Genomic DNA, 72089 nt, shown 5'->3' on the forward strand with positions numbered 1-72089 from the left:
AAGTTTCCCTAAACACAATGTTGATTTTCCTTTAAAAATGAGTATGGGAGAGCTAGGTGACAACTGATAGAGTTCCAGGCCTGGAATAGGAAGGATCTGAATTCAGATCTGGTTTCTTAACACATACTAGTTGGGTGACCTTGGATAAATCACTTAATCTCAATTGCTTCACAAAAAAATAGAAGAGACAAATCTTTAAAATGAATATGATTTAATCCAAATTTCCAGCTACTTAAATTATTGTCTAAAGAAACTCTAAAATGAATGAACTTATTAAAATTGTATTCAAAATCTTTGAGAAATAATTGAGAGTCAGAAGCTATATAATTTTAAGACTGATGGAGCCCATATTACAGTCTATATTTTCAAAGCAAACTTCTGTACTACACATAGCCATTATTAAAATTCCTCTTCCCTTAAGATTAGATACTATACTATTTTCTGCTAATCCTCTTTCAAATATCTTTATCTCATCTGTGAGAAGCTTAATAGGTTGCTGTCATAACCTTCCTCTAATTCCTTTTAAGCTTCTGGAGTTTAATCAAGAAAAATATGCTTCTTGCCTAATCACAATTTGAAATGTCCCTTTGTAAATGCTGGAATCAGTTCTTTTAAGAAATAAAAGTGATTTATGGTGATCTTGATGGACTCAAATGTTTGAAGAGCACCATATCTTTGTACAATTAATAACAATCCATTTATACATTTGTGTGACATCTCCTACTTTATAAAGCGGCATTCCATCATTTATTAGTTGTACCTAATTGGGTGCATTTGCCTTCTGATCTTTATGGGGTCAAGATGCAAGCAATCTTTTCTAAGTCTCTAGTCATAACTGGTCTTTATTAGAACCATTCATTAGCATTTTTTCATTAGCGGTTTTTCCTTTTTCATCCAAGGAGTCCAAAGTCATTTGTATTGATTCTTAAATATCATTATGAGATAGGAATTACTTCCTACTTACAACTGTAAATATTGAAACTGGTTTGAAAATTTAGAGACTTATCTCAGATCATATAGTAAATTAACAGTACATCTAAGAACTTAAATGCTTTGGTATCTTTCTATTCAACAAAGGAAGTAGGGACTCTGTGAAAACAGAGATCTTTGTGATAATTTGGTGATTTAAGAGACATTGTAATGGCAGGGAGGACATTGTAATAGGAGGAAATAAACTGATCAAATTTTTTACTAAATCCTATAGTTCCTAGCTCCTTGTCTTTTAGTATTATTGTATTAAATGTTTATTTCTTGGAGCCAAGATAGTAGAGTAAATCAAGAACTCACCTGAGCTCTCTGAAATTCCCTTCCAAACAACTTTAAAATAATGCCTCAGAATGAATTATAATGTGGCAGGATCAACAAAAGCATAGGGTAAAACAATTTTCCAGACTAAGACAACTTAGAAGATAACAGGAAAGGTCTGTCTCACTGAGATGAGACTAGAATACAGTGCAATACAGGAGGCCCAGGCAAGCCAGGAGTAAGCCTACCCTAAAAAGCTATCAGTGAATATCTGAGCTATCCTCTTCTGGTCTACACTTCTAGCCCTGAAGCAAGTGAGGCCCAGGGCCCCAGTACTAAGAGACCCACCCCAGCCAAGACAATAGAGGTCTTGGGAGCAACTGAATCAGCACCAGTGACTACTGGAACTCTCTGACCACAAATGGTAAGAAGGCCAGAAAAGTGGTCAAAAGGAGATATAAGAAACATTTTATTAGTTCTGGGTTCAAGGTTGTTACATTGCCCAAAAGAAAATCTGGATCACTGAACTAGGAAGGTCACAGGCTCAGAGTGAGAAAGAACATTAGAACACTAGAGTGTGCAGCTGAATGGGGAGTGATCACAGTCCAGGACTAAAACAAGTATGTGTGGTGGCTTACAGGCCAGAACAGAGGCCAGAAGAGCAGTAATTAACCTCTCCTTAGATCACACTACCTTAAAAGAACCAAAAATCTACAAGTACCCAGAATTAGCTCTGAAAACAGCAGCAAATTTGAAATTTGAAATTTGAAACAGTGCCCTTCTCCACACAAGAAGCAGAGCCCAACTTTATAAAATTAAAAGTCAAGAAATAAAGAGGAAAATGATCACACAACAAAAAGGAATATCATACCTAAATTTCAGAATTATTGGATCAAAGAAAAAATATTTCAAGCAGCAAGAAATAAACAATTCATATATTGAGGACCACAATAAGGATTACTCAGGACCTAACAGCTTCTACTTTAAAAGTTAGAAGGGCCTGAAATCTAATATTACAAAAGCAAAAGAACTTGGATTGCAGCCAAGAATCAACTGTACAGCTACATTGAGCATTATCTTTTGGGGAAGAAGATGGATATTCAATGATACAGATGAATTTCATTTATTTCTGATGAAAAGACCAGAACTGAACAAAAACTTTGATCTTCAAATACAGAATTCAAGAGAAGCATACAAATGTAAAAAGGAAAGAATTCTTGAGAACTATATCTCTGTTATGGATATACTTAGAAAGTTGTAATAATACAAAAAAAGAAACTATATGTAGAAAGAGGATTGTACTAGAAAAAGAGGAAAATGGAGGTAAAATGAGGGAAATTATATCTCATGAAAAGGCAAAGACAACTTATTATAATTGAGAGAAATAAAGGAAGGGGATGAACATTTTGTGAATCTTACTCTCATCATATTTATCTTAAAGAGAGATTATCAGACACATCTGGCTCCATAGAGAAACTTCTCACCCTATAGAAAAGTGGGAGGAGAAAGGGGAAAGGAAAGGTGGAGGCTAATAGAAAGGAAAACAGAATAAGATAAAGATTTAAGAAAGGGGGAGAAGATATAAAGGGAGAGGACTGTTTGAGGGAGGTGGTGGTCAGAAGCAAATTACTGGGGAGGGGGGAAAAGGGGAAAGAAAAGAGAAAAGCATAACAGGATAAATAAGATGATGGGAAATACAGAATTAGTCATTTTAACTGTAAAAGTGAATGGAATGAATTCTCCCATAAAATGGAAGCAAAGAGCAAACTGTATTAAAAGCCAGAATCCTATAATATGTTGTCTACAAGAAACACATTCAAAGCTGAGTGATACATTTAGATTAAAGGTAAAAGGCTTGAGCAGAATCTATTATGCTTCAGGTGAAGTTAAAAAAGCAAGAGTAGAGATACTGATCTCAGATCAAGTAAAAGCAAAAGTAGATTTATTTAAAAGAGATAAAAAACAAAATTATATCTGCTAAAGGGTTCCCTAGATAATGAAGTAATATCAATATTAAATATATATGCACCAAGTGGTATAACATCCAAGATATTATTACATATTGAGATATTAATTAGATATTATTTATCTAGATATTATTAATAGAGCTATTTATTTATTTATAAATATATGTATAAATAAATATGTTTATCTAGATATTATTAATACATATTAAGATATTAATTAGCGATATTTAGAGAGCTGCAAGAAGAAGTAGACAGTAAAACTATACTAGTGGGGCATCTAAATTTTGCTCTCTCAGAACTAGATAAATAAAAGCACAAAATAAATAAAAAAAATGTTAAGAAGATAAATAGAATTTTAGAAAAGTTAGGTATGATAAATCTTTGGAGAAAATTGAATGGAGAAAGAAAAGAGTACACTTTTTCCTCGACATTTCATGGAATCTATACAAAAATTGACTATATTAGGGCATACAAATCTCAAAATCAAATGCAGAAAGGCAGAAATAGTCAATGCATCTTTTTCAGATCATGATGCAATAAGAATCACATGTAATAAAGAGCCAGGGAAAAATAAACCAAAAGTTAATTGGAAACTAAATAATCTGATTTTAAAGATTGAATGGGTGAAACAACAAATCATAGGCATAATCAATAATTTCATTTAAGAGAATGACAGTAATGAAACAACATACCAAAATTTGTGGGATTCAGGCAAAGAAGTTCTTAGGGGAAGTTTTATATCTCTAGATTCTTACTTGCATAAATAGAGAAAGAGAAGATCAATGCAACTAAAAAAGCTAGAAAAAGAACAAATAAACACTCCCAAGTAAACACTAAGTTTGAAATTCTGAAAATAAAAAGGGAGATTAATAAAATTGAAAGTAAAAAACTATTGAGCTAATAAACAAAACTAAGAGCTAGTTTTATGAAAAAAAAAAAACCCAACAAAATGGATAAAACTTTCATTAATTTGATCAGAAAAAGGAAAGAAGAAAATTAAAATGAAAAGGATGAACTTTCCACTAATGAAGAGAAAATTGAATCAATAATTAGGAACTATTTTGTCCGCATGTATGTCAATAAATATGATAATCTAAATGAAATGGATGAATATTTACAAAAATATAGATTTCCCAGATTAACAGAGGAGGAAACAAATTACTTAAATAATCCCATTTTAGAAAACATATATATATATATATATATATATATATTTTTTTTTTTTTTTTTTGAGGCTGGGGTTAAGTGACTTGCCCAGGGTCACACAGCTAGGAAGTGTTAAGTGTCTGAGACCAGATTTGAACTCGGGTCCTCCTGAATTCAGGGCTGGTACTCTATCCACTATGCCACCTAGCTGCCCCCTAGAAAAACTATTTTTAACAAGCCATTAATCAAGTCCCTAAGAAAAAATCTTCAGGGCCATATGAATTTACATGCAAATTCTATCAAACATTTAAAAAAAAATTCCAATATTATGCAAACTCTTTGGAAAAATAGATAAAGAAAGAATCTTATCAAACTCATTTTATGACATAGACATGGCGCTGATAATTATAGACCGATTTCCCAAATAAATATTGATGAAAAAATCTTAAATAAAATATTAACAAAGAGATTACAGCAAGTTATCCCCAAGATAATACACCATGACTAACTAGGATTTATACCAGGAATGCAGGGCTGGTACAATTTTAGGAAAACCATTAGCATAATTGACTATATCAATAACCAATCAAAAAAATTATCTTAATAGATGCAAAAAAAGCATTTTGACAAAATCCAACATCCATTCCTATTAAAGACACTATAAAAATTAATGGGGTTTTCCTCCAAATGATCAATAGCATCTATTTAAAGCCATCAGCATGCATCAGATGTAATGAGGACAAACTAAAACCATTGCCAATAAGATCAGGGGTGAAACAAGTTTGCCCACTATCACCATTACTATCCAGTATTGTATCAGAAATGTTAGCTTTGGGAATAAGAGAAGAAAAAGAGATTAAAGGATTTAGAATAGGTAAGGAGGACAACAAATTATCACTCTTTGCAGATGATATGATGATATACTTAGAAAATCCTAGAGAATCAACTAAAAACTATTGGAAGCAATTCATAACTTTATCAAAGTTGCAAGATGCAAAATAAATCCACATAAATCATCAGCATTTTTATATATTACCAAAAAAGTCCAGTAGCAAGTGATACAAAGAGAAATTCCATTTAAAATTACTGTAGATAATATAAAATATTTGGAAGTCTACCTGTCAAAGCAAAGGTAAGAACTATATGAACACAACTACAAAACACTTTCTACACAAATGAAGTCATATCTAATCTCTTGGCAAAATATCAAATGTCCATGGGAAGGTCAGGTTAATATGATAAAAATGATTAATCTATTATTCAGTGCAATCAAACTCCCAAGAAATTACTTCACAGTATTAGAAAAAATAATAGCTAAATCCATCTTGAAAAACAAAAGGCCAAGAATTTAAAGGGAATTAATGAAACAAAATGCAAATGAAGGTGGCCTAGCTGTATCAGTCCTTAAACAGCAGTCATTAAAACCATTTGGAACTAGCTAAGAAATAGAGTAGTCAATCAGGGGAATAGATTAGGTTCACAAGACACAATAGTCAATGATTATAGTAATCTTGTGTTTGACAAACCCAAAGAGCCCAGGATAAGAACTCATTATTTGACAAAAACTGCTGGGAAAATTGGAAATTAGCATGGCAAAAACTAGACATTGACTCATAGCTAACACCCTATACCAAGATAGGATTGAAATGAGTTCATGATTCAGAAATAAAGAGTGATATTATAAGCAAATTAGAAAAACAAAGGATAGTTTACCTTTTAGATCTGTGGAGAAGGAAGGGATTTGTGCCCAAAGAAGATCTTGAGTACATTATTGAATGCAAAATGGGTAATTATATTAACTTAAAAGGTTTTGTATAAATAAAACTAATGCAGACAAGATTGGAAGAGAAGCAATAAACTGGGAAAACATTTTTACATTCTAAGGTTCTGATAAAGGCCTAATTTCTAAAATATGTGGAGAATTAATTCAAATTTGTAAGAATTCAAGCCATTCTTCAATTGATAAATGGTCAAAGGATATGAACAGACAATTTTCAGATGAAGAAATTAAAACTATTTCTAGTCATATAAAAAGGTGCTCTAAATTACTAAGATCAGAGAAATGCAAATTAAGACATCTCTGAGGTATCACTACACACCTCTCAGTTGACTAAAATGACAGGAAAAGATAATGACAAATGTTGGAGGGGATGTGGAAAACTGGGACATTAATACATTATTGGTGGAATTCTGAACACATCCAGCCATTCTGGAGAGCAATTTGGAGCTATGTTCATAGGGCTATCAAATTGTGCTTACCCCTTGATCCAGGAGTGTTTCTACTGGGCTTGTATCCTAAAGAGATCATAACGGAGGGAAAGGGACCCTCATGTATAAAAATGTTTGTGGCAGCTCCTTTTGTATTAGCAAGAAACTGGAAATTGAGTGGATGCTCATCAATTGGAGAATGGCTGAACAAGTTATGGTATAGGAATACTGTGGAATATTATTGTTCTATATTAAATGATCAGCAGGATGACTTTAAAGAGGCCTGGAGAGTCTTACATGAACAGAATCAGAAGATCATGATACATGGAAACAGCAAGTTTATACAATAATCATTTCTGATGGATATGGCTCTCATCAACAATGAGGTGATTCAGACCAGTTGGAATGATCTTGTGATGAAGAAAGCCATCTGCACCCAGAGAGAGGACAGTAGGAACTGAATATGAACCACAACATAGCATTTTCAACTCTTTTTTGCTGTTTTTTGCTTGCATTTTATTTTCTTTCTCATTTTTCCTCTTTTGGATCTGCTTTCTCTTGTGCAGAATGATATTTGTGGAAATATGTATAGAGGAATTGCACATGTTTAACATATATTGGATTACTTGCCAACTTAGGGAGAGGAGAAGGGAGGGGAAAAATTAGAACACGAGGATTTGTAGGGGTAAATGTGAAAAATTATACACATATATTTTGAAATAAAAAGCTATAATTAAAAAAAGAAAGACATGAAAGAGCTATTGCAGTGGAAAGGAAAATGGGGGACATAGCAGGCAATGCTTGAAAATCTCATCAAAATTGGCTCAAAGAAGTTGAGTTTAGCAGTCCATCTTACCCTTTAGGAAAGTAGGAGTAGAAGAAAATAAGAAAAGGAGCAAAGTTTGACAGAAGGGAAGGTGGATTAGAGGAGATGGTAGTCAGAAGCAAAATCTTTTTGAGGAGGGGAAGGGCGACTAAAGCAGGTGAAAATAGGATGGAGGGAAACCTACAGTAATAATCATAACTAACCCTTAAAAATGGAGACAGATAACAGAATTGATTAAAAATGGAGTTCTACATTATAAACATTTGTTTGTATTATAAACATTTTGTTTATATTATAAACATTTGATTCTGAGAGACACACCAAGTAAAAGTAAAGGGTTAGAGCAGAATCTATTATGATTCAGCAGAAATAAACAAACAAATAAAGCAGCAATCATAATGTCAGACAAAGCAAAAGGAAGAAAAACTAATCTTGCTAAAAGGTACCATAAACAATAAACAATAAATGGTATCAATGCTAAATTTATAAGCACTAAATGATACAGCATCCAAATTTTAAAAGGTGAAATTACATGAGTAATAAGAGGAAATGTACAGTAAAACTATATTAGGAGGGGAAAATCTCAACTTTTCCCTCTCAAAATTAGATAATCTAACCACAAAAAAAAGCCTCGGGGGAAAAAAAAACAAGAAAGAAGTTAAGAAGATGAATAGACTGTGAGAAAAATTAGATATAACAGATATTTGGGAAATGAGTATATGTTTTTCTCAGAGGTACATGGCATCTACATAAAAGTTGACCATATGTTAGGTGTTAAAAACCTCATAAACAAATGTAGAAAAGCAAAACTATTAAACGCATCCTTTCCAGATCATAATGCAATAAAAGTTATACAAAACTAAAATGCCTAGACAATCAACTAAAAACTACTTGAAACAATTAACAACTTTAGAGAAGTTGTAAGATATAGAATAGACCTGCATAAATCATCAACATTTCTATATATTACAAAATCTAGCAGGAAGGGTTAAAAAGAAATTCCATTTAAAGCAATGGTTTACCATATTAAATACTGAAGAATGTATCTGCCAAGACAAACCAAGGATCTATCTGAACACAATTACAAGCACTTTTTAACACGTCAAATCTAAATAATTGAAAAAAATATTAACTGCTCACAGGTAGACTGAGCCAATATAATATAAATAGCAATTCCATCTAATTTTATTCACCTTTTCAGTGTCATAACAGTAAAACTACCAAAAATTAGTTTGTAGAGAAAGAAAAACTAATAAAAAATTCATCTTAAAGAACAAAAGGTCACAAACATCAAGAAAATTGATTTTTAAAATGTGAAGGAAAGTGGCCTAGCAGCACCAGATATCAAACTATATTGGAAAGCAGTAGTCATCAAAACAATCTGATACTAAGAAATAAGAGTAGTGTATTAGTAGAAGACATTAAGTATACAATAACAGTAGTAAATGACTATAATAATTTAATGTTTTATCATTCCAAAGATCCAAGTTTTGGAACAAGAACCCTCTGACAAAAATTGCTAGGAAAACTAAAAAACAGTTTGGCAAAAATTAAGAATAGACCAATTTCTTATTCTGTATATCTAGATAAGGTTAAAATGGGTACATGATTTATACATAAAAGGTGAATTAATGGAGTATAGATTAATTTACCTGTCAGAGCTATGGATAAGAGAAGAATTTATGACCCAACAAGAGAAAGAGAGCATTACAAGATGTAAAATAGATGTTTTTGATTACATTAAATTAAAAAAGATTTTGTACAAAGAAAATCAATGCAGTCAAGATTAGAAGGAAAATAGAAACCTGGAGGGGATGAAGAAAAAGTAGAAATGACTATGGAAATTTCATGAGAAGAAACCTGTTTTCAGAATAAAAGTCTGAGTAAAAGATGATTTCCATTTTGTATTTTCTCTTCTTTGAGTCCAAGAAGCCAAGGATCACTCTGTAGATGTGAGGGGCAAGTAAATATGGGAATGACTCAAACAAAAGTTATCTCTACAAAAGGCTACAAACTGCAAGTTTGGAGGTCCATAATAGATCTTTGCAAATATTAACTTGAATTACAGTTTTATTACCTTTAAAATAGACATGGTGTCTTCACAGGGGACATAAATACACAAACTTTGAATTTCACCACAATGTCTTCCTTTAAATTATAGGCTTTACACAGATAAGAGAAGCACTTCCTTATCTCCACCAACTCTACTCTTGATTCCCAAGAGAAGAAAAAGATAAAAGTTTACTATTACGATAATTGAAATGATTTTTAAAAGAAAATAATCAGTAGTAATTTTTGTTAATTTTGGTGATGTTAGAAGGCAAGGAAGATGAAAAAGAAGTTATTTTGTCTTTTATAGCTACATAATATTTAAGAGAGGCATATGACTGGTTTGAGCAGAATGCAACCAATAGATAACAGAAGAGCAATGACCAAAAGGAATCAGGGTTAAGGATTTCATGAAGGAAATGTACATGTAAATTTTTTTTAAAAAATACAGTTTATTCATATGATGAGAACCAGTCATAACTTTTACTACCCATGTGCTCCACTTATATCCTCATGGGATCAGATGTCTAGGAAGTTTTCCAGAAAGTAAGTTATACTTCCTTGGTCAAATTTGTGGAAGGACACAGATAAGAGGCATATAATATGGACAGACATGGATAAATTATTATATGTATCATAAGAGGGAGCATTCATATTAGTAAGATCAGAGCTCTATTTAGATATTTGAAAGTAGCAGAAAAGTAGAAAGTGAATGTTGTTGTTGTCTTTCATCCTCAAAAAGGACCATGACATGGGGAAGGTTATGCCATGACATGCAAATGAATTGAATTTAAGTGAGGGAAGGCTGTGCAAGCTCACCTGCCTTACTTTCCCCTCCAGAGCCATCAAGATCCAGTGGCCAGATATAGCATAGGATGACTGAAGATGGCCCTGGATGCAGTGGCTGCTAAGATATCCATCAGGATATCTTCAGTGATTGAGGCTTTTTTTTCTTTTCTTTTCTTTTCTTTTTTTTTTTAAGCTAAGAAGTACAAAGGTCTCAGTTTGACTGACGCTCCACCCATTCAGTGATTAAGTCTAGGTAGGAAAATTGAGGCAAAGAAGGACCTTTTTCTTCTAGGCCAAAAAAAAAAAAAAAATCTAGAAGGAATGACAGGTTCCAAACAAAACCTAAATGTGTCTTTGTTTCTTAATCTTCTCTTTCACTCCTTTCTTTTTCTCTTTTTCTTTTTTTTTTTTTGTTTGTTTGTTTCTTTTCCTTTTTACCAGTTCTCTGCCCCCAAAAAAGGTAAATTTTGATCTCTGAAACCTCAGAAAACACTTGGGGTTCACTGGTTGGATTTCTTTCTTAAGGAGCATACCTTAAACCCAAATCACTCTGGCTCTCATTGATTGGCCTGCAAAAAGTTTCAGGCCAAGGCACACTTAGGCTTTGTTTGGGACCTTATTGCCTCAGAATAAATGTAAATAGAATTGCTTCTGTTTTGGCCAGAGACCCTGAGAGTCATGCCTTCCCATATTGACTTGTTTTTTACTAGATAAAAAAATACCTTCTTTGCCTTATTTCGTTCTTACCTAGCCTTATTCACTGAATGTTTAGTTGCCTTAGTCAAACCTGTTAAAGACCTTAGTTAGTTAGTTAGTCAGATCTGTTAAAGACCTTAGTTTAAGAAGACCAAAATGTCCCACTGCACTCAGGGCCATCTCCATGGTCCTAATCTGTATTTGGCCACTAGACCCAAATGGCTCTGGAGGAGAAAATGAGGCTGGGGATTTTGCACAGCCCTCCCTTCACTTTCAATTCAGTTCTGTTTCATGGTATTACCTGCCATAATTTTTAAAGACCAGATAGAGACATGGGAATCAGCTGATAGTTGAATTAAGTTGATACAGAAATTATTTGAATGATTAGACACAAAAAGCAACTCATGTTTTAATGTTCACTTGGAACTGGGGAGTGTCCCAGGTATCTATGCTTCTCTCTGTGATATTTAACATTTTTATAAATCCTTCATGAATCTATAGATGACAAGAGTTAGAAGGAATGTTTACCCTGTTGATTGATAGAACACAGATCCAAAAAAATCTTTAAAAAAGATTTTGACAGATCAGAACATTGGTTCTGATAAAATGAATCAAAGTTTAAATAAATATAAAATTTTACAAGAGTTCCCCCCCCCCAATTTGAAATTACATTGTACAGGAAGCTTGGCTATAGAGTAGTCTAACTAAAGAAAATATCTGAAGCTTTCAGTGGCCTATGAGCTCAATATGCTCAATATGAATCAACACTGAGAGACAACCACTAAGAAAGCTAATGTGATCTTTGACAGTGATTTGTAAATGTTCAACAACTTACTTCAGATGAAAAATAAGATGCAACTATGACATAATCTAGATGGAATACTAGGTGGAATATGTGGCTTAGAACTGGATAGATTCATTTTACTGAATCCAAATACAACCTCAGACACTTACTAGCTATGTGACCCTGGACAAATCTTTTAACTCTGCCTCAGTTTTCTCATCTTTAAAATGAGCTGATGAATGAGCTTTATCCACTGTGTCACCTAACTGTCCAATCATTAGCATTTTTTTCATCACTTTCTTAAGTCTAAAGGTCAAAAAACCAATGAATAGTTTGTAGCAATTAGCTATTTCTTCAATGTAAATACACTGAAGATTTAACAATCAGACAATTGTAATGTAACAATTAGGTTACATTAAGGAAGGTATGGTGTAGAACTATTATATTATGCTACGATATTCAGTGTGCCACATTTTAGAAAGGCCATTATGTAGCCCATCTGGAGAATAACCAGGGTGGTGAAGGGCTTGAAGATTATGCCATATGAGAACCAGCTGAATGAACTTGGCATGTTTATGTAAGAAAAGAGAAGACTTGGGGCTGGGAGGGGGAAGGGGCAGTTGACAAATTATTTGAAGAGCTGCCACATGAAAAAAATATTAAATTAATTTATTTGGTCCAGAGTGAAGAGTGGGGTGAGAGAAGGGAGAGAATTATGAACAATTAGTAGAAGATTCAAAGAGGCTTTAGGCTTGACGTTAGGAGAGGAACTCTTCAGCAATAGAATGGCTGCCTCACAATATGGTGAATCTTCCCCACCTTCCTAGGAGGTCTGTGACAGAAAGTGAATGGTTTCTTGTTAGGGACATTGTGGTGGGAATTCCTTTTTAGACATGATTTGAATCAGATATCTTCTAAAGTCTTTTCCAACTCTGAGATTCTGTGATTCATTTGATTTCACACTGCTTGTTTATCTGATTCAATCACAGCATAGTAGAATTTGGCTGAAAACTGGAAGGAATTAAGAAAGGGATTAAATAGATTTAATCATGAATTCTTTTAGAAGTATCTAAATTACCAATCAAGAGAAACTAATTTAGACATTCAGAGGAGGAAAGGAGAGAAGGAGGGAGAAAAAGGAAAGGAGGAAAAGAAAGAGAAAAAAATGACTCAGAACAAGAAGAAGAGAAGAAAGAATGGGGAAGGAAAAAGAGGAAGAAGAAGAAGTGTTAAAGAGGAAGAAAAGGAAAATAGGAAGGATAAAAATAGGAGAAAGAGGAAGAAAAATAAGGAAGAAGAGAAAGGAGAAGAAAATAAAAGGACTTTAAGTAATATTAGGGAGTTTTATACATCAACAATCCCAAATGTAAGACAATTTTCAGAGACTAGTCCCAACATTTTCCTGTAATATTTTTCAGTCTGTTCAAAAAATGTTTCCTGTGCTTTATAATAGATTAAATAACAAATTGTTTCTGCTTTCCTATTGAGAAACCCATACAGCTCTTATTTTTTCTAAGTGACCTGTGCCATGGTCATTGAGCCTGTATTCATGCTGGGTACATTATATGGAACACTGGGCAGGTGGGCAAGCTTAGATAATAGAGATGAACAGCTACACAGCCTGAGCAATATTATATTAGTAATTGCTCATCTGAAGACAATGCAACACCAGAGTCTGGCATTTTAAATAGAAAATATGAGTCATTGGCCATTAAAGTGCAAAGTTTCCACCACCTTAACTACAGCTTCACAACCCAACTGCAGCATATACAGAACTAAAGAAGCATGATACAATGGTGAGTGCTAGGCTTGAAGTCTGAAGATCTGAGGGAGACTCTTGGTTTGCTATTTATCAGTTAACTCTGCTAGGGAACATTGAAGAAGTCATTTTCACATCTTTACATTTCAGTTTTCTTATATAGTTAATTAGTAAGCTTTTATAAGCATCCACTATGTTCCTGGCATTGTATTAGGTACTGGGAATGCAAAAAAAAAAAAAAGGCTAAAGACAATTCCTGTTTCTAAGAAGCTTACTATGTAATGGGGATCAGGGATGACATGTAAGCAATGATGTAAAAATCATATATGCGCACACACATACACATAGCATAAATTGGAGATAATCAACAGAGAGAAGACCCTAGAATTGAAGGAACCAAGAAAGGCTACTTGTAAAATGAAGGTGTTGTAGTAGAAGATCCAAAGGACTTTTTCAGATCTAAGATTGTGGACAGGTGTCAAGGAAATCCCAGTCTCCATCCTCAGTGAATAATCTTTGTTTTCCAATTTGGCATATTGAAAAAGTAATTGATCAAAAAATGATTCCTCTTACATACAAATCTTCTACAGATTTAGAGATGAAGAAAGTAAATTGTTTATTTGAGTCAAGCAGTCAGCGTCCCCCTTCTCCATTTAATGCCCCTCCCCAACTGCTTTCTAGGCACTCTCATTAAGGAATATTTTCCTGCTATTCTGGTTTTGCCCAGAGAAACAATGCTATAAATGGTTAGATGCAATGGAAATAACTTGTCTTTATGCTGAATACAGTTATGTATAGGTATATTGTGAATCCAACTATCCTTCATTACATTCTTTCTAAAGCATGTGGTACTAGAGAAGTTACCCTAGTTTCAATATAGTTACCTATAATTAGGTATCTACTGAAAACTATAGCTAATTAATCCCCTAAAAAGGTTTACTTTGATCAGTCAACTGGGAGATGTCTTAGTCCAAAGCAAAACCTAATCAAGTAAATAAAGTAACTTAAAAAAGATTTCCCTACCTCAACCTTGTTGTGACTATATAAATATAGTCTCCAGTGTGGAAGTGCACACATACAGAAAATTTTGAATGCCAGTGAACATACTTGGAATGCATATATGTAGCAAATATGTATGGTCAGAAAATGTATAATGGAAAACATATGAGGGTTTCTGTCTGGTTGAGGTACATATTTATGCAGAGAAACTAACAATTCTGACACTGAAGTATTACAAATGTCCTTAGGTAATGTCAACATCATGTTCCCTGCTTAAGCTTCTATTTTCTGCTCTCTTTTCTCTATCATATCATTTTTATTGATTTCATGGTCACAAAGTTGTTTTTTGTTAGTCTGTTTAAGGTTATCTTTTGCTCATTGCTCATCATCCACTCCTAACAGTGAAAGTTGCAGTTCTTTTCATATATAGCCAAAGAATGTGAGTCAACATATCCAAAAAAGCAGTCAACAAAAACCAACAGAAGCCCCAGATTAATATTGTCTGTTCTTTTGCCCATTTCCACTCCAGTGTTGAATTTAGGGTCCTGGGTGCTAGACATCTATCTCATTTGAACTAGGCAATTCCACTGAACTCTTATTAAATCATCCATGATGAGTTTGTACCCCTAACAATCATTTTAAGCATTTCCCCTCAAATCCCAGAGTAATTGTATGATGTCTGGGATAATGATGCTTCTTTTACTCTCAAGATCTTTCCTAATTGGCATGCAAGTGAAGTCAAAAGAAGGATAAAAACTTAGATGAAAAGGCCTCCAATCCTATTTCTCCTACTTCACACTCCTTCCTTTTTTATGTATTATTCCCCAGACCAAAATTGCTAACCTTTGTGGGGCATTTGGCTAACACAAATATCACTAGTCTCACATTATTTTTTTCTATGGGAAAATATAATCCCTACTCCAAATCATGATAATATCACCACTACATAAATGAACTTTAAAACTCATCCTACTTGAATATTGGGGACTGCCTATATAAGTGAAGAAAGTGATATTTACACAGAAAGCACAAGCAGCTGGGAACTACTGCTGCTGCTGAAAATTTTCACACAAAGTTGGAATCCCACATTACTTCAAGATAAGCAGTGAATGTAGTCCAAGAAAACTGAGTATGAAACATACTTTTATTTTGACTTTGAATTAAGACATTTCCATCTTAATTCTACCTCTTATACTTCTTGCTTTCCCTCTGCTTCATTCCACCAGAAATGATTCTACATTCTTCTTCATGTTCACCAAAATGGTCTTGGCTAAATCTTACTCTTCCTTTGGTCTTTTTTTTTTTATCTCTTTAGTCTTGAGCCCATCAACTATAAATTGTTCTCCATAATGACTTCTTTTCACAGACTTTGATCATCAGCTGCCACATTGTGCTTTCTACTCTTTGTGCTCTTTAGCTCTGTAACACTATTAGCTACTGGCTCCACTATAGAGCCATCATATGAACTTTCAAATAAACACTCACTGTTTTATATGAAAACTTTTATTCTTTTTCTCTTTATTCTCAACCCCACTCTTCTAAGTGGCTCCACCAAAACTTCTTTCCTAAAACCTTAAGGTTAAGTCTATCATAAACATAGAAATCCCCTATTTGATCCTGTCATCCCCTCAATTTATCCCATGGTTTTTTACACTTTCACTGCCAAAGTTCTAGCAAGAATCATCTACATTAGTTGCCTTTACTTCCATATCATTAGGTCATTTCTCAGTCCTTTGCAATCTACCTTCTGTCTCCACTACTCAGTAAGTGTTGCTCTCTCTAAGATAGAGAATAAATAAATAATAATAATGAAATATTTTATCCTTCTTGACAGTTGATACTGTTTGCTTGATATTGTTAACTACCATCCCTCTTTCTAGAAACTCTTATCCTTAAATTTTCATAGAGATGGTTTCCTATATTTCTCTTACTATCTGTCTGACCCAGCCTCAGTTTTATTTTTATTTATTTATTTTTTTGCTAACATCCTCCAATTCTTCTCCCTTAGATGTGGAATTTTCTTGGGCTTCCTTTTCTCTCTTTATTTTTCTCTCTTATCTGCCAAAGATTCAAGTAGCAGTTTTACTAGCACATCTCCCAAAGCAAAACATCTAACTCTAATTTCTTGCTTAAATTCAGTTGCTCATTATTAGCTACTTATTAGATGTTTCTTTATAGATATCCTTTGGTACCTCAAAATCAATATATCAAAAATAGCACTCATTATCTTTCCCCAGCTGAATTTATGGGGTGTCTCCATCCTTCCAGACGTCCAGATCCATAATTTTGGAGCTATAATTCTATTTCAGAAATCCCCAATATCATTCTTTTTAAAAAATTCTTGTGGGACACCCTTTCTCTAATCAGAGAAATTATTATTTATTATTTATTTATTATGTATTATTGATTCTACTCTGAAATCCATTCTTTTTTCTTCACTTTGTCACCATACAATTTAATCCTTGATCATATCTCACCTGGACTACTATAATAACTTACTAATTGGTCTTCCTACTTATAATCTCTCTCTTCTCCAATTCACCCAGCAAATAGCTTATGCCTGATTTGACATAATGACTTATCAATGACTTGACAGTATAAGACTGATCTATTCAAAAATGTTAAGCAATTTCCCTTTGTCTATTAGGATAAACTATAAACTTCTAGGTCTAAATTTACTGCTTTTGATAATATATCTCTAACTTACCTTTCTTGCTTAATTTCATACTATCTTCCTTTACAAACATTGTAGCCAAACTGGACTTTTACATAGTTACCCACTGCAATATATTCACACAAGTCATTCACTATGTCTGGAATTAACTTCCTCTTCATTTCTAATAGATGGTGTTATAGTAGGATTTAGGACTATGGGTCAGAAAGACCTAAAGTCTAATCCTGCCTCAGATATTTACTAGCTATGCAACTCTGTACACATAACTTTCTTATGTCTCAGTTTCTTCATCTCAAAATGAAAATAAAAATAGCACAGTTGTGAAGATCAAATAAGTTGACAAAGAAAACTGATTTAAAACTTCAAAACACTATAAATACATAGACATATACTCTATATATACATACAAATATATATGCATTTGTGTATGTGTGTATATACTCACACAGATATATATCTATATATATCCATGTGTGTTATCTCTGCCTCCAAGAATCTTTGCCTTCGAGGATCAGCTCAGGTACCATCTCCTTCAAGAAGCCATCTGTGATTGCTTCATTGGGTATGTACTTTCCCATTTGAGTTTCCTTGTATTATATTAATTTATGTACACATTCTATTTCTCCACCCCTACCCCCCAAAATGCAAGCTTCTTGAAGCTTGTGTGTCTGTTGCACATCTGTAGAATCAACATAAAAGTATCTCTTTCTTGAACCTGGGAGAATTAATACAAAGTATTTGAATGCTAGAATATGGCACCATTAAAAATAAATGAAAATAAATAAATAAATCTACAATCACCTATTTCCCCCAGGAAGAGAAGAAAAGCATCCCAAGAACAGTGTAATGACACTAAGGTAGGATTTGCATTCCTTCACAAAATTTGATCCATGGCACTATCTGCAATCAGGTGTGTGTGTGCATATGTGTGTGTGTGCGTGCGTGCATGCATGCATACACTCACATGCATGAAGCATAGACTGTATGGAGGGAGGTACAAAATCAGAGATAAGCCAGTAGTGATTTTGAAGAACATATCATTCTGGTTTTCCACGTGCCATCTCCAATGCTATCAGCAAACAACTGCTCACATGTGACATTCCTCCCCCAAAACTGTACATAAAATGTTTGGGAATGAGGTCGGGTTTTTGTTCATTCTTGCAGAGATCCAAGAGAATTTCTGAGAAGAATCTCTGTGGGAGTATGAATGGGGAGACTCTCAAATAGAGTACAAGGTTGAAGAAGGAGAGTTTTGGATAATTGTCTCTTTAAAGATGTAACCAAGGCTGTCTAAGAAACAGCTTTATTATCACAGATTCAACTGTATTAGAAAATTAACCCTCAGCTACCAGAGCAAGTACCTAATGCAGCCAGAGTACATGAAGTCCCTGAGGAAGCACATTACAACCATGTTTTGATTTCATGGCTGCCTTCCCACAGGAAAGATGTACTCTAATGGGGAAGTTTCCTGTCTTTCTTTTTATTAATTGTATCCCCAGAGCTTAGGCCAGCATCTGGCACATGGTAGGCTCTTAAATATTTGTTGGATATTGGATTCTAAACAGTGCAACTATATAATTCTCAAACTCCAGAAAATGTTACCTGGGTCTAAATCTTTAACCACAAATAATAGAATCAGAAACAATCACCATGCTTATTTTTAAGTTTCACAGCCATATGTCATTCCTACCGACCAATGATGTTAGCACAGGATGTCTCAAATGTGACCAGTTCCACTGCTTCACCTAGCTTTAGTTTTGACAGTATCCCCTTTCCAACACTCTTTGGAGGAGATTTTATTGAGAAAAGTATAGGGGTAGATAGAAAGTCATTATCAATCAAGGACAAGACTTGTTTGAATAATAATATAATCATATTAATAATAGCTAACATTTGCATAATACCTACTATGTGCCAAATCACACTAAATGCTTTACAAATATTATTCCATTTGATCCTTATAACAACTCTTCAATTTTAGGTGCTACTATTAAACCCATTTTACAGATGAGGAAATTGAGGCAAATAAAAGTTAAATGTCTTGTTCAAGGTCTTCCTAACTCCACTTTAGCTCTCTTTTCAAAGTGCTGTACCACTTAACTGTCCCGCAGATCATAGGATTATATATTCAAATCTGGAAGGGAATCTTAGAGACTATTTAGTTCAAACTTCTTATTTTATAGATGAATAAGCTAAAACCCAGAAGAAACTAAGAAACTAAGACCAAAGTCACATGGCTAAAAGATTAAAGATGGAATTTAAATCCCAGTGAGATGACTCTAGATGCTGCATTTTTTTCACTACTTCAGGTTATTAAAGACCTTTCTGTGGTAATAATTCCTAACCAAGGAAGGTGTCTAGACATCCTCAATTAATTTGTCCTCTGGATCATACAATTTTTAAGTAATCAAGTGAATTCACCTATCAGAAATCCAAAATTTCCTCTATAGTATAGTTATTTCACCCACAGAAAAGTAGATAGTTCTCCTGTTGCTGTGAGAGTATAAGGAAAACATTAGTTTGAGTTATAGAATATGAAAACCTAGTCAAATCCTCAAGGTTTGTGATAATGCTAGCTCATAACTCTCTGGGCTTCAAGATCAACTAATGAAAACAATCTTGAATATTTGTCATCTATATCACAAGAGGGATTGAAAATTGAGAGGTAAATCAATGGATGAAAAAATATTGATTAAAACCTTAATATATGTTAAGCACTGGGGATATAAATAGAGAAATGAGACAGTTCTTGATCTCAGAGCTCACACTTGAATCAGGGGAGACAGTAGAGTGGATGGCAAGGCCCAGAGGTCTTTCATATGCATCAAAGAATCTGACTGCAGTGCCAGGGGATTTGGAAAGCAGAGCAGCAGGGCAAATGTTAAAAATGCAGAGGGCTTTGAGATAAAGTTGCAGATTCTAAAGACTAGAGAATCTTACTGGGGAGATTCGGTATTTCTTAGTCATGTTAAGTGTGAGAGTCTTGTCCACTATACAGGGAGAGGAATCCAAAAAGGACCCCAGTGACTATCATTGGGAAGAGAGAAAGAGGATCTCAAGGGTCTAAGTAAAGCAAGATTCTGGTTTTCTTTTTGAAGGAGTGAGGATGAGAGAGAAGGGAGCAAAGCTGAGCCCAGAAGGGCAGGGAGCAATGGAGAAAGAATTGATAAGAAGGTTAGAAGAAATAGTACCTTAACACATATGTTCTATCAGGTTCTCCACTGTCTTGATTGGCAGTAGGTACCTGAGGGTAAAGAAATAATGATTAGTTGTACCTCTATTTTGTTCTAATTAGTATTAAACATTTTGTTATGATTCCATAGGAATGGTGATTAAAAGTTCTCTTAGATGGCCATAAATTCACTTGCTAAATACAGGGAGCTAACTGGAGGACTTAAACCCTTGTTTTTGCCTTATGATGATGTCTACACTCCACATGACAGAAGTGACTCAATTACATGGAAAGTTACCCAACTAGTTTTGTTGACACTTCATCCCTTGTCATTACACTATTACCTAACATAATTATGAGCCCACAGCCAATGAATGGTCTTGCCTGCTAGCCTACTGCCTGTCTTTCTACTGACCCATTAATCCATGTAAATGTTTTGACATCTGCTCATCAGCCTAACCCCATGAGCCTACTCATACATAAGCTTGATAGGACATACTGAAAGATCAAGGTAAGTCTGTTAAAAATCTCTTCACTAGCCCATTTATCAGCCAATGGGATTATATATTTTGTGCAGACCCTTATAAGGGATCAAGGGCAAGGTCTTTCAATTAATGAGATTTTGTACCTTTGGTCTGCTTCGCCTGTATTGTATGGATATCAAACACTATAAAACTAAGGCCCTGGAGAAAGTGAGCATCTCAAATCATAAGGAAGATCTGAGGTCTACTTCATTAGAAGGGACCATGGACTCTTTAATAAAATACCATTGACTCAGAGCTCTGTCTCAGTAGGTTTTTTTCCTTGCAGACTGGACAATTTTGAAAATCCCCATAATATTTGGCTTCCAGTTTTCCACAAAGGAATGTTCCAGTTATTTTCTCAGTTCCCATACTTGCCTTCAAGATTGGTATGTGTCCTGAACTTCACTTTGCAGGTGTTGTTCCCATTTCATTAAAGCTGGCATTTGCTAAGCCTCCAGTACATCTGCCAGCCACATAGGTGGGGAAAACGATAGACCACCTGGAAAGCTGAGTTTCCAGTGGCATGGCATCACATTTTAAAAGATCACACTATTCTTGGCAAATTCTGCCCCTGGCAAAGATCAGGCCCAATCCTTCTGGAAGTGTGTAATGCAATCGAATAGAGACTATGTCACATGCTGGTGGAGCATATGTGATGGTGACACGGAAAGAAGTATGAACAAAGCCATCATTCAGCAGCTTGGAGCAGCAAAAAAGATTCTTCAATCTCACATCAGAGGATCTGGATTCAAATTTGGGATTCTGTCACTTAATACCTGTGTTACCTATATAAGCCTCAATGTCTTCATCTATTAAGAAGGATGGGAAACAGTGTGGTAAATTAGATGACCTCTAAGGTTCCTTTTGGTTCTAAATCCGCAAAATTATTGCTTATCCCAGTTGTGTATAGGTACTCCAGGCTTGGCTTTTTAAGAAACAGGTTTGGTTTGGAACTCTCTTCACCTAGTAGGCAGCTGTCAGGTGTGGAGGCTGTTTTTACTCTGTCTTGTGGCATCCCTACAACACTGAAGTACTCTATTATTGCCACTCAGATCATAGGGATCTGCCAAGCACTCAGTGTTTTTTGGGGAAAGAGGAGGAAGAAAGAAAGGAAGGGAAAAGTATGGAAAGGAAGAAGAAAAGAAAAGAAAGAAAGAAAGAAGGAAGGAAGGAGAGAAAGAAGGAGGGAGGGAAGAAAGGGAAGAAGGAAAGAGAGAAGGAAAAAGGAAGAAAGGAAGGAGGGAGGGAAAGAAGGAGGGAGGGAAGAAAGGAAGGGAGGAAGGAAAAAAGGAAGGGAGCAAAGGAAAGAGGGAAAGAATGAAGGAAGGAGGAAAGGAAAGAAGGAAGGAGGTAAGGAGAAAAGGAGGGGATTAAGGAAGGAGGAAGAAAAGGAAGGAAGGGAGGGAGGGCTGCTGTTATTATCCCTATTTTATTGTTGAAAGTAAGGTAATTTAGTACTATCACAGCTACAGAGGCTCCTGTCTCAACATATCCTTCCTTCTCTATCAGTCTTCTACAACTAGAGAGCACATGTGGGAAGATGCCATCAATCCGCAAGGGCCAGCTCCTGACATGGAGTTTCCTGTTCCCAGCAAATATTCCTTGCTTTTTAGCACTAGACATGAGAGGACCACTCTAACTTTGCTTCTTCTCTAGGACTGGATTCATAGCCTTTGTTGCCAGAGAATCTATGGCCTGTGGTGGAATAAATATATAATCTGCGCTGGAAAATGTCTGAAAAATAAATAATACTTCAATCCTGTATTGCCACTCAGTCCCTGGGGCTTAGGTTTGAATGTTTTTTGTCCCTAAACCTATTGTCATGCATGGAGATATGATCTAATTTGCCTTACTCTGCTTTACTGGACCATGTAAGATAAACGAGAATAAATTAGCCCTTAGGAGCCAAAGCTCTAGGTCTCTAATCAGACAGTTTCTGTCTGGGATCAGAGGCTAAGACACTAGGCTTTAAAGTTTATGCTATATGTGGAAGATATTTTCTGAGGCCTGAGGAAAAGGAAGGAATTTATGACCAAAGAAAAATTAGAGGTCATTATTGATCACAAAATAGAAAATATCAAATTAAAAAGTTTTTATACAAATAAAACTAATGCAGACAAGATTAGAAGGGAAGTAATAAACTGAGAAAACATTTTTACAGTCAAAGGGTCTGATAAAGGCCTCATTTCCAAAATATATAGAGAATTAACTCTAATTTATAAGAAATCAAGCCATTCTCCAATTGATAAATGATCAGAGGATATGAACAGACAATTCTCAGACAAAGAAATTGAAACTATTTCTAGCCATATGAAAAGGTGCTCCAAGTCATTATTAATCAGAGAGATGCAAATTAAGACAACTCTGAGATACCACTACACACCTGTCAGATTGGCTAGAATGACAGGGAAAGATAATGCAGAATGTTGGCAGGGATGTGGGAAAATTGGGATACTGATACATTGTTGGTGGAATTGTGAATACATCCAGACATTCTGGAAAGCAATTTGGAACTATGCTCAAAGAGTTATCAAACTGTGCATATGCTTTGATTCAGCAGTGTTTCTACTGGGCTTATATCCCAAAGATATTTTAAAGAAGGGAAAGGGACCTGTATATGTAAGAATATTTATGGCAGCCCTCTTTGTAGTGGCCAGAAACTGGAAACTGAGTGGATGCCCATTAATTGGAAAATGGCTGAATAAATTGTGGTATATGAATATTATGGAATATTATTGTTCTGTAAGAAATGACCAACAGGATGATTTCAGAAAGGTCTGGAGAGACTTATATGAACTGATGCTGAGTGAAATGAGCAGGACCAGGAGATCATTCTATACTTCAACAAAAATACTATATGATCATCAATTCTGATGGACATGGCCCTCTCCAACACTGAGATGAACCAAATCAGTTCCAAAAGAGCAGTAATGAACTGAATCAGCTACACGCAGTGAAAGAACTTTGGGAGATGACTATGAACCACTACATTGTCCCGGCCCACGGGACTCAGTTATTCGTGGGGTACCGAGAGGAACCCAGCCTGAAAGAGAACGGGCGAGAAAGAAGAGCGAGACCAAGCAGATCCTTGTCAAAGTCTCAGTTTATTGCTCTTGGGATACAGCCTATATAGCAAAAAACATGAGAAAGAGAAGTAGGGTTGGGTCTGGGAAAGGAACATGGGAATGACTGGTTCAATGAACAGGAACATTTTGCAGTTAGGATACACAATGTTGGAACATACACAATGTTGGAACATTCTATGGTCGGCTGATTCTTGGAAGGATCATGCCCACCTGTGGTTGGCCTGATTCTCGGAACAATTTGTCTAAGGGTAAGGCCCACTTAGGGGGGGAGAGAGACACCTGGGCAGGCCCACTTAGGGGGGAGAGACACCTGGGCTGAAGCCCTTGGCTCCCGACACTACATAGAATTCCCAATCCCTATATTTTTGTCTGCCTACATTTTTGATTTCCTTCACAGGCTAATTGTACACTGTTTCAAAGTTTGATTCTTTTTGTACAGCAAAATAACTGGACATGTATACATATATTGTATTTAACTTATACTTAACTTATACTTTAATATATTTAACATGTATTGGTCAACCTGCCATCTGGGGGAAGGAGTGGGGGGAATTAGGGGAAAAGTTGAAATAAGGGGCTTTGCAATTGTCAATGCTAAAAATTTATCTATGCATAAATTTTTTGTAAAAATTAATTAATTTAATTAATTAATTTTTTTAAAAATATATTTTCTGAGGATGCATCATTGTCATCTTGGAAGGAATAAAAAGAAGAGACATGAGTGTCAATTTAGTCAGTCCCTTAGGAACAGGATGATCAGATATTTACTTATTTAGAGGGCCAAGTTCCCAATCCATGTAATGTTTCTGATGAAAAGTTCAGAGAAGAATCAGCAAGAAAAGAAGCCATGAGGAGGATCATGAAGACTTGTTTTTGATAGATGTCCTGAATTATAAAAGTTTCATAGTTGTGGAGAGGGGTGGTTTTCTATTAACTTAGTCATTTTAGCTTTTTTTTTTTTTTTTTTTTTTTTTGAGAAGGGGAAAGAGTACCTAGACTAATACTATAAGTCTAATTAATATCAACTATTTGTAACTGAAAGGCCAGGATTCACTGAGAAGACCTGACTATCAAAAACCAGTGTTTCCTCTTTATGGAGATGTATTAACTTTAAAATAATACAATATATATCTGGATGATTATAGATTTTTAAGGTAATGTAGAAGGCCACCAGAGGAAGGATGAAGAATTGCCCTGGTTATCTGTCGACTTGGGTAAAAGTCATTTTCACTGAGCCTGAGTGGTTTCATGGAAAATGAAGACCTTGTCCCATTTGTCATAGAAACTTAAGCACAAGTCAAAATTTTATGATACCAGTGAAAACCTTGAATAGAAGTCAAATTTTCTCTGATCAAATGGTCACACTTCCACCCATCAATTTTCTGTGGTGTCTTATTTCCTCCATTGTTCTTTGGTATCGGAGATAATGATCTTTATTCTTTTCTCTCTTTTCTCTCTTCATAGACTAAACCCAGTAATTGATCAGTTCAACTCTATATTGCCCTTTTCCTTGGAAGCTCTTGTTCTACTTCAGCCTTTATTCAATTTCACTCCTTTATTGTTCTCACCATTTACTTTCTCTGTTCCATCTAACCCACTGGAGGCTTTAGTAATGAAGGTCTTCTGAAGATAATCGAACCATCCTTTTGACTATGATCTTGTATTGAGAGGGTGATGAATCTATTTCCTTTTGTTCTTGATCTATTCGTTACTTGACTGAGTTTAAGATCCATGATCTCAGGTATCCAAGTTAGTTGAAGTTAGTTGAAGTTAGTTGAAGCTTTAAGTCCTTTTATTCAACTCCTTAAAAGTTTCTAAAAGCAGTCCCTTTTCAACATAAAATCACTTGAAATTTTTGAAATTCGTGATTTAAACTACTATTAAGAATTAATAGATTTTTTGAACTCCTAGCTTATCATATCTACATCATCTTTCAATTTGAGTACTCGAATATCACTGAAGACTCAATTTTAAAACACACATAATCTTCCAAAAATGGGTTCTCCTATTCCAAGAAGGGAATTCTTCAAACAGGGAGGTATAATTTTCTTATCAAGAAAGCTACCTGAACATGATCTGTGATGAAAATCTAAGATTGGGTTGTTAAATAGTAATTCACATTGAATGTGGGTTAATTTCATGCCCTCTTAAATAAAGGTGGCAAATAATAGTAGCTTGGGAGTTACAGTGATCTGTAACACTAGAAAGAATAGTCAAAATTATGGAGGATCAGAGATTTGGAATTTAGGAGAACCTTTAGGAACACAGCCTAATCTCTCTAATTTTACAGATAAAGAAACTAAAATAGTAAGCTGAATGAGCAGTAGCACAAGGTCTGACCCTTTGATCCAGTAGTGCTACTATTGGGTTTGAATCCTGAGGAAATCATAAAGGAGGGTAAAGGACCTTATGTGCAAAAATGTTCATAGTAGCTCTTTTTGTGGTAATAAAAGAATTGAAAAATGAGTAGATGCCCATCAATTAGGGAATGGCTGAATGAGTTATGGTATATGAAAGTAATGGAATATTATTGCTCGATAAAAATGATGAACAAACAGATTTTAAAAATACCTAGAAAGATTTACATGAACTGATGCTGAGCAAAACAGGAATATATTGTACATAGTAACAGCAAGATTGTGTAATGATCTTATGAAAAACTTGTTTTTCCCCAGCTGTTCAGTGATTCAAGGCAATCTTTGAATGGAAAATACCATCTCCATCCAGAGAAAGAACTATGGGGACTGAATGAAAATCAACACATACCATGCTCACTTTTTTTCTTTTTCTTTTTTTTCTTGTGGTTTTTTTTTTCTTTTTTGTTCTGATTTTTCTCTCCCAACATGAATTTTTTTTTTTTTTTTTTTTTTTTTTTTTTTTTTTTTTTTTTGCTGTTGGCAATTGGGGTTAAGTGACTTGCCCAGGGTCACATAAACAGGAAATGTTAAGTGTCTGAGGTCCCATTTGAACTCAGGTCCTCCTAACTTCAGGGCTGGTGCTCTATTCACTACACCAACTAGCTGCCCCTTCCCAACATGCTTCATAAGGAAATATGGTTGTTGTTTTTTTAATGAATGTGCATGAATAATCAGAAAAAAATAAAAATGATTTAAATTAAAAAAAAAATAGTTTTGAGTTCTAAATTCTTTCTCTCCCTCCTGCCCTTCCCCCTTCTAGAGAACTTCAAAGTACATCCAAATCTATAAAAATCCAATTTTGATTAATCTGATTATTTACTAGCAGCAGCAATAGATCTTTTTTCTTTGGATAACTCAGAAGTATTCACCAGCCTGACATCAATAACAATGTGCTGGCCCAGCCTAGCCATAGTGCTGATTCAACTCTCAAGTCTCTACTGCTTTCCCTAACCATGATACTGACAGGGAGGTGGTTGACTCTTATTTAAATTTCCCTGTAGGTGAGCAGGAGGGGAGGGAGGAAATCAAGCTGTATGTAATTAGCTATTGATTTGTTCCAGAAGATTTTCACAGAAGTTTAATTTAAGAAATGAAGTCCTTAATATCTAAATTATTCTTCAAAAAAAGCCTTTCAAAACTTGGAAACACTATAAAATCAGTTGACAAGAGCTTACTGATAAGCTACTATATCTCTAGCACTGTACTGGATACTATGGATGAAGAGGGGGAAAAAGGAGAAAAAGAGTCAACTAAAATATCAGAAGAAAAGTAAGTTCTAAGATGTAATTTAGAAAAAATTGACACCAATTGTTGCAAACTGCACACTTATTTCAATATGCTCTATTTTCCTCTTCTATCCCTACATCATATATGTATGTTACTTCATGTTATTCATCAGTATCAATGGACTCAAAATATGTCCCTCTGTCAATTAAATTTAATAAGTATTTATTATAGTTTTGTCATGAGTAGAGCACTATGTTAGGTACCGAGGAGAAGAGAAATACAATGATGACTGATGAAAGCTCTTTACTCCCAAAAGGTTTGCAATTTAATAGGGGAGTTCCCACACATATAAAAATAATTATAATACAAAATAAAGTAAAATAAATTAATAAGGGAGACACCAACAAATTGTTATCCATATTCTGAAGAAAGATCATTTCCCATAGGAGACAATCAGAGAAGACATTAAAAATACATGTAAATCCTTTATAGATTTATACAATCCTCTCTGGAAATGCTCCTGGTGCACTTAATAATTGCTTGTTGATTGATTGATTGATAAGTGGTCTTTCTCTCCAACAAGATTCAATATTAATACTCTCTTACATTTATATAACAATCTATGGTTTATTAAGCATATTCATACCCATTAGCTCATTTGGTCCCCATGGCAACCCTGTGAGGTAGGAAGAGAGAAAAACAGAATCTTAAAGGTCTCAAATGATTAAATAGAAGTCACATAGAAAACAGTTGAAATAAAGGAATCAAGTATGCATTAAGCCCCTACTAAGTGCCAAGTATTGTGTTAAGTACTTTGTAAATGTCATGTCATTTGATCCTAGCAACAAGAAGATACTATATACAAGAAGAAGATACTGTTGTTATCCCTAAATTATAGTTGAGGCAACTGAGATGGGATGAGATTAAGTGTCTTGCCCAAGGTTACATAACTAGTAAATATCTGTGACTGGATTTGAACTCTATGGGTCACCATGCTCTTTTAAGAGGACAAAATAGAATCCAAGTTTTCTGATACTTTCTCAGGCACTCTTTTCACATTACCTCTTATCAAATTGATGTAGTGGAAAGTGGAAAGCTCATAGGAGCTTGATTAGAATTTAAATAGTGAAATAATGTACATTTAATTTAGTATCTGCACTGAATCTTAGGATAAAGTAGAAAAACCAAGGAAAATAATCCACAAGATGCCATAAGGATAGCATTAGAATGCTAAAAATATTAAGGAGAATATCATGAAGGTCTCATGACGGGATGGAAAGTAACCAAGACCTGTGCCTTTCACCACATGTACTCTATAAATTTGAGTCCACTTTCTCCTGTACTCTACATCCTTGTGGAAACAATATATCAAAGACTTTTGAGGAAAAATTATTTATAGCAATTATTCTTACTATACCACTTTAGTAAATATCTTTCTAAAAGTTAATTGTGTCTAATTAAATAACTAATAACAACTAATAATTATGGAAAGAAATCACACTAGTGGGAGAAGGTAAATTATGACATTAAAAAATATTCTTGAAGTCTCTTAAGGCTACCCCTAGAACCTTGAGGGGAAATAGCACCTATGCTCTGGTAATTCAGTCTCCAATTATGTAGAGACTTACAGAGTAATTTCAGAGCATAGTCTCTGTTTAGATACCATTTTTGAGGTCCTCAAAGTTCTTTTACATACAATTCTCTCATTGGATCCACACAAAACCTATGAGGATAGCTTCTACAGATAGTATTCCCATTTTACAGTTATGAAATCTGACACAGAAAGTTTTAATGAATTGCTCATAATTACACAGCTAGTGGTTGAGGCAGGAGTAAAAAAAAAAAAATCCTATTGTTTTCTGACTTTGAGTCCAAAAGTACTACGAATACTACGAATCCAACAGACTCATAACTAGGAATTCTGGCATCTGAGGTAAACTCAGTTAAGTTGAGCAAAAGGTCTGAGAAATGGGCATTTCTACTCATGGGTAAGGAAGGAATGCAAATAAAAGTCAGATGAACTGAGGAAATTGAGGAAGTGGGTAACCAGTCAGCTGGAGTTAGTCTGGTAAAGATAAAAACTCCTCTTTCCCCCAAGTAATGACTTTCTTAAAGAGGAAAGTGACTTCACAAGATTGTAGATTTTGAGACTTAAGAGAATTTAGGAGTAATACTATTCAATGCCCTCATTTTGCAGATGGGGAAACTAAGGCATAGGACCACTAAACTAATACACTTCTGAGAAAATAATTTTATCTCATATCATCCATATTACAAGTTCACTATTTCATAGTCTATAAAAAGTTGGTCAGTTGTTTGAGTAATAGTGATTTAAAGGAGTTTCTAAAAATCTTTGGAATTAAGAAAGGCTATGGATGAGTTTACTAGTATTGAATAGGTATGTGAGAGAGGAAAGAAAAAGCATATACTCCTCAGCTCCCCCTATTCCCTTGCTTCCCACACCATGATCATCATCAGTATCTGGCCAAAGCCTGGACACCCTAGCTCAGACCCCAGTAGCAATAGTTCTGGGCCTGAAGTCAAGCTCTGAATTAAAATTTTGCCTTAGACACTTACTAGCTGTATGACACTTAACTTCTGTTTGCTTTTTTCCACAGCTGCAAAATGGAGATAATAATAGCATCTACCTCACAGGGTAAGATCAAATGAGATCATAAACTCTTAGCACAGTGTGTGGCACACAGTAGGTACTCTATAAATGCTTATTCCCATTCCTCCATGGGTCTGACTGAATCATTGCCTCTAAGTTCTATTGTACCATTTTTCTATTCTTCCCCTAAAAAACTTCATCTAATAATCCTCTAACTCAATGCACAGCCAACTACTCTTACAACAAATGCATAATAAAATCCTCAGTTACTTTCAGGCAAAAATATTTCTCTTTTCTGTAGGGGGAAAAAAACTCTGGCAGTGAACCCAGCCTACTATTTTCTCTTTCTCTGATCCCTTTCAAGTAATAGCTTTTTCAAGGCCTTAGGTGGGGGACAGTAGTTGCTCCAAGGAGGCATTGTCTGGATCTAAGACTTCTTTTTCCTCAGGCCTCCCTTGGTTACTGTAGCATAAATACAGAACTACTTCCCACTCCAGTTCCTGACAAACTGTTCCTATCCTTTTCTTTGAAGTAGAGCTTCAATTCTCATATTCTATATGTCCAATTGAAATGAGGAGATCACGTTTACTTATCTTCAATATGAATCTCTTGCCTTTTCTCTTCCCCCATTCCTGGTCATAATACTTTTTATTTGTGGACTCCTGGAATATTAGAGGTAGAAAGTATTTTTAAAATTATCTAATCCTTCCCCTCCTCCCCTTATTTCTTACATAGATCCATAGAAGAAGAGATAGGGTAAATTAAAACTAATGAAAGATTACATAATTTAAAAAATAAAACCTATTTGCAATGACAACAAAATTCTATCAACAATGCAACAAGAATTTAAAACTCAATTGATCAACAGGTGTATATATATATATATATATATATATATATATATATATATATATATACATATATATATATATATATATATATATATATATGAAATTTCATTTCTAACTTTATTTTCTCTCTGGACTTCTCTACCTCCTCATCATCAGCCTTCCAATTTTTTTATAAGTCCTTGGACTGGAATTCTGTTTCATAGATTGCCTCAGGCCATATTAATTTCACTCTGTTTCCCTGATTCTCCGAACTTCTGTCTTCTCATAAGTCACCTTATCTTCTCCCTATACTGGCTTTCCAGTTCCTCTTTATATGTTGTCTTCTTTTCAATTTGGAATATAAGAGCCTGTCTCTTTGGACGGTATCCATAGTCCTAGCACATAAAATCTGATATAAAATAAGTGCTTGCCAAATATTCTATTGTCTTTCTATCTATCTACTTATCTATGTTCTATTTATCATTTATTTATCTATTCACCTATCCATCTATCTATCAACATCATGACAGGCACAAGCAAAATAAACTCTCTAAACAAAGAATTTACATTTTAATGGGGGAATGCAAGGATATATAAATATACACAGAATAAATATAAAGCAAATTAACACAAATATGTACCCAGTAGTTCAATACAATGTTGTTTGAGAGGGAGGGCACTGGCAAATGGATAGATAAGGGAAGGCTTAATGCAGAAAATTGTGTATGTGAGATTCTATGAGGCCCTAAATAGCAGAAAGAAGATTCAAACTCCGGTCATATCATTCCAAGGGCACAAAAATCAGAAAGTAAAAATCATTATGAACAAATATACTCTGAGTGTGTAACTAGAGAAAATCTCTTCTTGTCCAATTTTGACCATCTCCTTTCCTTGTTAAATGAGCCTTCCTTGAAAAAGGAGTAAGCACTTGTCTCTATTTTTCTTGTTAAAACAGGGTCATGTCAAAACTGAAGGTTTAAGGTTATCTTCTCGTTGAGGCTGCCACTTGTTATCAGGTGATTGTCAGCAACAAGGGAGAGTTAATGCAAATAGTGTAATAATAGCATGTCTTCAGTGCCTTCCATTAGTGTCCCTGTTTGTTGGGTTAAATGCACTATTTTTGCATGTCACATTTCTATTGTCCTGTCTCTCTTCTGTGCCACTGTACCAAACAGAAAAGGGTCACCCAGCTGTGGATTACTTATGGATTGAAGAAATGCAAGGATTGGAGGGCATTCTTTTAACCAAATGTTTCCCCTCTCTATGAAAAGCACTCAAAAAAGCTTAGATTAAGCAATTGTCAATTCAGCCATGGACAATGCCCAGCATTTGGGGAGCAAAGGTTACTTAGATGATTCTATCCCGCTGTCATAATCTCCCTGATGTTCTTGAAGAGTTACTGCAGACTTTTAAAGGTCAGGGAATTGGTTTCCTGTTGAGGACTGCTTCCCAGAATTCTCTCTTTGTTCTTTTAGGGAGAGACTACAGCCTGACAATGAGACTTCTGTGAGATGGGAAGAGCCTGCATGCTGTAATTATGTGCAAACAGAAGCCTAGATTTACATTAGGCAGAAGGGTCTTGAAAGGTCACTTAACATGGACCTGTCATTCAGCAAAATAATGGTGATATCAGTCCAATTTGATTCAACCAGCAATTATTAGATACCTGCCATATGTCACCCACTGGGGACGTGAAAATAAAAGCAAAGCAAATTTTGTCCTCAAGGAGATTGTTTTCTTAGGGGTGGAGAGCAAAACATATAAGCAGTTAAGCATATGCAAATGAATTAAAGGTAGTTTTTAGAAGAGAAGATAGCATTAATATTATCTTTGAGGTTTTGGGGTCATGCAATGGATAGAACTTCCTGGATTGAGAAGATCTGAGTTCAAATCTATCTTCAGACACTTAGTAGTTTTATGATTCTGGCGTAGTTACCTTACCTCTGTCTCAGTTTCTTTATTTTTAAAATGAGGATAATAATAATACCTCCCTCCCAGGATTGTTATAAGAATAAAAGGAGATAATATTTTAAAACACTTTTCTAATTTTAAAGTGCTATGTAAATGCTAGATAATAGTATTAATTATTATTAACGTAAGAAGTAATATGATGAGTAAAGGAAGAAAGGCAGTGTTGGCAGGTATGAGAAGAAGAAAGAATAATATTTGGGAAAGGAGATGTGAAGAGTAAAAGAGTTATCTTCCTGAAAGAGTAAAAATAGTCATATAGCAGAGAGGGCCCAGTGGTGGTAAGACATTCAAGCATAGTTAATAGTATGTAGTTCAAATTGGACATATAAAAGGAGGTAAGGGAGGCTAGAGAAGGGATGATGGATGGAGAAACCATTAAAGCACTGGGCTGTGTGTAAGAATTGTTAAGACATTTTAAAATATGAATCATAGGATTCAGATATTGAAGGGGTTTTTGAAATTATTCAGTCTAAGTCATTGTGAATATGGGAAAGCAGAAGTTCATAGAAGTTAAATAACTTGTTCATTGTCACAAAGGCAGTAAGTGGCAGGACTGGGATTTGAAACTTAGCATTTGACTCCAAATTCAGTACTCTTTCTACTACATTATACTTACTCTTTTTCTTGGTTTAATAATATATGTCACTATGTCAGAAACCATACTCTACTTTCATTATGATCACTTTATTGGCACCACTATTTCCTTCATTGTCCATGCTTCTCTCCCTCACATCTCATATCCAATTAGTTACCAAAGCTTACCAATTCAACCCCCACAATTGCTCCCATACTCATCTGCTACTTTCTATTCCTATTGCCATCACCCTACCTTTATTAACTTCAGTCTTTCATTATCATTTATCTGAACTATTGCAATTGCCATCTAAAAGCTATTTCCTTTTAATCTATCTTTTATAAGAGTGCTGGACTAATCTTCATGAATCTCCTTTTGAAAGCTCTGTTTGCTCACTAACTCCTGTCTGATCACCCCTTTTTAATATGGCTTATGTCTCACTATTTTATTGAAACTCCTCTATGCATAGTTCTACTCATGTCATTCCTGTGCTCAAAAATCCTCAGTGACTATTACATAAAGTTCATAATCTTTTGTCTGACAGTAAAGGCTCTTTTTAATCTGACACCATCCTATTTTCCTATCTTGTGTCACATTACTTTCCCTGTGTCCTCTGTAGACCCTTTGTCTAAACTGAGTTCTTCTGCCTCTGCTTTTGCTCATGTTCCTCCTTTCTTTATCTACTGAATTCCTATCAATCTATAATAATAGCAGTATATATTTTATAGAAACTGGAATGGTTTCCCTTTTGAAGAGCCAAGGAGGTCTTCTTTTGTATTTGGATCACACCAAGGTCTAGAGCTTGAACAACTGGTATGGAAGCCATTCCTTGTTGCCTAAAACATTAGCAATCAAAACCCAATCAAACATTTTCCTTAGGTTTGGCTGAATTCCCATTGCCCTGAAGGATGTCTTTCTGAGCCAGTTCTGCTGCCCTAGTGAATATGTAGGCTGAGAAAGCAGCATATATTTGAATTGGGTAAATGGAAGCTTCTAAATATTTTACTGTTAATAGAATAATTTTTATTGATTTTTCTGGTAAAGAACAATTTCATTGCCATACACTCTCAAATCTGAATTACTGAACTTACCTGAGCTGGCCCCAAATACCACCTTTGAAAGCACAACTCAAATCCCATGTTATAATATCATAGACTAAGAGCTGCAAGGCATCTCAGAGATTTTTCTAGTATATGTAGCTCATTCCTCTTATAGATAAGAAAGCTAGGAAAGTTAAATAACTTCTTTTTCTTGATCAATACTATCCCAGAAGTAGCAATAGTCAAAAAATCAGTAAGTCACTTGTAAGGTGCCTTTAGGTCTAGAAAATATTTCTTCCCCTCAGAAACCACAAAGAAATTTGATCTCTTTTCTGACACTTTCCTGCATTACTCTGCTGTCTCTTATACTTAGAAATTAGTCCCTACTTCTCTCTGCCTCGAAGAATGCTAGCTTTCTAGATGTCTCACCTTCTTTCTGTTCCCCATTTGTTAGTACTTTCTTTCACTAAGTGGCTCAGTAGATAGAGCATTGAGCCTGGAGTCAGAAGGACCTGAATACAAATCCAACCTCTGATACTTACTAGTTGTGTGACCCTGGATAAGTTTACTTAACCATGTTTGCTTCAGTTTCTTTATCTGTAATATGAGCTGGAGAAGGAAACGGCAAACCACTCTCTTATATTTGCCAAGAAAATCCCAAAAAGGATCACAAAGAGTCAGGCAGGACTGAAAAACGACTAAACAAAAACAACAATCTCTTTCCTCAGATTTATTTGCCATATTCCTCCCCATACACAGTCAATTGATTATAATTTTTTTGAGGGCAGGCACTGTCACATTTTATTCCTAAAGCAGTACTTGGTACACAGTAGGCAATTAATGAATGTTTATTGAATTTAATTCATTGCCTAATATGTTTGAATGAATATATATATTTTACACCATTTGTCATGTCTAAGTCAGTGCTTTTAATATTGGTATCATCTGCTTACACTCACTCTTCAGCTTGCCATTGCCCTTTGGATCACCTGCAGTTTTACATCTTTCTGAGATTGTGTTTCACGATTTGCAGTTGAGAAAGCAAGCCACACTTTCCCCTGTTTTGCACCTGGGGAAAAGAAACAAAATTGAATGGAATTCTAGCACCAATAACATCAGTCACAAACAGGGTACATTCTCTACTCAAAGAAAATGCAAGCAATGGCAAATCCCAAGATCTGTTAGTTCACTATGAGGTTAAACTAAGTGTTAATGGGTCCAAATGCTTTAATTATTTACTTGATTTGGTTGGGATTGATTGCTTTTCAGAAGAGGGGAAGCAATTGCCTTCTTCTGGGTCAAGATGTACCATCAAAAACTGGCACTCTCATGGTTCTCACCCACACATTTCCTGGCTAGGTTTGCCCCAAGTGAATATGCTTTGTTCTCACTTGAGCTTGAGATCTATCATCCTTATAATGCTGTCACATTCACCTCTGCTCTGACTGCATCAACAGCTGGAAATAACATTATCTGTGCAGCATGGCCATATTTCTGCAGACTGATCTGGGTAATGGATAACTTGAACTATTCTCCCCGATAGATCTCCTCAGAAAATTTAGATGGAACATACCACCTTGCCCCCAGAAGTCCCCAGACAAGCATCCCCTGGGCTGGACATTCTATTAAATGTAGCTGTGTGTCACTAAGAGGTGAGGATGCTGAAGAAATGCATGGGGGATAGAAGGGCAAGGGTCACAGCCATTGACTAATGTAGAAAATGTAACAGTAAAGTCCAGGACATGTGTCACAGAGCCTCAGAGGTTTTTCTCACATATTGCATCTACAATATATCTACAATATATCCCTTTTCCCTTACAGTATCTAATATCTAATATGTGCTTAGTAAAAGCTTTATTTGTCTATCTAAATGTTTATCTATGTTTATTTATATTTTTATTTTTGCCAACTTTCCTATCTACCTACTTATTTAATTTATCTATCATCTATCTAGATACAAACCTAGGAACAAAGATTTTTCTGGTGTGCTATTGATCCTCCTCACCCTGCAACTGCCATCTAAGAGACCTAGATCTAAGTATGGGCAAACAACGGAATCCTGTCTCAGTGCTAGCAAAGAGGCCCCTTACATAAATAAAAAACCTCAGAGACCTGAGAGCTCACCTTGTCCAACTTCCTAATTTTGCAGTTGAAGAAACAAAGACCCTGAGTCATTAAGTGACTTACCCACAGCCATACAGCTGGTAAGTGATGGACAAGATTCAGATAAAGATGCAAAGTCTAGTTCCAGGAAAACTGATTAGATAGTGCAACTAGGGCTAGACAGAGGTGACTTAGGGAGACACAGCTGTCAGGACAAGGTGATTTAACAGACTGCCCTTTTGCTTAGCTGCTGTGTCAGTTTGTACCCTAGGGGCATGGCCATGCCCCACCTCTTCCCCTTTTCTTCCTGCTTGATGTGCTGCAGCTGTGTTCTAATCTCTGACACAAACTCAGTACATCCCCAAATTGATTATATTATTCTTTTCCCTTCCCCAACCCTTTGTCTTTTGGCTTTTCAATTCTTGTCAATGGCAATACAGACTATGTATCTTTTTGACTCTTGGAACCAATCTTTCCTGCATTTCTTTCCTGTTCAATCAGTTACCAAGTCTTATTCATTCCAATCCTGCCTGTTTCCTTCTTTCTCTGGCTACTTTCAATACCCCAGGTAGAATTCCCCTCAGTTGGATATTTTCATTTTGTATAGTGCCTCCAGAATAATCTTCCACATTCACAGAGGTGATCACATCATCTTGGTGCTCCAAACTCTTGCCTTTTGAATAATATAATTTAATATTAAATAAAAATATTTATGTTATTTATATTATAGTTGATATTGTTATTAATATTAATAATTTAGTAGTAAGAATTCAAAGTTTGACACAAGTCTTCTTTCAGATTTATCTCCTCCTACCTAATAATTAAACCATCGGGATTGCTCTTCACCTCCCATTCAAAATTAACATTTTACCATTTTTATACTTTTGTTTATACAATTATCTATACCTTCAATAGTCCCATTGCCCCCATCTCTATCTATTGAATCTCTACCCATTGTGCAAAATGCAATATAAATGCCATTTCCTTATTGAAGTCCTCCATGACCCATCCTAATCAGAAATGATCCTTGGTAAAGAGGGGATGGATTAGAGGAAATTGTGATGATAATGATAACTAGCATTTATATAGTGCTTACTATATGACAGATACTGTTCCAAGCACTTGGCAAATAATTTAGTCATGTAAAATGAGACATATTTTCAGATGTGTCTGATGTGCTAATTTATTTTTCTTGACCTTACTTATGTAGTTAGAAGAGAAAAGTTCTATGGGAAGAGGGTAGTCAATAAGTAGTGAAAGAGATACAAAAAAATCATCAAAAAGTATCAATAGGAGATAGATCCATAAAAGCATGTAGTTTGATGACAAGGAAGATCAAAACACATACTCAATAAAAGATAACAAAATAAAAATTCTTTCATCCAAAGCCTCCAAATAAATTAATAATTGATTTCAGCTCATGGAAGAACTCAAAAAGGATTTTGAAAATCAAAAAAAGCAGAAGAAAAAATAGAAAAAACGAGTGATACAAGAATATAATGAAAAACAAGTCAATAGCTTAGTAGAGGAGATACAAAAAGATACTGAAGAAAATAACACCTTAAAATGAAGAATTGGCCAAATGGAAAGAGAGGCACAAAAATTCATCAAAGGAAAAAAGTCCTTAAAAAGTATAATTGGCCAATTGGAAAATAAGTTACAAAAGCTTACTGAAGAAAATAATTCCTTAAAAGTTATAATCGGACAAGTGGAAGCTAATAATTTTATGAGACATCAAGAAACAATCAAGCAAAACCGAAGAAGAAGAAGAAGGAGAAGGAGAAGAAGAAGAAGGAGAAGGAGAGGAGGAGGAGGAGGAAGAGGAGGAGGAGAAGATAATGTGAACTATCTCATTGGAAAATTAACTAATCTAAAAATAGATCCAGGAGAGAGAATTTCAAAGCTATTGGATTAATTGAAAGTCATGATAAAAAAGGGGGCCTAAATATCATCTCTCAAGAATTTATCACAAAAAAATTGTCCTGATATTCTAGAAACAGAGGGTAAAATAGAAATGGAAAGAATCCATCAATACCCTTTTTAAAGAGATCCCAAAATGAAAATCCCAAGGTTATTATAGTCAAATTCCAAAGCTCCCAGATAAAGGAGAAAATATTACAAGAAACCAGAAACAATTCAAGTATCTTGGAGCCACAGACAGGATTACATAATATTTAGCAGCTTCCAATCTAAAGGATTGGAAAGGCAAAGGAGCTAGAATTACATGAAAAATCACCTATCCAGCAAAACTGAGTATAATCCTTCAGAGGGAAAATGGATATTAATGAAACAAAAGACTTTCAATTGATGAAAATACTAGAGATGATTAGAAAATTTGACTTTCAAATACAAGATTCAAGAGAAGCATAAGGAGGTAATCAGGAAAGTGATATCATAAGGGTCTTAGTAAGGTTAAACTGTTTACATTCCTACATGGGAAGATGATACTTGTAACTCATAAGAACCTTCTCATTATTAGAGCAATTAAAAGGAGCATATGATGTGAGTTGAATATAAAGGGAGAATATCTTTCAAATCCTAAATTAAATTATGAGATAAGAAAGGAATGTATTGGGAAAAAGAAAAGGGGGAAGTAAACATGGTAAATTGTCTTTTATAAAAGAGTCAAGAAAAGTTTTTATAATAAAGGGGAAGAGGGCAGCCAAGGGATAGTGAGAACATTTTGCTCCCATCAGTATTAGTTCAAAAAGGGAATGATATACACATTCAATTAGATAAAGAAATCTATCTTCTCTTCCAGAAAAGTAAAAGGAGAAGGGGGTAAGAGAAAGGGAGTTAATAAAAGAAAGGGCAAATTTGGGGAGAAGTAGTCATAGGCAAAACATTTGAGAATTTCCAATGGGTGGGGAATAGGATGGAGGGAAATGCAGTTATCAATAGTAACTGTGAAAAATTTTTGAAGCAAGTTTCTCTGATAAAGGCTTCCTTTCTCAAACTTAAAAGAGAACTAAGTCAAGTATATAAAAATGAGAATTTTGACTTAGTGTTACCACTACTAAGTCTATATACCAAAAAAAAATTTTTAAAGGTAAAGGTTCTATATGTACATAAATATTTACAGTAGCACTTTTCTGGCAAAGAATTGAAAATTGAGGGAATGCCATCATTTGGGGAATGGCTGAACAAATTGTGGTACATGATTATGATGGAAGGGTATTGTGCTATAAGAAATTATAAGTAGGAAGCTCTCAGAAAAACCTAAGACTTCCATCAGCTGATGCAAAGTGAAATGTACTGTGTACAAGTAATAGCAATATTGTAAGATGGCCAACTGTGATTACTTAGTTATTCTAAGTAATACAATGATTCAAGAAAACTGAAGGATTTATGATGAAAAATGCTATCTATACTCTCCAAAAAGAACTGATGTCAAAATACAAATTAAAACATACTTTTTTGCTTTTTTTATTTTATTGAGGATTTGGTTTTGTGGGTTTTGGGGGATCTATGTTTTCTTTCACCTCATGGCTTATGGGGATGTTTTGCATAATGACCATATGCATCCATAATGAAAAGGTTTGCCATTTTTCACAAAAGTAGATGACACTTAAGTTAGTCTAATGTAAAAAGTAATAAGAAGTTGATTGGTTGGTTGGTTGTTGCCTTTGCTTTCTAAGAGGACCAAAATTACATCATTATGAGAGAGCAACAATATGTTTGCCTATGGATGAACAGACCAGCCCAAGCTTGGAATGTACTGCCACAGGTCGGATACAGGTGGTGCATATAAATATTTGGGGTGGACTCTCCAACTTTGCACATTTCACATTTCTTTTGAGCTAATTCAATTCTGCTTTGCTCTTAGAGTATAGCACATTCTTTTATGAGGACATCATCAGATGCCATCAATTCTAAAGTTCTCGAAAGATCTTGAGACTCTTCTTGCATCACTTTTTCTGACTACCTTGTAAGTGCTTATCCTGTGAGTTCTCCATACCTGTAATAAGCAGTATAACTCATTACAAATAAAAAAACTTGGCTTATGCTTATTTTTCAGAGTGAAATGCCCTGCCTAATCCATAATGTAGATAATCAATGTGTGTTGCCCACGTATATTACATATATCCATGTGTGTTCATCTAGATGTGGACTGTTTGGGAGCCATAAGCACATATCTCTAGAGTATCCTTTGACTAGCCTTGTTCAAGGAAATATTTGATTTCTGTTATGGAGGAATTCTGTTAGAAGGGGAAGCAAGAGATTGATACCAAAAGCTGGCCTTTCTGCTATCCTCAGAAATAGGATGCATCAGGTCAGAATAATATCCTTCCAGTCTTCTATAAATATTATTAACCTAGGCAACTAAATGGTGCAGAGAATAGAATGCTGAAAGACTCATCTTCATGAATTAAAATCTAACCCCAGGTACTAAATGTATGCATTTCATCATCTGTAAAATCAGCTAGAAAAGGAAATGGCAAAGCACCCTAGAATCTTTGCCAAGAAAACACCAATGGGATCACAAAGTATGATATATGACTGAAAATAACTGAACAAGAACAAAGGCAAATTATTTTCAGGTTCAAGCTGAGGTGCTGTTCACTATCTAATGAGGGAAAACTCCAAGTTGTCTATCGAAAGCTTGACTTCCTTCCCATGAAAAATTAGTTCCACAAAGAAGACACATAACAAATAGCAATGAAACCTATTTATCCAGGTTGATACCAAACAAATCAGAGAAGGTACACAGATGATATATCAGAAAATATACAAAGTGAATAAATTCTTCCATCTGGAATGATGTACCTCAGCTCACCTGAAGGTTCCAAGTCCTACCCATGGAGAAATTCCCCAAAGTTACTAGTATGGACCATGTTATAATCTGCTTCTTCATAGGGTCTTTCTATCCCTTCAACTCTCCCTGATAAGTCTTAGAAACCCTAAAGAATTCTCTTAAATTGAAAGCCAGTACACAAAGAAGTCTTTTCTTTCAAGCTTTTCCCAACTTTGCCCCTCAGGCAAGCTTTGAGCTAGGAGTAATCAAGCTATACCTGGGAAGTAAATCTTATGTAAATGTAGTTTGCCCTGAGGCTACCCACACAGAGGCTATGTTTTGAGAACTCAAAGCCACTTAGGAGACCATTGACTTTAACTCCTTTATTTTAGGGATTTAATAGCTGAGATTTTGAGACTTTAAATGACTTTGGTCAAGGTCAGGCAAACAATTAAGAAAGAGTCAAGATTTGAACTTAATCTCAGGTTAAATAAAATGTGGATGAGATCTCCTTATTCCTCTCCATTGATTTACATCCAGATCAAGTCTCATCTTTTTTCTTTTTAATTTTTAAATTTATATCTTTTGTGTTGTTATAGTTCTCTTAGAGAGCCATTCCTTATAACAAAAAATAAAAAACAGGGAAGCAGTTTTACAAAATTTATCAATCTATCTGACAGCATATGAAATGTTCTACACTCATTAGATCTGCAACTCTTTAGAGAGGTACTCCTCTTTAGAAGGGCATTTTTCTCTTGATCATTATAATTATATAACTTTTCATTCAGTGCTTTTTTTTCCCCTTTCTTATTGTACTGTTATATTCATGTGGTGTATCATTTTCCTAGTTCTGCTTACTCTGCATCAGTTCATATAAATCTTCCAATGCTTCCCTTTATTTATATCCAGTTCTTCTTTCATTACGATATGTCTATGTGTCACAGTTTAGCCACTCCCCAATAATGTACATGTACTTTGTGTTATTAGTTTTATGCTACTATATAGTATCAAGTCCCATTTAAACATTGAAGATTGCTCTCATAACTTCAACACATATTGATGCCTTACTTTTAAAAGTCATTTTAAAAACAAATTTCTGTATTTTGAAATCTAATTGAATGTTAAGGTACTAGAGTGAAAAAAAAATAGTAAACTTGGAGTTAAGAAATATAGGGCTCAAATCTCACCTCCAATATTTAATGCAACTAAATTTAATTTCCTTTTTTTATAAAATGGAAGTAATACTCATATTACTTATCTCATAGAAATGTTCTGAGGAAATTGCTTTGTGAAATCTTAAAATGCTATATAAATTTCAGTAGACTATCTCATAGGGGGTTTAAATACTTTAAAGTTGAAATAGTTCCAAAACCATGTCAACTATACTCAACCAGAGAACTAGCTAGCTGATGCCCTCAGGCTAAGATTGTCTGTCTTTTGGACATTCTGCTATTTTATTCTAATCATCATACTTAGCATTAATTGTTTTAAAACCCTTTTCAATTCTCTCAAGCCTTTATTGGAGATATGACTTAATAAATATACATGATAAATATTTGATTGATTAATTAATTGAATAAATAATGGAACAAAGACTACATCTGAAGTCATAGAATCATAGTATTAGAAATGAAAGAAAAAAAAAATCAACCAATGTTTTCATTTTACAGTTAAGGATAGTGAAACTTACAAAGACTGGGGCTAGGAATAGAACTTGAACCCTAGAGTTTGACAATGTTGTTTTCACCTAGGAATTTTGGTTGTTATTCACTGCTTCTTCATTTTACTTATAGTGTTATCCCTCTTCTAAACTTCAGTTTCTAATGAATGAGTTGGGTTAAATAAGGTCTAAGGTGGCTTCTGGGGCCAATGGTATTCTGGAGTCAGCTCAAAAACCAAATTGTGGAGGTGGAGCCAAAATGGCAAAGAGGATACATGCTTCTTTCTGACCTCTTCCTACAATCCTCAGATTAACTAGCAAATCCAGCCTCTGAATTAGTTCTGCAATGGCAGAACTCACAAATATTGGAAGTGTAACAAATTACCAACAGAAGAGAATTTTGAAGATCTCCAGAAAAGGTCTGTTTTAATTGGGCACAGAAGGAGATGGGCCAAGCACAAGCAGGTTGAGCACAGATGCAGAGTGCAAGCAGTGCAGAATTCAGGAGTGGTGTATGCTCCACAAGCTGGAGAATCTATGGGAAGGAAACTACTACAGCAATGTTGGCTACTCTACCCTGGTTGCAAGCCAGTAGATCAGTAGAGAAGTTATAAAACATTCAACACAAACATAAAAGGTAAATAGTGAATCCCAAAATGCCAGAATTTCATGAGACCTGGGCATGCCCACCCAGTATCGGAAGTCAGCCAGCACTGACCTAGCATAGCCTCTGCCACTTGTAGAGGAAACTTGGGCAATTTCCCTTGCCCTAAAAGCAGATTTCAACTTAAAAAAAAATGAATAAAAAAGCAAAAAGACCTCTGACCATAGATAGTTTTTATGGTGAAAGAGAAAAAGAGATTTCAAACCCTGAAGAGACTAAAAGCAGATTATCTCCAGATGAAGCCCCAAAGGGTGATATAAATTGTGCCCCATCACACAAGGCTCTCCTAGAAGAAATTAAAAATGATCTTTAAAAAGATCTAGAAGAAAAATGGGAAAGGAAATGAGGGCTTTGCAAGAAGGTTTGGAAAAGGAAACAAAAAAACTGTCTAAAGAAAATTAATTGGAAAATAGACTTAGTGAAGTGGAAAAAGCATATAACTCCTTAAAAAACAGATTTGACAAAATGGAAAAAGAAACTAACTTCCTGAAAACAGAATTTGTGAAATGGAAAAAAAAAATTCATAGAACAAAACAATTTAAATATTCAACTGGGCAAATACAAAAAGTACTAAAAAAGTAAATGAAGAAAATAATTCACTAGAAATTAGAACTGAACAAATGGAATGAATGAGACATCAAGAATCAGTCAAACAAATTTTTCTGGAAGAACAAAAGGTCACAAATTTCAAGGGAATTAATGAAATAAAATGGCCTAGCTGTTCCAGATCTAAAACTATATTATAAAGCAGCAGTCATCAAAACCGTTTGGTATTGGCTAATAAATAGATTAGTGGAATAGGTTAAGATTACAGGATAAAATTGTCAATGACTATAGTAATCTAATGTTTGTCAAACCTAAAGACACCAGCTTTGAGGATAAGATTTTACTATTTGACAAAAGTTGTTGGGAAAATTGGAAACTTGTATGGCAGAGACTAAATATTGACGCACATGTAACACTAGATAAGATCAAAATGGGTTCATGATCTAGACATAAATAATGTTATTATAAACAAATTAGAAGAACATAGGATTGTTTACCTCTCAGACCTGTGGAAGAAGAAGAAATTTGTGACTAAAGAAGAACTAGAGATCATCATTGATCACAAAATAGACAATTTTGATTATATTAAGTTAAGAAGTTTTTGTATGAACAAAACTAATGCAGACAAGATTAGAAAGGAAGAAATAAACTGGGAAAACATTTTTATATTCAAATGTTCTGATAAAGGCCTCATTTCTAAAATATGTAGAGAATTGATTTAAATTTATAAGAATTTAAGTCACTCTCCCATTGATAAACAGTCAAAGGATATGAACAGACAATTTTCAGATGAAGAAATTGAAACTATTTCTAGTCATATAAAAAGGTGCTCTAAATCACTATTGATCAGAGAAATGCAAATTAAGACAACTCTGAGATACCACTACACACCTCTCGGATTGGCTAAGATGACAGGAAAAGATAATGATGAGTGTTGGAGGGAATGTGGGAAAATTGTGATATTGATGCATTGTTGGTGGAACTGTGAATGGATCCAACCATTCTGGAAAGTAATTTGGAACTGCTCAAAAGCCTATCAAATTGTGCTTACCCTTTAATCCAGCAGTGCTTATATCCTAAAGAGACCTTAAAGGAGGAGAAGGGACCCACATATACAAAAATGTTTGTGGCAGCTCTTTTTGTAGTGTTAAGAAACTGCAAATTGAATGGATCCCCATCAATTGGAGAATGGTTGAATAAATTATGGCATTTTAATGTTATGCATTATTATTGTTCTATCAGAAATGACCAACAGGATGGTTTCAGAGAGGCCTGGAGAGACTTACATGAACTGATGCCAAATAAAATGAGTAGAATCAGGTGATCATCATACACAGTGACAACAAGATTATAAGATGATTAATTCTGATGTACATTGCTATCTTCAACAATTAGGTGATTCAAATCAGTTCCACTTGTTCAGTGATGAAGATAGCTATCTACACAGAGAGAGAAGACTGTGGGATTTGAGTTTTGTTGTTGTTTGCTTGTATTTTATTTTTCATATCTCTTTTTTTTTTTTTACTGGTTTGATTTAATTTTTCTTGCGTGGCAAAATAATTGTATAAATATGTATGTATATTTTAGATTTAACATATTTCTACCACATTTAACGTATGTTGAACTACTTGCCATCTAGGGGAGAACATGGCAGAAGGGGGAGAAATTGGAACACAAGATTTTTCAAGGGCTAATGTTGAAGAATTGACCACACATATGTTTTGAAAAATAAAAAGCTTTAATTAAAAAAAAAAAAAAAAAAACAAATTGTGAAGTTTTCAGTGTAGTATTTACAACCATGGAAGTCTGCAAAGAGCACAAATCAGGCTTGATTTATTGTTTTGTTGACTTCTAAATTACCTTAAGAAAGCTATAGAGAAAAATTTTAATAAGCAAATAAATCATAAATGCTACATATCAGGACTAGATTTATTGTTTTGTTGATTGTCTAAACTTAAGAAAGTGATGGAGAAAATATTAATAACTTAACTCATAAATGCTACAAACCACAGCTTGCTTTATTGCTTTGTTGATTGTCTAAACTTAGTGATGGCATAAATGTTAACAAATTAATAAGTCATAAATGCCACAAATCAGGGCTTGATTTATCATTTTATTGGTTGTCTCAATTTAAGAAAGTGATGGAGAAAATGTTAATGCTATAGTTTAAATTTAAGTGGATATTGTACATATATTTTGGAGTCAGTTGTTAAACATTTCCCAGAAACTCACCCCTGAAGCATTTTGTGGCCAGTCATAAATAGGAGGTTGAGAGTAGAGAGAGGAAAGATATTACTCCTCTAATAGTGCTAAAAAAAATTCTGAAATATGCACACTTCAACATCAAGACAATTAATAGGAAATCCTTTCCCTTTCACATCCCCTTTTTCTTTCCCCCACCTCACTTCTCCAAAATACATTTCCATCTTCTTTTTCTTTTCTTTTCTTTTTTAGTGCCTACTTTTCTCCCTTCAAAGATGCCTGTAGAATTTCAAACTGATTTCACCTGCACAAAAGTGACAGGAAGTTCCCACTCAGACAGTATTAGATATCATTGCCCTGACTAGGGCAAAGCACAAAGCTCACTGAGTTTCTTTTTCATGAATGCCAACTCAAAAAGCCTAGAAACTTTTCTCCTCCAACTATTGTCGTTATCACTCAGTTATTAAATGTTTTTCTACACTTGAGCTATCAGATTCAAGAGAAGAGGTGCCAGTAAGAAGTCACTTAGCAGGAAAGAGACCATGTCTGTACCAGCTCTGCTTGCAAGGAGAGCCTAATACAAACCAGATATGAAGAAGAATAGTGATGCCAGTGATAAACTCTGCTGGAAGACTTCAGAAAAAAATAGAATTTATAAGCAACTATCAGGACACAAAAGATTTCTGTGATAAAGTTATATTAGCAGTTAATAATCTCACTAGCAGTAGAAAGCTTTCATCTCTGACTATGTGTATATTGGAGATAACTTCAAATTGAAAGATATCTCCCTTGAGGGCACTACATTAAATTCAAGAGTAGTGAAAAAGCATAATTTTAAGACATTGGAAGGAAAAGCAGAGATATTGGAATGGAAAATAGATGGAGAGAAATAAAGAGGTCAAGTGTACATGTAGACATATGCATGTTATATAGATGATGGGGAACAATGAAGAAGAAATGTGAAAGATGTGGTTTTACTCCAGATAGAAATTTGAGGAAATACTTAATTACATATGGGATTCCTAGAAAGGAAATTGGACCATCAAGTGAGTTCATAGGAGCTGAGGTGTGGAATTAATCAACTAGGAAGTCCTTAAATTAGTAACTAATGAGAAACAAATTTGCTTTTTTCTCTCCTCATTAATTTGTATTATTTGAAGGAAATTGCAATGACAGTAAACAGTAAAGAACTAAAAATAGAGAATTCCATCGAATTATTAAATAAATAGACAACACTCTTCTCCAATTAGTTACTGTTTATAAAGTGCAATGAGATTCTCAGATGAAAGGTGCTATAACATTTTAAACTATTCTTGCCATTATTGCAATTACAACATTACAAATGAAAAAAAAAAAAAAAAGGAAATTTAGAATATATAGAAATGAATGCTTGTACAAGAAAGACATCATATAAATGGAGGGGGAGGCACAGGATAATGATTATTATCTTCTGGTTCCTAGAAACTAAAATTCCCTCAGGGAGAATTGCAAATTCATATGCTCACTATGACAGATGCATTCTCTCTATGTGTTCTAAGGGCAAGGGGTGAGGGAAGAGAGGTTAAAGAGTACTGGTTAACAGCTGTACCACCTATGGATTGTTGGGATTTTTTTTCCAATCTGTTTCCCTCACTAGGGAATGGGGAAATTGACACAGATTCTGATAAATGTGCCAAGAGCACAGGAAATCTGATCAGTGTCACAGGGCTGCTATTCACCTAGGGAGAATCAGAGTTAAGTCAAATAGAATCATGAGATGTTAAGGGGGAAAGGACTTTCAAAGGTCATGTAACATTCCCGAATGGGGAGTTAACTGTGTGGATCTAGTCATAAAGTCATGAATAAAGTGGAAGATTGTTGAAGCAATGAGCCAGTAAAAAGAATTCTCCAAGCAAAGAAACAGATATAATTGGGTGGAATACCATGCAAGGCAATTTGTTATCTGCCTATATGTACTTTTAAATTCATACATTCATTCTTCATTTATTAGGTACCTATGTTTGCAAACCACTATGCTTTGTGCATAGGGAGGGCATTTGGGAGGGGAAAAAAACACAACAACAACATTGAATTTGTAATCAAATTACCTAGATCTGGATTTGGGATGTACCTGTGTGATCTTGGGCAAGTCAATTAACTTCTCTGAGCCTCAGTTTTCTCATAAGCAAAATCAGAAGTTTAGACTAACATTTTTTCTAAGATATATATATATTTTTTTTCTTTTTTTTTTTGCTGTAAATCTTATGATCCTGAGATACTAAAATGTAATGCCTACCATCAAGGAGTTTATAATCTAATGAGGAAGATTAAAAATTCAGAATGAAAAAAACAGAAATAATCTATTCTTATTATCTCTTTGTAGAGATGGAGAAAGTGAGTACTAGAAAGCTCAAATAACAGTACCTTGAAAAGACATACCAGCTCTCACAAAGACTGTGCAAGTTATATTTCTTCCAAGCTTGATTAAGGGGAAGTCAATTAAGGTCAAGACTGGAGGAGTAGTATTGAAGATCTCTCAAAAAAAGGAGCAAAAGAAAAAAGGGTGAAGTAAAGGGAATTTCCTACATATCAAGCAATAGTATGATGCATACAGCAGCTAGTGACAGTGACTCTGGTAGTCTCTTTCTTCAAATCCAAACTTCTAGAGGATGTCATAAGGAATTATCTCAAAATAGAAAATTTATAATTTTTAAATTGTAGTTCCAACTCTGGTATAGACTGATGTTTCTTATCCCACTGTGCTTAATTTTGACCCTAATTCTGTTTTTCTGTATTCTCTTATGAACTAATGTCATTTCTCATAAACATTTGTGGGTAACCCTATCCCTGTGTTGCCTGATATCCCTTTATTTACAGTATTGTAGTCACAGAACTACCATAGGAGCCACAGAGCAGAAGTTGACCTTTCTTAACTCTTATTCTTCAACTGGGATTATCCCAGTTATTTAATTCTTCCAAGGGCAGAGTGATCATGAATTTGAACTACTAAGAAAAAAAAAAATTATCTCACACATATCATCCCGATAGTGACCATAGATAATGTTATTATTGTCATTTATCCTTTGTTTTCAAAGAGAACTATTACTTAAGGGAAGTAATGCTATGGCATTCAAGTGAGTTAGATTTAAGTGAGGATGAATGAATGTTTGAGATGCTACAGATGGAAAGCAGGACAACAGAGCCCAGATCTTCTAATTCCCAGTCTAGATATCTTCCCATTTAATTGTGGTTGCCTAACATATATACTGAGAACCATATTAAGAAGACTATGCCAAGAGTCATGAGATGGGTTATAAACAAGTGCTATTAGAGACCAAGTGCTACTAGAAACCACAAGAAAAGAAAAAGATTACATGTGGCTGGCTGAATCAGGGATTCTATGATCTTATGATCAGCTTTTTTTTGGGTCAGTTAAGGTATGTATGGAGAAATGGCAGTGGCCTGTGACCTTTTTAATTTTTAACATTTTCTTTGACAGTACATATGCATAGGTAAATTTTTTTTTTACAACATTATCCCTTGCACTCCCTTCTGTTCCGAGTTTTTCCCCTCCTTCCCTCCACCCCCTCCCCTAGATGGCAGGCATTCCCATACATATTTAATATCTTATAGTATATCCTAGGTACAATATATATATATATGTGTGTGTGTGCAGAACCGAATTTTGTTGTTGTTGTTTCAAAGGAAGGATTGTATTCACAAGGTAAAAATAATCTGGGAAGAGAAACAAAACAAAACAAAACAAAACAAAAAAAACAATGCTCACAGTTTACACTCATTTCCCAGTGTTCCTTTTCTGGATGTAGCTGATTCTGTCCATCACTGATCAATTGGAATTGGATTAGCTCTTCTCTATGTTGAAGATATCCACTTCCATCAGAATACATCCTTATACAGTATCATTGTTGAAGTGTATAATGATCCCTAGTTCTGCTCGTTTCACTCAGCATCAGTTGATGTAAGTCTCTCCAAGCCTCTCTGTATTCCTCCTGTTAGTCATTTCTTACAGAACAATAATATTCCATAACATTCATATACCATAATTTACCCAACCATTTTCCAATTGATGGACATCTATTCATTTTCCAGCTTCTAGCCACTATGAAAAGGGCTGCCACAAACATTTTGGCACATACAGGTCCCTTTCCCTTCTTTAGTATTTCCTTGGGTTATAAGCCCAGTAGTAGCACTGCTGGGTCAAAGGGTATGCACATTTTGATAACTTTTTGGGCATAATTCCAGATTGCTCTCCAGAATGGTTGGATTCTTTCACAACTCCACCAACAATGCATCAATATCCCAGTTTTCCCATAGCCCCTCCAACATTCATCGTTATTTGTTCCTGTCATCTTAGCCAATCTGACAGGTGTGTAATGATATCTCAGAGTTGTCTTAATTTGCATTTCTCTGATCAATAGTGATTTGGAACACTCTTTCATATGAGTGGAAATAGTTTTAATTTCGTCATCTGAAAATTGTTCATATCCTTTGACCATTTATCAATTGGAGAATGGCTTGATTTTTTATAAATTAAAGTCAATTCTCTGTATATTTTGGAGATGAGGCCTTTATCAGAACCTTTAACTGTAAAAATGTTTTCCCAATTTGTACTTCCCTTCTAATCTTGTTTGCATTAGTTTTGTTTGTGCAGAAACTTTTTAATTTGGTGTAATCAAAATGTTCTATTTTGTGATCAATAATGGTCTCTAGTTCTCCCTTGGACACAAACTCCTTCCTCCTCCACAAGTCTGAGAGGTAAACCATCCCATGTTCCTCCAATTTATTTATGATTTCGTTCTTTATGCCTAAATCTTGGAGCCATTTTGATCTTATCTTAGTATGTGGTGTTAAATGTGGGTTCAGGCCTGTGACCTTAAAAGTACTTTAAAACTTTGCTTATTGACAAAGTAATATGGGAATTTTGATTCACCTGCTTTATGAAGTTGGAGGGTTTGAGGGAGATGGCAGGGAGACAAGGTATTAATGAAAAAAGTGGGAACAGGAAAGAAAATACACAACATCAAAATTAGAAGACAAACAATAAGAAGATTTTGCAGAGTTTCATGTATTGATTATTTTCATGGGTAACTAAGAGAAGAAACATTCAACCTGGGTTTTTTTTAACATATCTGGGACACAGGCTACACTATGGTAAAGGGATGAGATATCATGAATAATTGATCCTATCCTTATTCCTTCTCATTTGGATAAAAGTCTATCTTTTTGACTTCTTTAAACTGACATTTATATTGCACTAACTTATATGATCACAATGATCAAAAGTTGTTTTCTTCTGGATTGGTGCTGATTTACTGTTAAGCAGAGCAACCATGCTTAAATGACTACTGAATAGATCATCATCATCTGGCTAAGAAAAGAACCATCTCATCTGAGGGAATGTGATTAGTGGAAAGATTCTTTCATTCACAATATATCACAACTAAATAGTTCCTTGGTGTGGTCTCCACACTTTTTTTGATCATGTAGTTCTTTCAGCAAACATTTTTTATCTCACACCTTATATATGTATAAACTACATATATATGATTAACAATTATATTTATATATTATTACACTTCCACAAAAAGATAATTTAAAAGGGATGAGCTAGAGATGAAATATCGGATCTTAGAGTCAAGAAGGACACATTGCAATTTATTGTGACATGGACAAAACTTTGTCAATTATGTGAAGAATGATTTGAAATAGAAATAGATGAGTCAGGGAGACAAATCTAAAGACCATTGCAATAGTTTAAGGGAGGGGCGATAAGGCCCTGAACTAAGATGATGCCATTTAGTGGAGAATAAAGACCCAATGTGAAATATGGAAAAACAGAAAATAATTTGGCATCTGAATATGTAGGTGTGAAGGTAAGGAAAGTGAAGGACAGAAGAAGGTGCTGAAGTTGTGAGAAGCTGGTGAATGCAGTACTAGAAGCATGACAATGCTCTAGACATGCATAGGGAAAGTTGGAAGAGTGGTGTGTTTGGGGGAGGGGTGGAAGAAGACTAATGATATTTTTCAATCCAGACATTATCCATCCATACACATTTGTACTGTGTGATTCCCCCTATCCCTTCAAAATAATAAAAGGGAGATAGAGCTCTTATTCAACCATGGAAATATGTGCCATCTGAGGGACACCTGCTATACCTACAAAATGATTAAGGAAAGGAACAAAAAAAAGATAGAAGGAAGGAAAAGAAAAGAAGGTGGGAAGAGGGAGTAAGAAAAGGTTAAAGACAGGAAAAGAGAAAAAGATACAGAGAGAAGGAGAAAAGGGAAGAATAAAGGAGGGAATAAAAACAGTAATAGAAAAGTTAAGGGGAAAAAATGTGTGTATGTGCATACATATGTGTATACACATACTATGTACATACATACACACCCACACACTTATATACATAATGCATTCATGTATACACACACATATAAAACATTGTAAATATTCACACCATGTGATAAATATGCATGTGTAGGTGTACATGCATGCACATATGTATGTGTACATGTGTATGTATGTGCATATATAAGAAGTAAAGAAATAGTAGACCTAAAGACAAAATGAAATGATAAAGACAGGTAAGTTAAAAAGAAAATAGAGAAGAGAAAAAGGAGTTGTATTTTTAATTATAGCAAAATTTAGAAAAGACATAAAATATAGCATAAATGGGGGGGAAAGATGCTATACAGTAGTGAATTTTTTTTTTCCAAAAGCATCTTATCTTTTAGTGGCCACCTCTAAAGAAATATATTTCTCATTTTAATACTTGTTTTTAGCACAGCAGAAATAGCTGGCTTTGTTGAATTACAGTCTGCTTCAATAAGAGAAATGCTATATGAATAGATTGTCCACAACTTAGAGGAACCAGAGAAAGGACCATTGAGAGAAATGAGTTCATAATTCTTTAAATATCTTGTAGTTTTGAACAATTACTTCAACACTGTATGTCTCTAAATTATTCATAAAACTAACATCCAAGGACATAAGCTTTTTTGGAGGTATGACACATGCATGCAGTATATTTATCACCTTTTAGAACAAGAGTTATAAAATTCACTTCTCTAGCCACAGAATCCTGGCTTTACATCGCTCCAATTCTCTTATTCCTGTTGACCTCACTTTTCATACTTAATATGACTTCCAAAACCATTTATAAAATTTAAAAATTAAAAAATTTTTTAAATTTATCAAAATTTACAGCAGAGTAAACTGTGACTCAGTTATGTCTCAGTTCCATAAGCTACAGCTTTTTAATCAATAAGTGATGCAGCAAATATAGTTATTAAAACTGCAAGAAGAGAAGATTGGAAAATACTTTTGTAGTGGGGTTATACTCCATAAAACATGTATGGGTTTTCTTAGATCTGAACAAAGGAAACAAAGTGATCTCAGCCCCAGCTCCCTCCCACTTGGGAAGACATCACTTTTCACAGGCAAAAAAAAATTATGAAGATAAAAATGAAATATAAATAATAAAACATATAGTTATGAGTAACTTGTACAACAAAGTGAATGTTATCTTATTTGCATGGTATATATTATAGGAGAGAGAGAAACATATGAATACACCTAAATTAAATCAGTCAATTGGTTTGGATTATGTGATGCAAAGATGGTATAGAGGTATGTGGCAGAATAAATCTGCAGGTGGAAAAACTCCCAATTTGGAAATGAGGCTGCTAATTCCTGAGTCTGTACATATGAAAAGCTCAGCTCCATAGTAGCAGGTTTCTTATTCCCAGTTTTATCAATATAAGTGAGAAGGGCTTATCCAAATGAATCTAATTCACCCCCCCCACCTCCACCACTCAGGATGGAGTTGGGGGGAAGAAAGAAGGAAATAATCACACTGGCTAAGAATCCTTGGTCCACACTGGATGAGATTTCTCTAGTGAGTGCCCTGGGAATGAAATGGTACATGAAAACGGAGCCTAAACTTGAGGCAACAACAATAACCATGATTTTTTTGGCCATCATGGGACCTTCTCTGCTACTGGGGAATCTAGGTATTGGGGTACTGCAGAGACACAACCTCTTTTTGTACAAAACGGAGGTATTCTATAGGATTTGCAATGCCTTTATTTGTAGGAGAAAAATGACCAAAGGCATGGATGTTCCCTTGAACAGAACCAAATGTTGGATTTAATACATTTACCTATAGGACTGAGGTTGATCAGGTTCACACAAAATCTGTAGGTGTCAGAGGCAACACCTGAAACCTGGGGCTTCCTGCCTCTGAGGCTAGATCTCTATACCAAACTCACTGAATACTTTTTTCTCATTTTTATATTGTTTCTTTGGTGGAGTATTTCATTCTATCCTTAATATGAAGTTGTGTGTTGTTATGATTACATTGTGTTTGCGTAACTCTATATAATAATATTTTGTCCACAAAGAACAAGGAACTATTCTTCAATCTTTCTCTGCTCTTTCCCGCTTTTGTACTTTTATGTAGTCTATCCTCTAAATCTGGAATTCATCAACCCCTTCATGTCAAGCCTATCAAAAGTCTTTTTTCTTTCTCTTCCAATAATATTTTATTTTCCAAATACATGTAAAGATAATTTTCAATATTCATTTTTGTAATACTTTCTGTTCCAAATTTTTTCTTTTTCTCTCTTTTCCTGGCCTCTCTCCAAGATAGCAAGCAATGTGACAGAGATTAAATGTGTACAATCCTTCAAAAACCTTCTTTTCCCTCAAGGTTCAACTTAGAGGTCAGCATTAACAGTGTTCTGTAAAAAGTAGGAACTTCATATACATTTGTTCTTATAAATAACAGTGGAACAGTTGGTTGTTATTCAGTCATTTTTCAGTCATGTCTGATTCTTTTTGACCCTATTTAAAGGTTTCTTGACAAAGATACTAAAGTGTTTTGCTATTTTCTTCTCCAGCTCATTTTTACATAAGGATAAATGAGGCAAGCAGGGTTAAGTGACTTGTCCAGAATCACACAGATAGTGTCTGAGTCAAGATTTGAACTAATGAAAATAAGTTTTCCTGATTCCAAGCCCAGCATTCTAACTACCCTGACACCTAGCTGCACCTGTGCCACCTCCCTGCCTTTGATTCACCTAGTTATAAATTCTCACCTAAATTTTTCTTGAGCTCTTTGTATCTTTACTTTGTATTCACCATAACCTACTTACTCTGCATGAAAATTATTTTGAATGACTTGTAAACTCAGGGAGTATCCTTATTTTGCTTACTCCCACATGCTCTCTCATCCAGCAACACTCACTTTCTTTCTCTTTTTCATACAAGATACTGTCTTCAAATTTCCAGCATCTTCAGTGGTTATCTCCCCAGATTTTTCCCCAGTTTTTAAAAGTTGAATACTAATTCATCAATTAGTTTTCTCTTTTATTAATGTATGCATTAAAAGATATATAAATATTTTTCTAAATACTGATTTGATTGTATCTCATGAATTTTGGAACGTTGTCTCATTTGTTGTCATTTTTTTAATGAAATTATTTATTGTTACTATGACTTATTACTTGAACACTTGTTCTTTAGGATTAGATTATTTTGTTTCCAATTAGCTTCTAACATATGCTTCCACAGCTCTTCTTTGAATATAATTTTTTTTGTTGTGGTTTGGAAAAGGTGCATTAAATATTTTTTTCTTGATAATTTTTTGAAACATGATGTTTAGGGTCTTTCTTTGATCCTAATTTTCAAGTAATCCAATTATTCTCAAATTGTATCTCCTCAAACTATTTTGTAGACCAGTTATTTTTCTGATGAGATATTTCATATTTAATGCAATATTTTCCTTCTTTTGACTTTGTTTTATTGTTTCTTGATGTCTCATGGAGTCAATAATTTCCACTTGCTTAGGTCTAATTTTTAAGGAATTATTTCTTTAGTGACTTTTTGTACTTCTCTTTCCAGTTATCTGATTCTGCTTTTTAAGGAGCTATTTTCATCAATATTTTTGTGCCTCTTTTGCCAACCTCTTTGTTTCCTCTCATCCCCACAATTTTCATCCTTTGCTTTCATTTCTTTACTTCATATTTCTTCTATCAGTGTAATTTGATTTTGAAAAAATAGCTCTTCCAGGAATTCTTGATGGGTTTATGTCCAATTCACATTGTTTTCCTTTGAGGTTTTGTCTTCTGAGGTTATATCTTGATCTTCTCAGTATGCATAGTTGATTTTAATGGTAATGTTCTTTTCAAAAATAATATTTCATTTTTACAAATACATGTAAAGATAGTTTTCAAATTTCATTTTTATAAAATTTTGTGTTCCAAATTTTTTCTCCCTCCCTTATCTCCTCCTTCCTAAGACAGCAAACAATCTGCTGTAGGTTATACATATACAGTCCCTTAAAACATATTTTTATTCATTTATATATTTGTTTTATTTTAAAACATATATTTATTTAAAACATATTATATATTTATTTTATTTATGTTGTTCAAGAAAAAAATCAGATATGGCCATGTTCTTTGTTGTTAATTTTTAAACCCAATTTCTTAATTCGGAATTTTATGTTAACGTTAGACTGTATTCTTGGAGTGGGGGAAAGTATGGGGGAGATAAGGGTTCTGTCTCAAGCTTCAGGATTCTTCACATTGAAATTTCAAAGTTAGTTCTGAGGGTGTGGAAGTTTTTGGTGTTTCGAAGGTGGTGTGATCTGAGGAGAGATATGGTGACTGCTCTCTTGGTCTGTATTCTGGTTCTTACTAGTCAGACTCCTCCTGATCCCTTAGGTTTGTATGTAATACTGCACCTTGGTATCCCTCCTCCCTTGGGACTCAAAATGATTCTGTTCCTGAGCATCCCTGATCCCTTGGGACCAGAAATGATACTGCTCCCTCAGAGTTCCCATTCTCTCCTGGCTGGAAATACTTTCTCTGCCCTTGAACTGTGTCCCAGAAGTAAGTATTATCAAATGAGCTGCCAAACAGTATTTGGTCTCATATCTAGTGCTAACACAGGGGTTCCATGTAATCTCTTTTTGACCAGTTGCCACATGCCCTTACCATCTCTGTCTTGAAAACTCCTAAAGTTGCTACTACTTCTGTCACCACCACCTAGTCTCCTAGTAATTTCATCCATATTGACAATTCTCCTGTGTTATAAATCTTTCTTTTGGACCTTCTATATTGTCTGGGCCTTGAAGAATGTTTCACTCTGGTCTTTTGACTGCTCTGCCACAGCAAAATTCTATTTGAGGTATTATTTTAAAGTTGTTTGGAGGGGAATGATAGGAAAGCTCAGCTTTATTTACTCTACCATATTGATTTAATTCCTGGACATCTCTACATCTAATGTTCTACTTCATGAAAGGTAGGCAATATAACTCTCAAAATATAGGTGATGCCCTTGGTGATATAAGACAACACAATTAGAGCAGTAACAGCAACAACAAGCTGTATTAGACCACAGTGATAGCAAGAGCAACACTGTGGAGACTTCTATCAGATAAAACTAATAAAAGAGTAAAATTGATTAGAAAGACAATCTTGAAGACACTATAGAAACAACACATAAACTATGTAAAGACTTAGACTTCTGAAGGAAGATGCTATTCACCTCCAGAGAAAAAATGACAAATGTGTATATAAACATATGTGTTTATATGTATACACATTTAATTATAGCCCTTGGAGAGAGGTGAAAAAAGAAAGTAAAAAGTGCACAGCTGAGAACAAAAGAAAACCTAGAAGGAAACAAAGAAGAGCTGGGTAACTTTGAAAACAATGTGTAGTATTTAATACATAGGTTTTCTTGAAATGAGAACTTATTGTTTTAATATTGAATTCTCTGTTATATTCTGCTATATACATAGAAGTGTTCCTTTTTTCATTATTTTATATTTAAATTTAAAATAAATTTCAAAATTTACACACAAAAAACTATAAAAAGATAATAGCTTTTAAAAAACCCAAAACCCAAATCTAGCCTTGGATCTAAAGAGGACTTAAAGAAAAAGATAAAACTTTGAAAAGTCTTAGGATAAACTAAGCACTTCATTTTGTTCCATTTTCATTGCATTTGCAGGAACTTTGGGTGACTGCAAGATTACTAGAACACTGCATCTTAAGGTATAGATTAAGGGAATTTGTGGGTACAAAGGAAGATAATTAAGAACTCAAGTTGCTTTATGCATTACTTCAAGGTTTGCAAACATTTTACACATTATCTCAATCACTTCTTCCAACAAACCTATTATGATTCCCATTTTACAAATAAGAACATCTGATTTATATTTGGGGTAGAAGATTCCTCCAAGAATATGGAAATGTCTAAAAAAAGCCAAAGTTTGGGGAGCAGGAAGGTGAGGTGAGTATCAGAGAAATAGTCAATAAAGATAAAGAACATAAGGAGAAAACAGAAGGAACAGAAGAAAGTTTTGATAAGAAATGTTCCATTAGATAAGTCCCTAATAAGATTTTTTTGAAGAAAAACCCTAAGATGAAAAAGTCAGAAAAGGAGGAGAGAAGAGATTGTGTAGGCAGAGCTGGTTTATGGTGAGTCCTAGAAGCAAGAGTGAATAAATTTACAATAAGGACTCAATGAAATGTTTTCAGAGGGAATAAAATGGCTAAAGTACTGTTTAGGAAAAGGTATAATTTGCAGCTGCATTGTGAACTAGTTGGAGATCATAAAAACTTTGTTGATTACCTTAAAATCATTGTACTTGAAAATAGTTGGAACCAGGAAATTATTGGTATGAGTATTTACATGCATTTGTGTTCCTTTTAATAATTCACTGAAGGAAAAAAAGATACATAGGAACAGGAAAGTCTGTAAAGAGAATATTGCCATTGTTCAGATGTGAGACCATACCATTTAATTGTGAGCATGGAGAGAAATAAATGCAAACACATGGATTTAAACTGAAAAAGTCAATTTTACAATAAACCCAAAGGAACTAAGGAGCAACTAAGCAACTCTAGTGATTTTCTAAAGCTTAAGCTACCAGGATCACTTGTGAATGCCTGTGTTTAACTAGGTGTCACAGTAGATACATTATCAGGTTTGGAATCAGATTTCCTGAGTTCAAATTTGGCCTCAGACACTTATTAGCTATATGACTCTGGACAAGTCATTAACTTTTTTTCACCTCAGTTTCCTCATTAGTAGAGTGAGCTACAGAAGGAAGTGGCAAACCACTGCAATATATTTACAAAATAATAATAATAATAATAGGGTCACTAATGTTGAACAAGACAAACTCTAAACAAAAACAATTTGGGCCTAACATATCTTTCTAGTCTCATTGGATTTTATTTCTCTTCCTGAATTCTGTTAGAATTAAATTGACCTTTTCCTTGTTTTTCAAGCAGCAAATTATATGTCCCATTTCTATAACTTTGCACCAGTCATTTCTCCAAGCTTGAAATTCACTCTCTCCTTATATCAGCTTCATAGAAAGCCTTTCTTACTTTAAGATGCAACTTAGGCACTATCTTCTGAATAAAGTCTTTCATGATTCTCCCAACTGCTAGTTTCTTCCCAAACGATTATATTTGTATGCATGCATGTGCACATTTTTGTTTGCACACACATGTATGCATGTACACCAGGCACATGTATTTGTTCATGTATGTCATGTGGGAAATACATGCATGTCTATGCACACATATGTATGTGTAAGTGTCTATATGCATACTTGTGAATGTGCATGCATTTGTACGCACATATATATAAATATGTATATGTATGCTATTTATATATACATATATATATATGAATTCAGTTTAATTTATGCTGTTTATATTTACATGTGTATTTATTGTTTCTCCCACTAAAATGTAAATTCTTTCCAAGAAGAGTTTTCCATTCTTTGTACTTAGTACTTGTATCCCTGGTACCTGGCTTAATAACTATTTGATTCATTAACAGTCAGGAAGGAACCTTGGAAAAAGCAAGACCTAAACTAATTGGGATTAAGTAACTTGCCCAGAGTTACACAGTAAATGTCAGGTGTCTGAGGCTGTATTTGAACTCAGGTTCTCCTGATTGCAGGGCCAGTTCTGTCAACTAATCCTATGATCTCTCTAATATATTCTGCTCAGAGCTGGGTTTCATAAGCCCCAGGTTACATCTGGGCAAAGTTACTCATTTTTGGACATCTCATCCAGTTTCTACTTTTACTCCTTGGTGAGGGTCAGGGAGAACATTCTATGGGTTCCCATCACTCTTATCTTTTCTCCTGTCTCAATTAGCTTACCATTAGAAGTTCCCTGTGCTCTATCAGTAATTGGTATTTATATCAATTAATCTCTCCATCAATGTTTGTTAAGCACCTATATTGTAGGTGCTGGGAACACAAAAAGAGGCAAAAGACACTCCTTTTGCTCAAGGTACTCATAATCTAATGGAGAAGACAGCATGGAAGCACATATATGCAAGTTTTATATAAGATAAACAGGCACTAATTAAAAGAGGGAAAGCACTAGGATTAAGAGAGGTTAAGGAAGGGTTTCTTGTCAGCCTTCAAATAAAGGGCTATATCTGATAGTCTCTTCAGGTTGAGTGGAGAACTCACCAAATCAAGCAAGAATTTTCCTGAATGGTCTCATTATACTTGGGTTTCACTTCAAATTAGTCAGTTAATTTTAGATAGACATTAAACTTGGGCAATGAGCTGGACCAAAGGTGAGAGAAAGTAAGAGAAAGTAAGCTGACTGGATTGCCTTGAAGAGATGACACAGTGCTTTTAACAACCCCAAACTTTCCTATGAAACAATGTTCAACATATTAATGATACTTTCCTAGTGATGCTTTATGGCTACAAATGATATAATGATGATGATAATGATGGTACCAATGGGTAGCATTTATATAGCTCTTTAAGCTATTATTACTCATTTGATCTTCACAACAACTGTGAGATGGGTGCTATTCTTATCCCAGTTTACAAGTGAGGAAACCGGCACAAAGAGCTTAAGTGACTTATCTGTGTCTAAGGCAGGTTTGGAACTCAGATCTTGTTAATTCCAAATCTAGCACTTTATCCACTAAAGTGCCAAATAATTAAAAGTTGTACACCCTGTTCCAAGGATAATCGAAAGGTGTTTTGTGATTATGAATAAGGTATAATACATCACCAATCAACAATTATGCAAGAGAAAATGGCATAAAATATTTCAACAATGACATATATGACTGAAAAGGAAGGTCAGGTCATGTGGCAAGAGTAAAGAATAATTGATATACTGTCAAATTAGATAAATGTCAAAAGAAGCAAAGAAAGGCCTATGAGAATTGGACCTCATGAAAGTTAACAAGACATAGCCAAGAATAAGGTAGAATAAAAACATATGGGTAGATTGTAATCTTTGTCATTGAGGCAATGGCCTACATAATTAAGACACAAATGCATAGAAATATCAAAGTAACTTTTCCTGATTGTTTGATTATTGTCTCTCTTTGGTTTCCAAAGCTGATTGGGTATGCTAAATTAACATACTGTACTCTTCCCAATATCTTGGGCACAATGGTACCAAGCTAGGTTTTAGTAGGTGGCTATTTTAGACTGGGAATAAGGAGTAATTTTTTTTTATTTTCATATTCTGTAAGGAGTAATTTTTTTTTATTTTCATATTCTGATTTGTCCAAGAAGTTCCTGATTCTTGGTGAAGAGAAATGAAAATGGCAAAGTTCCTATCATTCCTTGTTAATTCAAGGATTTGAAAAGGAGAAAAGTCCCTTGCACTCTTATAATAATAATGATTCTTCTGATCTACTAACCATTATGGACAAGATATGCTAATAAGTGAAGCCAGAAATCCATGTAACATGGAAATTTCTTTGCTAGACATATAAACAGCCTGCCTCAACAGGTATAAAATGTGCTTCTATGAATATTGAAGGAATAGTTCCTTCAACTATTAAGTTCAATTTTGAATAGTGAAAAATGTATTTCAAACAATCTAAAAAGTCATATGTTTTATATAATATATTTGTTGATAACTTAGAACACAAGCCACTAATTTATACTTTTTTCAACTTACAAAGCTTGATCTCGTTCATTCTTAATTGCCCTCATTGGCAGTATGATCACACATATACCACTGATTTCATTGCATGCTGAATAAAAAGACTGGCACTCTTGAAAGTTATCTAGTGTAATTACTAAATTAAAAAAATAAAACAACAAAACAACAACAACAAAAAAAACCAGTGCAGATTTGAAAACTCTGAATCTCATAATAAATATCCTGACTCACAGAATCTCTGAATTACAATAGATCTCAGAGAAAATCTTTAGAGGTTCTTTAACTGAGGCTTACTAATTTATTTTAAAACATATTTGGATAACTGTACACCAATCTCAGTTGGTTTCTTTTGTAATCCTATGCATTTTATTTTATGTAGGTAAAAATATGCCTCTGAGACGAGGTCCATAGACTTTGCCCAAATGCTAAAGGAGTCCATAGAGGACATTAAGAACTTCAAAGTAATACAACTTGCACCTGAGCAAAAGTTTCCTTCACTGCAAACCTAATGATCTATTTTTTCCCTCACTCTAGGGAAGACTGAAAGGCTTTGAGTCCTAGCTGTGAGAATTCTGGGTAATGTAATCCTAGTTAGACATCTGCTTTCACTAGAACCTAAGAGCATCACAATGCACATGCATGTGTGTGCGTGTATGAACATGTAGACACTGAAAAATAGATAGATGAAATGGAAGATCAGAATTTGGAGAAACTTGGTGTTGGAACACCATAACAGCCTATGGAACTTGCTGAGCCCAGGCAGACTCTAAAGCTGTTTCTACTTTCAATGGCCAAAATAGGGTGATAGTTGCTGACATTTCCCTATGGGAAAGTGAGTGCCAGAGGTGGGGGATAACTATTTCCTATCTCCCCTTCTTGAAGCCTATAATGGCAAAAATTATCCCCATTATTTTTCTATTTTAAGGTTTTTTTTCACAATTCCTGGTTTAAATTATAGCTTTAAAAATAGCATATCATTGATAGAAAACTATGACTACTAATACCTTCTTTGTGATTTTTGTTTGTTCCTAATGATGAATAGGGGAGCTTCAATGAAGTCCCAACTAATGAAACTTTGCCCAACCTCTCTTAATTCTATGACTTCCCTTTATTGATTGTTTCCTATTTATGTTGTCTATAGCTTGTTTGTATATAGTTTGCATATTGTCTCCCCTATTAGATTGTAAGTTCTTTTGGGTCACAGGGACTAAGTCTCCAACACTTAACATTATGCCTCACACATAGCTGGCACTTGGCAAATTCTTATTAACTAACTGAATGAATTAAAATATAGAAGGATGAAAAGCAAATATGCCTATATTCCAGTGGTAGATAAGTAGTGTTCCTTCCTTTCATTTTCAGTTCCCTAATATGCAGCTCATTTTACCGTACAGTCCTACCTGATGTTCTCATAATGAAGACAACAATTTTCACTTTTGTTTAAGATTAAAATAATCAAGATTATTTTAGTCCAAGTACCTCTCTCTAATTATGCAGGCACTGTAAATATAAAGAAATCTAACAAAGCATGAAGATCTTTCAACTTATAAGTTTCAAAAATGTCACAGAAAAATTTTAAAGAACTAATTTTGGTTTCTAGCACTTGTTCACTTTGCATTATATTTATTTTAAAATGACTTTTATTAGTATATTTTATTTTATATTATCCCCATTATTCCCTTCCCCTCCCTTAAAGCTTTTTTATTTACAAAACATATGCATGGGTAATTTTTCCAACATTGGACCCTTGCAAAATCTATTGTTCCAAATTTTTCCCTCTTTCCCCCCACCCCCTCCCCTAGATGGCAGGTAATCCAATGCATGTTAAATATGTTAAAATGCATGTTAAATCCAATATATGTATACATATTTCTACAATTATCTTGGTGCACAAGAAAAAATCAGATCAAGAAGGAAGAAAAAGAAAAACTGAGAAAGAAAACAAAATGCAAGCAAATAAAAGAGAATGAGAATGCCATGTTTTGTTCCACATTCTGTTCCCATGGTTCTCTCTCTGGGTATAAATAGCTCTCTTCATCACTAAACAAGTGGAATTGGTTTGAATCATCTCATTGTTGAAGAGAGCCATGTCTATCAGAATTGATCGTTGTATAGTCTTATTGCTACTATATATAGTGGTCTCCTGGTTCTTCTCATTTAACTTAACATCAGTTCATGTAGGTCTCTCTAAGCCTCTCTGAAATCATCCTGCTGGTCATTTCTTACAAAATAATAATATTCCATAGCACTCATATTGCATATTTATTCAGCCAATCTCCAGTTGATGGGCATTTACTCAGTTTCCAGTTTCTTGCCACTACAAAAAGGGCTGCTACAAACATTTTTGCACATGTGGGTCCCTTTCCCTCCTTTAAGATCTCTTTGTGATATAACCCCAATAGAAGCACTGCTGGATCAAAGGGTATGCACAGTTTGATAACTTTTTCAGCATACTTACAAACTGTTCTCCAGAATGGCTGGATGTATTCACAATTCACAAAAGTCTAATTATTCCTATACTCTCTAGTGTTTTTAATAGGAATGGGTGTTGGATTTTATCAAATGCTTTTTCTGCATTTATTGAGATAATCATATGGTTTTTGTTAATTTGGTTATTGGTATAGTCAATTATGCTAATAGTTTTCCTAATTTTGAACCAGCTCTGCATTCGTGGAATAAATCCTACTTGGTCATACTTGGTATTATCCTGGGGATGATTTGCTGTAATCTCTTTACTAATATTTGCATCAATATTCATTAGGGAGATTAGGTGTAATTTTCTTTCTCTGTTTTCATCTTACCTGGTTTAGGTATCAGTACCATGTCTGTGTCATAAAAAGTATTTAGTAGGAGCCCTTCATTCCCTAATTTTCAAATAGTTTATATATTATTGGAGTTAATTGTTCTTTAAATATTTGATAGAATTTACATATAAATCCATGTGGTTCTGGGGACTTTTTTCTTAGAGAGTTGATTAATAGCTTATTCTATTTATTTTTCTAAAATGGGACTATTTAAATAATTTACTTTTTCTTTTGTAATCTGGGCAATTTATATTTTTGTAGTTATTCCTCCATTTCATTTAGGTTGTCAAATTTATTGGCATAAAGTTGGGCAAAGTAACTCCTAATTATTGCTCTAATTTCCTCTTTATTGGTGGATAGTTCTCCCTTTTCATTTATTAGATTAACACTTTGATTTTTTCTTTCCTTTTTCTAATCAAATTAACTAAAGGCTTATCTATTTTTTTGTTTTTTTGTTTCATACAATCAACTCAGTTTTATTTATTAATTCATTAGTTTTTTTCAATTTTATTGATCTCTTCTTTTATTTTTAGAATTTCAAGTTTGGTCTTTGAGTGGGAGTTTTTAATTTATTCTTTTTCTAGCTTTTTTGGTTGCAAGCACAATTCATTGATATTCTCTTTCTCTATTTTATGCAAGTAAGCATCCTAGAGATAAAAAAAATTTCCCCTTATTACCACTTTGGCTGCAACCTATAAATTTTGGTATGTTGTGTCATTATTGTCATTCTCTTGGATGAAATTATTGATTGTGTCTATGATTTGCTGTTTCACTCATTCATTCTTAGGATGAGATTATTTAGTTTCCAATAACTTTTTGGTCTATTTTCTCCTGGCCTTTTATGAATGCAATTTTATTGCATCATGATCTGAAAAAAATCCATTTACTATTTCTGCTTTTCTGCATTTGATTTTGAAGGATTTATGTGCTAATATATGGTCAGTTTTTATATAGGTTCCATGAACTGCTGGGAAGAAAGTGTACTTCTTTCTGTCTCCATTCAATTTTCTCCAAAGGTCTATCATATCTAGCTTTTCTAGTATTCTATTTATCTATTTAACTTCTTTCTTATTTATTTTGTGGTTTGATTTATCTAGTTCTGAGAGAGCAAGTTTGAGATCTCCCACTATTATAATTTTGCTGTCTGTTTTTTCTTGCAACTCTCTAAACTTCTTCTTTAGGAATTTAGATGCTACACCATTTGGTACATATATGTTTAATATTGGTATTGCTTCATTATCTATGGTACCCTTTAGCAAGATAGTTTCCTTCCTTATCTCTTTTAACTAGATCAATTTTTGCTTTTGCTTGATCTGAAATCAGGATAGCTACCCCTGCTCTTTTTTTTTTTTTAACTTCACCTGAAGCATAATAGATTCTGCTCCAGCCTTTTGCCTTTACTCTCTATGTATAGTTCAACTTTAAATGTGTTTCTTGTGAACAACATATTGTAGGATTCTGGCTTTTAATCCAGTCTACTATCTGCATATGCTTTATGGGAAGGTTCACCCCATTCACATTTACAGTTAAAATTACTAATTGTGTATTTCTTGCCATCTTATTAACTCCAAAGTATACTTTTCTCTTTCCTTTTCCCCTTTCCCTCCTCACCAGTATTTTACTTATGAGCACTACTTGCCTCAAATGGTCCTCCCCCTTTATAGATTCTTCTCCTTTCTTATACTTTTCAGAGGAAGGCAGGGGAAGTTTTCCAAGCTTCTTCAACAAGCAGCAGCTTCCTCTATAAGTGGCCACCTGCAATGGGTCAGTGCTGATTCACTCCAGGTTCTGGGTGGGCATGGCTAGGTCCCATAAGATTCTGGCATTTGGGAGTTCACTATTGACCTTTTCTGTTTGTATTAGATGTTTTATAACTTCTCTGCTGATCTACTAGCTTGCAACCAGGGTAGAGTGGCCAACACTGCTGTAGATTCCTGTTGATTCCTCCCTGTAGATTCTTCACCATATGAAGCTGCCACCCTCCCATTTCCAATTGAAACAGACCTTTTCTGTCAATCTTCGAAATTATCTTCTGCTGGTAATTTGTTGCACTCCCAATATTTGTGGATTCTGCCAGTCCAGAACTAATTCAGAGGCTAGATCTGCTAATTAGTCTGAAGGTTGTAGGAAAGGATCAGAAAAAAAGTGTGTCCTTTCTGCCATCTTGGGCTCTGCCTTCATTCTCTCTCAAAGAAATATCTCTTATAATAAAGGATAAAAAAGAAAAAAAATTAGCAAACTAAACACATCAAAAAAAAAAAAAAAAAAGTCTGAGCTATCTATTGTGTCCCACACCCACAATAACCCATCTCTGCAAAGAAATCAGGGAAAGGTATCCTCTCATATCTCTTCTCTGGAGTTCATTCCATTCATTATAATTTTGTAATCAGCCTTGATTTTTAAAATATTATTTCTGTCATTTCTATTTTCATTGTCATAACCATTGTGAATCTTGTTTTTCTCATCTTGACCACTTCATTTCATATCACTCCATGGAAATCTTTCATGCTTTTCTGTATTCTTGTTCATTGTTTCTTATAGCATAGCATATTTCATTAAATAAATATACCACAAATTATTTATTTATTTCTAATCATTGGACATTTATTTCCAATTCCTCACCAATGGAAAAAAATACTACTGTAGATATTCTGGTATAAATAAGGCCCTTCTTTTTATTGTTTTCTCTCTTTGGGGTATATGCTTAGCAGTTAAATTCTTTTTTTTTATTTTAATAGTTTTTATTTGCCAGATATATGCATGGGCAAATTTTACAACATTGACAATTGCCAAACCTTTTGTTCTAATTTTTCCCCTCTTTCTCTCCCCCCAGATGGCAGATTGACCAATACATGTTAAATATGATAGAGTATAAATTAAATACAATACATGATTACATGAGCAGTCAAATTCTTTAAGTCAAAGAATAAGGATATTTTAATCACTTTCTTTGCCTAGCTTCAAATAGCTTTCCAGAATGGTTGTACTTCACAATTCTATCAATAATGTAGTATGCCTATGTTTATATAATCTCTCCAGAACTGACTATTCAATCATCCATTCAACAAACATTTATTAAGTGCTTACTATTCCCATCTTTGTTTTATCTTTTTCCTTAAGTGTAATTAACTAATACATCCACATATCTATTTGTTTTTAGCCTAATCAAATAATATATCCACATATTTATAGAAAAAAAAAACTAGTTATCTTTGTGATGACCCTTCAAGAAAGATCTTGAAGTATCTTTTGAATCACTCATAACTCAATCTACTGTGGTGAGGAGAAAAGGATTTAATATAGTTTATTGAATTTTTCTGGCATGTTCAGTTGAAACTGGTAATAAGTGACAAATTGAATTCTTTATTAACAGGAATATTCTCTATTAACCTAAATATCTAGTTAATTGGAATGCTATACTTTCTGAATATTAGGATAAGAATATTTACTGAAAACAACTTACTATCTTATATTGTCCTAATGAATTGGATGTAAGCTCAAAAAGTATGAGGTTTAACTAATTAATGTCATTAAGATCGTATTCTCTGAAATGTTGAGGATGTGAAAATTTTTAAATAGTTTCATAGATCGATGAAGCTAACAAAGTAAGTTAATTGTGCAATTATTTGTTACATATTGGGGGACTGTTAGAATTAGGAAGCCCTTAAATTTTGACTTTGTAGCAGGATTTCAGTCCTGGTTCAATCACCTATGCCCCTGGAAATACAGTGGATAGAAATACAGTGGAATCAGAAAGACCTCAACTCCAATTATAATTCTCATGAACATTTATTAAACACCTACTATTTACTAAGCTCTGTACCTAGCCTCCAGACAAAATACACTGGTCAAATCATTTTACTTTTGTTTGCCTGGGTTTTCTCAACTATAAATTGAGAATAATAATAACACCTACCTTCTAGGGTTATGGTGATATTCAAATGAGATAATTAGCTTTAAAAAGTGATCAGCATAGTGCCTGACATATAGTGGACTCTATACAAATATTTAATTCTTTTTCCTTTAAGTTTCAGTTTCTTCATCTGTTAAGTGAAACTAAGGATGACCATCCTTCCTACTGTGAAAGATTGTTATGTGTGTAAACAAAGAAGACATTTTTGTGAAGGTATTTTGAAAACTACAAAGTGATTTCCATATAGAAACTTTTATTGTTTCTTTTATCAGTAGAATTTATAATAGTGTGATCTCATTTGGAGTTTTCTTGGTAAAGGTATTGGAGTGGTTTGCCATTTCCTTTTACAGTTTATTTGATAGAAAAGGAAACTGACATAAATAAAATTAAGTGACTCACCTAATTAGTAATTGTCTGATTTGAACTCAGGAAGATGAATTTTCCTTATTCTAGGCCAGGCACTCTGTCCACTTTACCACCTACCTGCCTTTGATGATTATTGTTTTCTAGTATAGTTTGTGATTTGCTAGTATAGATAAAGTTTTCTCAGATCTTCTCCAGGTCAAACTTGGATTGCAAATCTTTCTGTTTCATTATAATTGTTCTTTCTTTTCTAATAGGTACAATCATAGTATATCTCTCTTTTTGTGTCCCCAGCACTTAGCAGAGTGCCTGGCACATGATAAATGTTAAATAATTGTTTATTATTTGTGCTATTTTCTTGGTTCTGCTTAATTTTGTATGTAGTCAAATAAATATTTTCATGCTTCTTTGAATTATTTATATTCCATTTTTCTGACAACAGTCATGTTTCTCTATATCCATGTACCTTGATTTGTTTAGCCTTTCCACAATTGATGGACACCTATCAGAGGTCTGTTTTGAAGAAAACATTCACTAATTTGTGCGAGTCATTTGTTAAATATTAAGTCTAAGTATCTTATTGATGCAACAGCCAGGAGTTGAGTGTCACTGGATCAAAGAATACATGATGGGGAGTGAAGTATAAGAAGACTGGAAAGGTGAAAGGGGACTAAGTTATGAAGGGCTTTGGATGAAAGAGGATTTTGTATTTGATCCTGGAGGCAATAGGAAACCACTGGAGTTTATTGAGTACAGAGTTGATGTGATGAACCTGAGCTTGAAGAAAATCACTTTGGTGGTTAAATGGAGGATCAGTTGGAATGGAAAAGAGACTTAAGGGAGACATCCACTAGCAGGCTATTACAATAGTCCAGGTTTGAGTTGATAAGGCCAGCATCAAAGCAGTACCATCATCAGAAGAGAGAAGGGGGTATGTTCAAAAGATGTTCCAAAAGATATAGTTAGGAAAGTGATAGTATTTTCATAGGCATAAATCTATAGTGGGCAAGTAAATCTTAATGTTATAAAAATAATTTTGACTTTGTAAAGTCAAAGTGATTTTTCCTGAAAAAGAATAAGGGACCTCTAATAATCCCCAGATCATACCTTGAGCACTCTTTAGGAGGTAATCTATGCTTGTCTGAGCAAGCCTACTTTGATTAAAATGGAGACATCCTGAGTGTTCTTTGGAGCATGTCCAGATCGAAGCCATTAGGTCCCACTCAAATAAGTGTAGCATCCTGTGATTGTCTTTTGGACGAAAAGAGTAAGGCACTGACTTTGCACAGCTCTGCCTCATTCAAATTCAGTCCTCTTGCAGTTCAAGACATGATGGGTTCTCTTCCAGAATACAATAACAACAACAAACAAGAAGATTCAGTCTAATCATCTATACAATCAAAAGTCTATAGACACTACAAATCAGACTTGATATATTGTTTTGTTGATTGTCTAGATTTAAGTGATGGAAAAAATCTTAATGTAGATTAAATTTAAATGTATATCATGTGCATTGTTTTGTTCTACCCAGTAGATTGTTTCTTATTAGCACATCCCTGGTACCTACTCTGTTTTTGTTCTTTTGGCATAACCTGGTATTGATGATGCCCTGTTGGCTCTGGGAAAACAAGAAACTGAAGTTTCAAAATTGTAGGTTAAATAGAAATAAAGGTCTTAATAGTATAGCTAAGAAAATAGTTTCCAGACTGTAAAATAAGCTTCATCTACTAATGATGGTTTGAAGGTAGCAAAGGTGATAAGGACACAGTAGAAGCTATTTATTCTGAGTCTGTATTAAGATTCTAAAGCTGTTTGTTCTAGTGATTTGCAATGCTTTAGTTCTCATCCTAGAATCCTTATACTCCCTGGGTATCTTTATACCATTTCCTGCTTTAAGCAAGACTTTTCCTCAGGGTTTCAGGGACATGTTTGTGAAGCAGGGTGGGGGGAAGGGTAGAGGGAAGAGGATAAAGGGAAGGGGAGAGAGGAGAGCAGAAGGGGGGGAATCTTTCTATTGATATTGGCCATATCCAATGGGTGAAGTTAATTGTTTGCTGCATTAGGATCCAGAGTCAAGTATCAAAATCAGATTCCTTTGTCATCTAAAGTCCTTCATAACTTTGCTCACACCTGGCTTTCCTGCCTTGTTCACTGCTCCTCTCTTTCATTCACTCTCATTGAACCAAGTTGACCTTACTGCTCCTCACAGGTGATATTTCATCTCTTTTATCCATGTCTTTGCATTGGCCAGTTCCTGCGCTTGGAATGGACTTTTTCCCCTTCTCTACCTCTCAAAATCATTGGTTTTCTTTAAGGCTTAATTCAATATACATTGACCCAACCTGCGGGTCTAGAACTAGGGGGGTCTGAAGCCCCGTGCCAACCTGTAAGCAAAATGCTGGTAAGGCAACAACCTGGGAATGGGTGAAGAAAGAAAGAAGCGGAGACGATTCTGTGTTAGGCAGAAACTCTCGTTTATTAGAGGGAAATACAAGGTTTTTATATGTTTCCAGAGTATAGGTTTGAAAAAACAATT

At 34.4% G+C, this 72089-nt stretch overlaps 1 long non-coding RNA gene across 1 annotated transcript; it reads left to right on the forward strand.

Annotated features, from left to right (window-relative positions):
• The first annotated feature begins 20715 nt into the window (after nt 1-20715).
• LOC141541232 (uncharacterized) lies at nt 20716-32734 on the forward strand. Its single transcript, XR_012481702.1, has 2 exons — nt 20716-20825; nt 32485-32734. It is a non-coding gene; the product is annotated as an uncharacterized LOC141541232 (long non-coding RNA).
• Nucleotides 32735-72089: the final 39355 nt, after the last annotated feature.

The sequence above is a fragment of the Sminthopsis crassicaudata genome, chromosome 4 (genome assembly GCF_048593235.1).
Source record: "Sminthopsis crassicaudata isolate SCR6 chromosome 4, ASM4859323v1, whole genome shotgun sequence".
Classification (NCBI taxonomy): Eukaryota; Metazoa; Chordata; class Mammalia; order Dasyuromorphia; family Dasyuridae; genus Sminthopsis; species Sminthopsis crassicaudata.